The sequence below is a fragment of the Aristolochia californica genome, unplaced genomic scaffold (genome assembly GCF_029961685.1).
Source record: "Aristolochia californica isolate CCGP_79_NKW_82.1479 unplaced genomic scaffold, dmAriCali1.0.hap1 SCAF_9, whole genome shotgun sequence".
NCBI classification, from domain to species: Eukaryota; Viridiplantae; Streptophyta; class Magnoliopsida; order Piperales; family Aristolochiaceae; genus Aristolochia; species Aristolochia californica.
The window spans coordinates 27,061,537-27,133,625 of NW_027182290.1; the positions used below are offsets into that span (position 1 = coordinate 27,061,537).

The 72,089-nt window shown below is 38.4% G+C and overlaps 1 protein-coding gene across 1 annotated transcript; it reads right to left on the bottom strand.

The window, feature by feature from the left end:
- Positions 1-22,302: 22,302 nt before the first annotated feature.
- Positions 22,303-58,929, bottom strand: LOC137941458 (carbon catabolite repressor protein 4 homolog 1-like). The gene is made up of 12 exons (XM_068786888.1): positions 58,220-58,929; positions 37,270-38,032; positions 36,732-36,818; positions 36,536-36,619; positions 33,791-33,877; positions 33,580-33,666; positions 24,347-24,400; positions 24,162-24,253; positions 23,964-24,078; positions 23,730-23,880; positions 23,455-23,608; positions 22,303-22,662 (listed from the first exon to the last, which is right to left on the bottom strand). The coding sequence occupies exons 1-11, from the start codon at positions 58,375-58,377 to the stop codon at positions 23,463-23,465; spliced, it is 1,824 nt and encodes a 607-aa protein (XP_068642989.1). The 5' UTR covers positions 58,378-58,929; the 3' UTR covers positions 22,303-22,662; positions 23,455-23,462.
- Positions 58,930-72,089: the final 13,160 nt, after the last annotated feature.

The window sequence follows — 72,089 nt, forward strand, 5'->3', positions numbered from 1 at the left end:
TTTGGTGGAAAATTTCATTTAGCAATTTTCTATTTTTCCTAAAAATAATCTATGGAGATGAATTCCATCATTATTTTTTTATTTTTTTCCAAAAATGTTTTACAACAAAATATTTCATCCATAAATACTGAAAATATTTCTCAATGAAATTTTTTGTGGGAAATTCCATTGAGATAGATTAATTATATTTTTAGTGAATTATTAATTACGAAAAACTATGCCAAGGAAGTATTTTTGTATTCTTTTAGTTATTCTTATTTTATTTTTTTCGATGAAAGTTTTAACCAAAAACATTGTTATTTTTATTTTTCCTAGTCATTTGTTTTTTACCTATATAATCATTAAAATAAAAAATAAAAATAGTAATACAGACAAAAAATAAAACAAATTTTACCTATAGCGTTATATACAATGAAAATAACATCCAAATATATACTATACAAATATAGTGTCCAAATAAATTAAAGAAACATAAAAAAAAAGTGAAATGAAACACAAAAAAACTAAAAAAAAAAAACACGCATTGCTACATAGGCGGATCATGGTGTGAAGAGCTTGAGTTGTAGGGTTGTTGGGAAGATGCAATGAGAAACTAAGAGGCGGAAGGGGGGGGGGAGGTCAACGAACTTAAAATTTGAAGTTCATCTCCATCTCCTACTTCAAATTCATTTCATTCATCGACATGAACATCATCTTCAAACTTGGTGTTAATGTGGATGAGTTCATGTGCACTAGAAAAAAATTTCTAGTGTTAATGCCCCAAATTGAGAAAAATATAAAAAATAAGAGAATGAGTAAATTTTAATAATATACTTAATTAAAACATAATACTTAAACCCCAAATTAGGTAAAACAAACATGATTACTACACGAATAAGTAATTTAATGTATAATTAAAATATATTAATATAATAATTAAATAAATTATATATTATATTAATATAATAATTAAATAAATTATATATTATATTATTTAATGATTGTATTTTATTGTACATTAATACAGTAATTACATGAGCTAATTAACTATTCACATGATTAATTATAAAAAAATAATGTTAAAAATAACATAAACGAATATAATATTTTTAATTATTAATTTATTAATAACATATTATATACATTAACATAAAAAAGAATGATTAGACAGGAAAAAATGATCAAATTGATCACCTTCCTTTATCCCTGAGCCATTATCAGTGTAGACTTATATGTACTTTACATTGTTTGGTTGACATGGCTAAGCAGCATAGAACCCTCATGATTTCTTTTAAAACCAAAATGCCATGAGAAGTATCGGTGGGATTTTTGGGTGTTCGATTCATGTAAACCATAACATCATCTATGAGTATGAAGTAGCTTTAACCAGTATCAAGTATATTCTCAAAGGACAGGATAGAGAATGTAACAAAATTTTGAAGCTTGAACAATTTTATGAAACCCTGTCTGGTTGGAGGCAGCCCAAGTAGAAAAAAGAAAAGTACAACTTGTGACGAAAATTAACACAAATTATCTTACTCTCATTTCCCTTTTTCATTGGGTATTTGAAGATACCTAGCAGAAGATGGCTCTCCAAATGAGAGAATTCTATTCCAAAAGCTATTCATCCAAAACTTTAGGATGGCTCCCCAATAGACATAAATAGTGAGGAAGATTAATGACGTTCAAGGTTAGTTAAAATCTTAGGTACACAATCTTATTTTCCAAATGCAAAGAACTTGTTTCACTCATTCATAAAAGTAGTTTGAAAATTTTAGTTGAAATACAATAAGCAAGCTTGGCTGCATTATAGAAAGCTCCTCGATCCCTAATTAGTGATAATGATTCTGAACAAAGCGAAGGCCAAAATACTTGCAAATAGCAGGTTCATCTAAGTCAAGGCAGATGAATTCAATTGGATGGCCAAGGGCAGGGTTGGTATCTGCAATTGAAAGTGTGAGGAAAACATGAGTGCAGACATACATAAATTCAAAAAGTCAACAATGTATGGATAGATAGCATGGAGCACAGATAAATAACAACTTAATAATTTTACCTCCTTCACAGGCAGCAATTCTTCCATCAACTTTAATGGGAGGAACTTCATTGATAAGCTCCATTGGAGACTTTTTGGTAATGTCTTGTATGGCCATGGAGTTATTTTAGAGATATAGTAGATACAATTCAAGGTAAATTGAGCCCGATTGTGTATGAATACAACACCAAAGAAAGTAATTCAACAATTCATGCATGTATATGTAACTTCACACTTATTTTTGGTATTTAACTGTAATGGGCTAGTCCAAATGCCAAATCAGAATTGGATACATTCAACAAAATTTGTTTCACCAATAACTCAAAAAAGAATTTTTAAAAAAACTGAAGTAGAGAAAAGAAAAGTCATCGAGGCAAATAATAGGTAATTATACCCAACAATCAATCTTGAATTTGCTTCAAGACAAGTAGTACAAATTGTCTTCTCATAAAAGCTTTACTTTGTTGGGCTTGGCAACATAAATACCTCCTTTTATGCTTCTCTACAATTTCATACTCCAACAGAAAAATCCTTTCCTTTGTTTTCTCCAATTACTTTCATTTATATACTTTTTGTCTTTGTTAGAGTTCAAGGGTAGATGTATTGTGTTCCAATGTTCTAGTTAGAACAATGTCAATGAGACAAATCTAATGATGTAATTTTTATCTTTTTGTTGTTGTTGTTTTATGGTTGTAAGTGGTATAAGGGTAATTTGATCTTTTTGCTTGCAAGTCATTCAAGTCTTTTAATAAAGAGGTTAGGGGTCGACCTGACACGCCAACGTGACTGCTCTCTCATGCAGTCTTTTCCCCCTTCATTCTCTTCTTCCTCTCCACTTTCTTACGTTAGAAATAGGGAAAGAAAAACAAATAACTCAGAGACCCTCCAGTGTAGCCGGACTTAATTTACAAATAAATAAATAAATAAGTCACGTTATAACCCCAAACAGAAACATTCAAGCGAAAATTAGACTTGCCCATAAAATTCACTCTGTTATTCTAATAGTCCATCCTAGGTAAACAGAATTGAATACGAAGAATGAACATTATAACCATAGTTGAGTGGACAAAAGGAAAAGAAAATGAGTACAACCACACAAGAGTTACAAATTTTGGCAATGAAAGCGAATCATACGGAAAACCCCAAAAAATCAAATACAACACTAAATTAATAGGAAAAAAATTAGCGTTTAGGCTTACCTTATGAAATTTTTGGAAAACCAAAGACGAAAGGAGAAATTGAAGCCGAATCGAAGTAGAATTGAAGAAATTGACACCGAAATGTTGAAAATCGAAGAAAATCAAAATCAAAATCAAAATGGGGGAAATCAAATGAAATTGGGAGGTATTTTGGGGGAAAAGATAGTGACAGGGAGAAGGGAGTGTGAGGCCGAGAGGGAGAGAAACCGAAAAAAATTCAACGAGGGTTCGAAGCACCGCACCCGCTTCATCCAAATGATTCACAATATACTACGGAATTCGGATTCCCGAAACTAAACCATGCACCCCCCCCCGTACTCCAATAATTACTGTTAAGAATTAGACACCATAATTCCAAACTAATGAGAGCCATAATAATAATCACAGAAGAAGAAAAAATTAAACACGAAAAAAAGACAACAAGATTTATACAAGTTCGCCTCAAGGTGAGACTACATCCTGTCTTCTGCCGATGCAGTAATCCACTATGAAGATGAAATAGTTTACAAGAGAAATCGCACACACTTACATGTGTTTTTATCTAACCTCTCTCGGGCTGCAACTCAAGATCCTTCTCTGATGATAAACCCTAATAGGGGAGCCCCAAATATAAAGAAAAAACTAGGGCAACCACTTTACAAGCGTGAAATCCTCAAACTTCCCTTGATTTTTATGGATTTAATTATGGAATTTTAGGAGAATTTTATGTGGAGAAGAAGATATTTACAAAAATGCCATTAGTGGGGGATGTGATTTTTAGGGCAAAATCGTATTGAACCAGGGAGGAAGAGAATCGACAGAGGGGGGAGTAGCCGTCGGCGAAAGGAGAGGAGAGCTCGAGAGAGTCTCCCTCCAGCCACCGACCGTTCGGAGGGAAGACCCGAGAGGGCTCCCTCCGAACGTCATTCGTCACCGTCGTCCACCACCATCCGGCAACCGAGAACAAACCAAGGAGAGCTCGAGAGAGTCTCCGTCGCGGCGAGTTCGACACTGCCATTTTCTGTTCGCCAGACCGAGAGGTGACCCGAGTCTGGCGCCAATTCCGTATTTTCGACCATTTCCGGAGCTATTCCGACTCCGACCGAGACTCAAGAGAGCTGGTCAGAGGACTTCGGCTCCATTCCGTCGTCCGCCGCACTACCTCCATCCGTGGGTTTCTATCCTTCTTCGCCAACGTCGTCTCTACCTCCGGCCACTTGCTCTTGCAACCCGAAGCCATCAATTTTTGGAAATTGTACCACCCGTGAGAACGAGAGGAAGGAGAAGGGGAGTAATCCGTCATTTTGTAATTTAATTTTCCTATAGTTTGAACTTAGGTTTTGAATGTTTATTAAATTTGATTTGAGAATTAATGTTTATCGAATATTTGATTAAATTAGCTAGTTAGGGTAGGATTGTAATTTAGGTTGGATTTTGGTATTTTAATCTGATTTCTGTCTTTAACTCTATGCGCCCGAGGGGGCTAGACGCAAGGATTGAGAAACCGGATTCGTGATTACGTGGCGCTCGAGAGAGGCACGAATCATGATAAAATTCAGAGTTGATAATTTTAGCATCATCACAATAGAAAATTGATTCTCTACATTCTATTGTAATCTGATCTCTGTCATTAACTCTAGGTGCCCGAGAGGGGCTAGATGCAAAGATTGAGAATCCGGATTCGTGGTAAGTGGCACTCGAGAGAGGCACGAATCATGATAAAATTCAGGGTTGATGTTTCCTGTTGTGCAAGTAGTTAATTAGATTATTGCTTGATAATTTAGGATATAATTAGTGTTTAGTTCAGATTAATTCATCATATTTGGTTAGGCTAGTTGACTGACGAATACACAAAATTCAGTCCTCCCTATGGATATGATCCTCGCTTACGGCTAGATTACATGAACGATTCGTACACTTGTGAGGTATAAAAGCCAATGTAAAAAAAAAATTTACATCAAGTTTTTGGTGCCATTGCCGGGGATGCACGTATTAAGTGTATTTCTTTGTTCTCCATGGTCTTAGATTAGATTTATTTTTCTGCTTTCATAATTTCATGTTTTTGTTTTTTTTTTTGATGATTTTGTGTGGAGTTATTTTTATTTCTTCTATTTAGTTCGTATTTTCAGTAGTTAGTTTGTTAGCATAATTTGATAGTTGGTTTTGTTTCTTTTTGTGTTTTTATGCACAGGCGCCGCTCCCTAGGTGAACGATTAGCTCCCTTTGTTGAAGAGGTAGAACATATTTGTAGGAGAACACCAAAGGCTAAAGTCTTGCAATGTGGTTTCTATTGGCCTTCATTATTTAACGATGCCCATGAGTTTTGTCGTGTGTGTGATAGATGCCAATGGACTGGTTGTTTGTCTAGGAAGAACATGATGCCTCTTAACCCCATTCTTATTGTTGAATTGTTTGAGGTGTGGGGTATTGACTTCATGGGTCCTTTTCTTGTCTCCTTTGGCTATCAATACATCCTTGTTGCTGTTGAATATGTCTCTAGATGGATAGAAGCTATTGCATATAAGACAAATGATCACAAAGTGGTGGTAAATTTTTTAAAAGAAAACATCTTTAATTGGATTGGTACCCCGAGAGTGATCATCAATGATGGGGGATCTCATTTTTGTAACATAGCATTTGAGACCTTGTTGAAGAAATACTCCATCACTCATCGGGTGTCCATTCCGTACCACCCGCAAACTTGTGGTCAAGTGGAAATCTCTAATAGGGAGATCAAACGGATTTTGGAGAAGTCAGTTCACTTTGATAGGAAAGATTGGTCCACTCGATTGGCCGATGCTTTATGGGCCTATCGAACCGCTTATAAGACTCCTATTGGGATGTCTCCATTTCGCCTAGTGTTCGGCAAAGCATGTCATCTACCTGTTGAGCTTGAGCATAGAGCTTATTGGGCCATTAAGGCTTTGAATTTTGATTTGGCTCAAGCGGGTGAGGAGAGGAAATTGCAATTGAATGAGTTGGAGGAAATACGTCAGGATGCTTATGAGAATGCCAAACTGTACAAGGAGCGAACAAAGCTTTTACATGATAAATCTATTTTTCGCAAGTCTTTTACTGTTGGGTAGAATGTTTTACTTTATAACTCACGATTGCATTTGTTTCCAGGGAAGCTAAGATCCAGGTGGTCCGGTCCATTTGAGGTTACACAGGTGTTTCCTCATGGCACTCCTCATGGCACTGTTGAGATCCACAATCACGGAGATGGGTCAGTCTTCAAAGTTAACGGTTAGAGGCTCAAACCATATCGTGAGAATGTCCCCACACTGGAGGAGGTGATGGTGATTTTCTTGGAGAAACCTGTCCTTTCATCTTGACTGCGTCAGAGTCTTGCTTACGACTATAAACTTAGCACATTGTGGGCAATCCCCACGTTTCTATCCCTTTCTACATTACAATTTTTATTTTTGGCTTATTCATTCTTATTGGGATAACCTTTGGTGTACTCTGGTCTTGATTGATTGGAGGTCCCCCGACGATGCCGGCCCCATCATGGACTCGGGGTACTCTCTTGCCGGCTGAGAGTGGAAATGGTTCCGGTAGTCGATGACCAGACTTTTGGTCCCTAGTTTGAGAGTTCTGTACTCAAACAACCGTTCTGGGATTGACCAGTTCGATCTTGAAGTATTGAATGAAAACCTTATGGTGAGTAACTCAAGGACTTGTGTTCAGTGCGTGATTCCTGCTGCCTTCAATGGCTAGTCACACAGAGATTTCTTCAAGTGTGATGTGGGATAGCGGTTTCATCTACGGATGATTACCTACGGGTACGACTAATAATCTTCTTTGAGATGAAGGACGCGCGGGGGCTTCTGTTTTTTTCCCCTCTCTCTCCTCACACTCCCCTCTCTTGTGTGTCCTCGTTTCTCTTTTTTCCTCCCTCTCTCCCGCCCTCTGTCTCGAAAACTTTCCAAGTAGTGAAGCCCCAACGAACTGCGATTCGCCACTGGAGAAGCAGGAGACTCCGTCAGTGAAATTTCAGCAAGGGTTCTCTATTTCGGGGGGCTGAGAAACAGAGCTTAACAAGTTTCCGAGAGCCCTCTGTCTCGGAAACTCTCTACACGAAGAAGCTCCAACGGGCTGCGATTCGCCACCGGAGAAGCAAGAGATTCCGTCGGCGACATTTTCGCTCAATTTCTGTCTCGGCAGCACAACGGCAAACGACCCGTTGGCGAAATTTTCGCAGAAGGAGAAAGAGGCTTCCGATTACAATTTTCCTAAGTTAGGAAAATTTAATCAGCGCAGTATGCTGAGTCGTGCGCCAGACCGGGCTTACTAAATCGAGTCAACCCAGGCCAACTAAAAAAATAAATAAATAAAATAAAATAGGCTCCAGTTTTGGGCGTCCAGAGGGTGGACATAGCTATCGTGGATGCTACTTGGGCACAGGTGGAGACGTCGGTATACAGACTCTACTTTCGAACTTGAGGACAAGCCGTATTTATCTACCCTGTAAATTCGATTGGAGCTTGATTAGCTGCCTGGATTGATTTTCTCTGTTCGTCGTGATCTCTGGTTTTTCGGTGTCGTAGGAAGAAGACACTATTGGAAAATTTGATTTTCCTAAGTTAGGAAAAAATTAATGTAGCGCCGGTTCAGCGCCTGACGCAACCCAACACTATATCAATTTTATTACTATATTAAACTTCATATTTAAGTCTCTGGTAAATAAAATATAATTAAAGTATGCATTTGATTAATTAATTACTTTTAATTTTTTAAAAATATATTATTAATTAATACCATGTAAAAAATCTATCTTATGTTATTAATATAATACTTTTTTATTCATTAATCATATTTATTTTTTATTTACTCTATTGTATTAGTGATTTAATAGTGGTAATTAAAATATTGTTAACTCAAATACTTGGTTTAATTAACTTATTTTTATAATTAATAAAATTAATGGTTTTAAATTTCGAAGATGAAGATGAAGATGAACTTGTCTACACTAACACCCTATTTTGAAGATTTCGGATATGAACTTGTCTACACTAAGGGGGGGTTAGTCCACAATGAAGTGGAAATGAAATGGAAAATTGAATTGAAGTGAGATGAATTGCTTCCACTTCAACTCATGTTTGGGTGTTAGTATAGACGAGTTCAAGTGGCTGGAAAACAGATTTCAGTGTTAGTGCCCCCAAATGAAAAATATGATATAAAAAATATAATAAGTAATATTTTATAATATACTTAAATAGAACATATACCTAAACATATAATTAACAAAAATAAGCGTGGTTACTACACTTATAAGTGATTTAACGTGTAGTATTAGAATATATTAATATCTTAATTAATGAAAAATTATATTATATGACTTAATGATTATAATTTATTATAAATTAAAACAATAATTATGGTTTAATTAATTATAAAAATTGGATAATTAAACCAATTAATGATTATAGTTTATTATAAATTAATATACTAATTACGTTGGACTAGAATAAATTATTTAAAATAAATAAAAAATTTAAAAATAACATAAGTGAATATAATAAATAAATAAATTATTCTGTAATAACATAAGATATAGTTTAACATTAAAACTGATTATTTTAATAAAAATAAATAAATACATAATAAATAAATAAATATATTAATTTATCAATAACATAATATACATTTTAAATATTATTAATTAATAATATATTTAAAAATGAAAAACTAATGGTTTAATTAATTGGATAATTAAACCAATTATGACGATGTTTAATTTTTCCTAACTTAGGAAAAATTAAATATCGTCTTCGTCTTCCTCTGCGGCGATCTTGGCAACGGTGACGGAGGCGACGCTCCGACGGTGCGCCGAGAGGGAGAAAATAGGGAGGCCGAGGGGCTCTGGCCTCCTGTGCTCTGCGACGGAGGTCGAGAGAGGGAGGAAGGAAGACCGACGGGGGGGGGGGGGGGGGGGAGAGGCGGAAAGAGAGGGAGGCCGAGGGGCTCTGGCCTCTCGTGCTCTGCGACGGAGGTCGAGAGAGGGAGGAGGGAAGGCCGACAGGGGGGGGGGGGGGGGGGGGGGGGGGGTGTGGAAAGAGAGGGAGGCCGAGGGGCTCTGCGACGGAGGTGGGGGTAGAGGGAGGACGGCCGACGGGGGTGGGGGCAGAGGGAGGAAAAAAAATCGCGCGGAGGGGGGAAGAGAGGGAGATCGAGGGGGCTATGCATCTGGAGAGGCTGACGAGAGGGAGAACAGAGTACCCGGGGGGAAGAAAATAACGCGCGTCGCGCGTGGAAAGCTGATGATTCGTAAAATAGGCAGGAAACAATTTTCCCCCGTTTTTGCCTGAGCGAATGAAATGGTGTTATCTCACTTCAATTCAAGTCATTCTAGACTAACACCATAAATGGAATGAACTAAGTAATGCGGGGGGAATTCATTCCACTTCATTGTGGACTAACCCCCCCTAACACCCATTTCGAAGATGAAGATCATGTAGATGCATAAGATGAAGATGAAGATCAAGATCAAATTTTCAGTTTGTTGACTAACCCCCCCATATGCAATTCTTCATAGATTTAAAAACTCATCTTTTGTGTTCCCCCTTTCTTGAATATTTTGGTCACATAAAAATTACCACAACATGTGGAGTAAATTTTTTTACTTGTTGTTGTTGTTCTTCTTCTATTCTCCCCCTCAAGCTAGAAGGTATCTGTGTAATCTCAGTTTGAAAAAAAAAACATAATTGTATTTATTATCTTCTCCTTCAAGGTGTCCCGAGGATAAGAATTCAATCATACACAAACTTTCAAAAAAATAAGATGGGTGATGTGTATAAAAAAGGTTGAGACCAACCTCATACGATTTCAAACAAAAGTAGTGATAATAATCACTAAAAAGGATAACGCCTGTCACTCAAAGAACGATGATAAAAACCCACTTACAGGTACTCATAAAAAAATCTCAATGAACTTAAAACACCCATATGTATATAAAAAGAAAAATCAACATAAGCAATGCACAAGAGATTGGCCCAAAGAGGTGTGTGAGAGTAAAAAAAGGATGGCAGGAGAAAGGTAACCAGTAAAAAAGGGGTATGTGGGGAATGTAACAAAGGAAAAATAACCTCCTCGATAATAAGGAGACTATAATGATTGAAAAATAACTTAAATTTTTTTACCAAGTATGATCTAAGATAATTTCATGAGGGTGAGTAAAATTTTTTGGAGTTGACTATGCAGAAGATATACAACCAAGTAACAAAAACACAAAAAAAAACAACATTGACTATGGAAACTCTGATGATTGCAAAACTTAAAGTAAAAGTTTATATTTCCAAATTGATAAGCCCATACGAGGAAAGTTTCTAATCAAATACTCAATGAATTCCTATTTAGAATACTTTCCATATTCTACATAATTAAAACAAAAAGTTCTAATGATAGACTTTTCTGAATTAACAACACTTTCCTAAATTAGACTTTCCAAATATAAGAGATTTTTGGGATAAAGAGGCTTAAAAAATAGATAGTGTTGAAGTCAAACCAAAACTCTTCGATTAGAAGACAAATTTGGCTAAAAAACTCAGATTTTAGGAGAAAAAGAAACTCAATTCATGTAAACGCCTGGAGAGATAACAGGAGAGAAAATAGGAAAAAAAAAGAGATTTCAGCAAAACTGACCTTTGGTACTTTTGATATCAATATCTCCAAAAATATAGTTCAGAATCACAAAAAATTTGTTTATTAAGAAACTCGACTCGAAGAGATTTAATTCGATACCTTTTTTACTTAAAAACATATTTCTTGAACTTTTTATGATCTCTTGATTCTCTTCATTCTATAGCATGACCTTTGCCGACTTCAATGAGAATATCTCTTTAAATATAGATCAAATTGACATGAAATTTTCTCCTTCTGAAACTATAATTTAATACCTTTCATTGAAGTATAACTTATCTTCATTAAATATACTTATTTTGAGAAAAATAATCTGATTGATTTTGGACTATGTAATCTGGCTGAACTGAGTACTTTTTCTTCTTTGGCCAACAAGACCATTGACTCTTCCAAGATAGATATCTCACTCTATAAAACTCAGATTGAGAATTGATTGAATAGGTAAGAAAATAAACTTACAGATATTTCTTTTGATATATAATTCTCCATATAAAGTCTCATTCTTAATGGCATAAAATGGCTCGATAGTTGAAGTTTTCTACTGTTGCTCGAACCTCTCTTGCAATCTGACCTTTGCTACTTCAAATATCAATTTCTCTTTGTTAAAAACTCTGATTGCCAAAATTTATTCTGTGTTGGAAAGTAGACTCAAAAATATTTTCATAAATTTATAATTTAAAATATTAAAAGCTCATTATGGAGATGCAAACACCAAGAAAAAATGTGTATTGGGACAAGAAAAAGTGAAAAGAGAGAGAATACATACCTAAACTACTAGAGAAAATAGATTAGAAAATAGATCACATTATCTTTGATGATTGACCAAATCAAATCATAGAACCTGCTCTAATACCATGTTGAATTTTTGGAAAAGAGAAAAACTTTACTAACTTGTTGTAAACTGAGTACATGAGCCCTTATTTATAATAGAGAAAAATAGTACAACAATTATAATTAAACTACCATTGTCCCATTAACACCCAAAGTCTACCACTTAAAGATAAGTCCTAGCATAATTAAACAACTAACATAAATATAAGACTAATATAACTAAAACACATTTTAATTGAAACTCTTCTATGAGACCTCCTTGCATAATAATTCTTTTTGTAAAACTTCTTATTGTGAGAATCATGTAAGACTCTTCCATATCTTCTCTACAACATACGTGTTTGTTGAATTCAAAGTTTCATACTATTAAGGTGCTAAAAGGAGAAGAAGAAGAAGAAGAGAGAAGGAAAGAAAAAAAGAAGATAAAAGAGAGCAAGCTAGGGCATTAGATTGGGAGAGTGAAAACTAGTGGAGAAGGAAAACTTAAGGGCACATTCAGGAGCTCCTCCTGAGGTCTAGAATGGGGATGAACTTCTTTCTACCATATAGTTATATTACGAAATTAGTTACAAATTTTAACTGTGCCCTTAGTGTTTCTTATGAAGATTACAAGAGAACTAAAGTAACTAACTCAAGGTAATACATTATGTTTTTAACACTCCCCTCCAAATTAGAATTACAAATACATTAAACACATCAAGCTCGGACCAAGACTATTGAAGAAGACCAATTGGAATTTCTTTGGTGAAAATTTATGCTAATTAACTCTTTGAAGGAATGTAGGTCATGCAAATAATTCCAACTCTGAGTTTTTCCTTAATGAAGTCACAGTCAATTTTGATGTGCTTTGCTCTCTCATGGATCTGAATTTGTAGCTATGTGAATGGCTGCTTGGTTGTCAGGGTGTAGTTGCATAAGAATGTTGGCTTGAAACCCAAATTTTGTGAGTAAAGACCTCAATCAAAGCATCTCACGCACTACATGTGTCATGGCTCTATATTCTACTTTCACACTCAATGTGACCACAACATTTAGCTTCTTGCTATGCCAAGTCATTGTTGAATTTAGGACCCCATGCTTGGAACCTCGAGCAAGATGAAAGAGGGAGAAGAGAGAGAAGAGAGAAGAGAAGAAAAGAGCAAAGAGAGAGAGCTCAGGTAGAGCAGAGAGAAGAGAAAAAGAGAAGCAAGACTTTAGGCTTGGAGAGAGATTCTTCCACAAATTGAGAAAAGGAGAGATTGATTGAAACCCTTCAACCAAGACCCATATTTATACTTTTTCCATTACTTAGGAAAACTCTTCAAGTAATTAGGATCCCTAATTACATCAATCAAGGGAAGACAAAGTTACATTAATCAAGGAAGATTACAAATCTTCTACCTCATTAATCAAGAAAGATACCACCATGTGATACCTCATGCTACCTCTCTTGGTGGTGTGGGCATGATGGGCTTGGTCCCACCTTCTAACACTCCCCCTCAAGATGGGGGTGAGAAAACATCGTATATGCCCAACTTGCTGCAAATGGTGGACAAGATTTTATGAGTGACTGGTTTCATAAATGTTTGCAACTTGTTCTTGTGAGGAGATATGTTTGAGAGATAACATGCCGGCTTGAAATTTCTTTCGTATAAAGTGGTAGTCCACCTCAATGTGTTTTGTTCTTTCATGGAAGACAAGTTTTGAGGCGATACGAATCACCGCTTGATTATTGCAATATGGATTCATATGATCTTCTTTATAGAACCCTAATTCAGTGAGAAGGGACCTGATCCAAAGAAGCTCACTGATTGTGTGTGCCATAACCTTGTATTCTGCTTATGCACTAGAACTTGCAACTATATTCTGCTTCTTCCCTCTCCATGTAACCAAGTTTCTTCCAACTTTTGTACAATATCCTGAAGTAGATTTTTTGTCATCCGCGGATCCGATCCAGTTTGCATCTAAGAACCCTTCTAAGTTGAAGTAACCATGGTTCTTATAGAGAAGCCCTCTTCCTGGAGCACCTTTCAAGTATCATAATATTCTTTCTAGTGATTGCCAATGAGTAAGTTGTGATTTGTGCATATATTGACTCACCACACTTACTGCATAAGAAATATTTAGTCTTGTTACACAAAGATAAATAAGTTTTCCCACAAGTCTTTGATATTTTCTGATATCCACATCTTCTCGAGTGCCTGTAGATAATTTTTTCTTTGAATCCATAGGAGTTTCCGCTGGTTTGCACCCCATCATGCAGGACATATTTTCTTTGAGACAGTATAATTTTATGTTTGGATTGTAAGACTTCAATACCTAGAAAGTATTTAAGTAGTCCAAGATTTTTTGTTTCGAACTCTTCACCTATCTTTTCCTTGGCTTTCTAAATGCCCTTGAGATCACTACCGGTTAAGATAATATTATCAACATAGACTACCAAAATTACTTTCCATTTAATGGTGTTTTTAAGAAACACAGAGTGATCTACGGAACATTTATGAAATCCGGCCCGTATCAATGTTTGGCTAAATTTATCAAACCATGCACAAGGAGATTGTTTTAGACTATAGAGGGATTTCTGTAATCAACATATCGACTCCCCCTCAACCACAAATCTAGGTGGTTGTTGCATATAAATTTCTTCCTTTATGTCCCCATTGAGGAAAATATTCTTCACATCAAGTTGATATACTGACCAAGAAGAATTAGTAGCAAGGGATAATAAGATACTGAGTTCAATTTGGCCACTGAAGAAAAAGTTTCCTCATAATTGATCCCATAACATTGAGTATAACCTTTGGCAACGAGGTGGGCCTTAAGGCGAACAACTGACCCATCTAGATTATTCTTAACCGTATAGACCCACTTATAGCCGACATGTTTCTTGCCTGAAGGAAGAGGAACTCGAGTCCATGTCTGATTTTCATAGAGTGCCTACATTTCTTCTTCTATGTTGACTTCCACCCTAGATGTCTTAAGGCCTCCTGATAGGACAATAGCACAAAGGTGGAAGAGATAGGAACAAAAAATTGACAACATGAAGAAGATAAATGATGGTGAGACATAAAATTGGATATGGGATGAGAAGTAGAGGGTCTAGTGCAAGTTTTGGGTTCTTTACTTAAAGCGATCGGCCGAGTATCATATTGTGATCCAAAAGGAATAAGAAAAGATGAACTTACCTCAATGGGATTCACAAACTCCGCAGTTGTGGTGTTAGTTAATGCTTTAGGGGTTCGACTAGTTTTTGCACCATGGGGCATAACAGGTCGACGAGAGGCTAGGACAGAGGAGAGGCATGGAAGGACATTTTCTAAGTAGTATGAAGAGTCTTCAAAATAGGTTACATCCCTAGCCACAAGTAACCTTTGGAGAGTAGGATTATAACAAACATAACACTTCTATGTGCGAGAGTATCCTAAGAATATATAGTGGACAAATTTTGGATCGAGTTTACTATGTTGAGGTGATGTAATATGAACAAAGCATGTGCACCTGAAGACTTTCAAGGAAGTGAAAAAAAATCACCATGTTGAAACAATAAGGAATATGAGGATTTTTGTCAGAGAACGAAAGAATAAGCCTATTTATAAGAAAGCACGTAGTAAGGATGACATGCGTCTAGTAAAAGTATGGTACTTTCATGGTATAAATAAGCCATGAGCTATCTCGAGAAGATGACAATTCTTCCACTCCACTACACAATTTTGTTGAGGGGTGTAGACACAAGATGTCATATGGATAATGCCATTTTCTTGACAAAAAGAGTCAAGGTCACTAGAGATATATTCTTTGGCATTATCGGACCTAAGTACTTTAATTTTCTGACCAAATTGAGAGACCACCATAGCATGAAAGGATTTAAACATTGATGATAATCCAGATCGCTCTTTAAAGAGAAATAGTCATATTGTACGAGTAAAATCATCAATGAAGGTAATAAAAGTACTTAACTCGGGAAATATTTGAAACACTCAAGGGTCCCCATGCATCATTGTGAATCAACGAAAAGAGAGCAACATCTTTAACTTTAGGTCGAGGAGAATATGTGGTCCTTGAGTGTTTCCTCAGTTAATAAACTTCACAATTTAAATTGGACATATCATTAAAAGTAGGAAAAAGAAGATGAAGAGTTTTTGTGGATGGATGTCCCAACATATTGTGTCATAGATTTGCCTCAGTGTACTTGGTTGAGATGACATTAATTTGAGGCACGTCTAGTTAGTAGAGTCCCCCTTGTTCACGACCACTATCAATCACATGTTTCATTATAAGATCCTTAAACACACAAGAAGAGGTGAGAAGGTGATGGAGCAACTGAAATGTTGTGTAAGTTGACTAATAGATAAAAGATTCAAGGGAAAGGTAGGAACAAAAAGAATTTTTTTGAGAGGATATGATGGCGTAATAGAGGTGGATCCATTCCCGAGAAATTTAGTCTAGGATCCATCAATAGGGTAATAAATTTATTCGAGAGACAAGGAGAGATAGAGAGGAGTACACTTTTTTTACCTGTGAGATGTTCGGAGGCCTCTGAGTCAATTATCCAGGATGAAGAGGAGGAAGTGGCAGCAACAATGGAGGAGGAACTTGGAAGAAAGACCATTAAAGTTTTCATTTTCTGAGATAAGTCAATACTCATCATTGGTAAGGGTCTTCTTTTCTCTTGGTGGGTTAGACTTGTCCTCCTTTGCATCACTTACCGAGGCTTGATTAGCATTGGCCCATTCTGGCGTGCCATGGATTTTTCAACACTACTCGATTGTGTGGCCATATTTCCCATAGTGGGTGCATTACTTGCCTTCTGTTATGAAGGAATCATTCCTTCTACTTCTTCCTTGTCCTCCTCTATAATTTCTTCCATGGCCTCGGCTATAGTCGGTTAATGTTCCCCTATTACCAAAGTACATAGCGGAGGATACTTCAGTGGGAGAAGGGGAAGAGGGGTCTAGAATGCAGAGTAATGTGGCACATAGATCATCAAAGGTGGGAATAGGAGAGGCGCTAAGGATTCGAGTTTTAGCAACCTCGAGATACAGCTTAATATTTGCTATATACATGGCAATGGCTAAGGCTTCCTTCTGTTTTGTTGGAAGACAGGGCCCAAGCCCACACGACTAAGGAAGGCCCACATATCAAAGTGTATTAGAAGATGGGCTCAAGGCCCACATATCAAGGAGAAGTCCCATAGGCCCACATACATTGATGGCAGGATAGTAAATAAAGGACCATCTCATAGAGATGACATTGATTTAATTAAGCTAAAGTTCCAGGGTTAAAACCCTAAACCCTAAACCCTAAGTTCAGGGGTATTATTGTAATATAGTAGTTTTATAAATTTATAAATAGAGCTTCAGGGGAGGGTAAAGAATAATCAAGTCTATAACCCTTCTTCCCCCCCAGTTTTCTCCCAATGGGTTTCTCTCATTTTTTTCTCCATGAGCTAAATTCATGGAATCCTGAAAATCAAAATGGTATCAGAGCTTTGATTTTCAGGACTCGAAGTATAATTTTTCAAGATTAATAAACAAATTATTTTTCTTTTCTCATATTGTTGTTTTTTTTTAGTTGGTGAAATTCGTGGTTTATCTTAATGGTACTTTTTTCTTTCTTCTAGTTATTTTTCTGCTAGAGCCTGATGAGATTGAGGTCAATTTTTTTCTCATTAATCTGTCATTGGTATTTTTTGCTCTCCACCTCAAGGGTTATAGTCTTTCCAGTATAGGTCTTCCTTGGTCTTATGGGGTTGGGTCAATCTTCTAATACACTTTGATATGTGGACCTTCCTTGGTCGTGTGGGCTTGTGCCCTATCTTCCAACACTCCCCCTCAAGATATGGGTGGGATAATAGGATGAACTCCCAGCTTGCTGTAAATGATGTATAAAATATTTTTTGTATAATATGCATTCATCTTCGAACACTCCCCCTCACGCTGGTGCTCTTGTTCATGACGCCCAACTGGTATAATATCAGTGAGAGTAAATCACTCCTAACAACTAAGACATTGCTCTGAAGTGTCCACCTCCACCACCGTGTCCCTCCATAGGACAACGACTCTCAAGTGGTAGAGTAATATATGATATTAATGGGGGAAGTAACATAAATATAATAATAAGTTTTTTTTTTTTGGGAGAAAACAGGAGGAAGAAGGGTTATGGACTTGATTATTCCTTACCCTCCCCTGAAGCTCTATTTATAGATTTATGAAACTACTATATGACAATAATACGCCTAAACTTAGGGTTTAGGGTTTAGGGTTTTAACCTTGGAACTTTAGCTTAATTACATCAATGCCATCTCTATGAGATAATCCTTTATTTACTATCCTACCATCAATGTATGTAGGCCTATGGGACTTCTCCTTGATCTGTGGGCCTTGTGTCCATCTTCTATATCTCTTGGATCCATGGGTCTTCTTTGGTCTTATGGGCTTGGGCCCATCTTCTAATACACTTTGATATGTGGGTCTTCCTTGGTCGTGTGGGCTTGGATCCTGTCTTCCAACACACCCCTCAAGCTGGGGGTGAGAGAATAGGATGAACTCCCAGCTTGCTGCAAATAATGTATAAAATCTTTTGTTATGGTCCTGGGTTAGTACCTATGTCTTCCCTCCTAAAAGACCGGTCTTTTGGGTAGTATTGGCTAGGTGCTTAATATTTGGTATCAGAGTAGGCACTACGTCACGAGTTCGAATCCCCGCAACGTGAGTCCTGAGCAGAGGGGGCGACTTAGGAGAAACTAGAGTGGGGCGTCGCTAAAGTGTGGCCGCCGTGGTCGTCGGCTTGTGAAGGTGTGTGTGATGTCGTGGTCCGGAGCTAAGTACGTATGCCTTCCGCTCTTAACATGCTGGTCTTTTGGGTAGTATTGGCTAGGTGTTCAACATTTGTTATGGTCCTGGGTTAAGTACTTGACTTTTCGCTACCTAACATGCCGATCTTTTGGGTAGTATTGGCTAGGTGTTTAACATTTGGTATCAGAGCAGGCGCAATGTTACGAGTTCGAATCCCAGCGGCGTGAGTCCTGAGCGGAGGGGGCGACCTAGCAAAACTAGAGTGGGTCGTCGCTAGAGTGTGGTCGTCGGCTCGTGAAGGTGGGTGTGATGTAATGGTCCTGGGTTAAGTATCTATGCCTTCCGCTCCTAAGAGGTCGGTCTTTTGGGTAGTATTGGCTAGGTGTTTAACATCTTTTTTGTATAATATGCTTTCATCTTCCAACAAAAATATCAAAATTTTGTGGTTGAGACTCCATGACGGAGGAACTTCACCCTGTCAAAAATATCAAATTTATTTGTAGTTGGGAGCATCACTATGGAACTTCTTCCCCGTAAAAAATATCATTTTTTTGTGGTTGGGAGTCCATGACGGAGGAACTTCATCCCCGTAAAAAATATCAAATTTATTTGTGGTTGGGAGTCAATGACGGAGGAACTTCATCCCCGTAAAAAATATCAAGTTTTTGTGGTTGGAAGTCTATGACGGAGGAACTTCATCCCCGTAAAAAATGTCAAAATTTTGTAGTTGGAAGTCCATGACAGAGGAACTTATTATTATATTTATGTTACTTCCCCCCATTAATATCATATATTACTCTAACACTTGAGAGTCGTTGTCCTGTGGAGGGACACAATGGTGGAGGTGGACACTTCAAAGCAATGTCTTAGCGGCTAGTAGTGATTTACTCTCACTGATATAATACCAGCTGGGCCTTAGGAACGAGAGCACCAACGTGAGGGGGAGTGTTGGAAGATAAAGGCATATTATACAAAAAAAAAATTTATACATCATTTGCAGCAAGCTGGGAGTTCATACTATTCTCTCACCCCCAGCTTGAGGGGGAGTGTTGGAAGACACGGCCCAAACCCACACAACCAAGGAAGGCCCACATATCAAAGTGTATTAGAAGATGGGCCCAAGCCCATAAGACCAAGGAAGACCCATGGATCCAAGAGATATAGAAGATGGGCTCAATGCCCACAGATCAAGGAGAAGTCCTATAGGCCTACATACATTGATGGCATGATGGTAAATAAAGGATCATCTCATAGAGATGGCATTGATGTAATTAAGCTAAAGTTCTAAGGTTAAAACCCTAAACCTTAAATCCTAAGTTCATGGGTATTATTATAATATAGTAGTTTCATAAATCTATAAATAAAACTTCAGGGGAGGGTAAGGAATAATCAACTCCATAACCCTTCTTACCCAAGTTTTCTCCCAATGGGTTTCTCTCCTTTTTTTCTCCATGAGCTAAATTAATGGAGTCCTGAAAATCAACATGTTTTTTTTAAATAGAGGCATCAGTGGAGTTAGGTTGAGCTAGTTTACATTCTTGAATAAGGCATTTGAATCTAGCCAAAAACTCATAGATAGTTTCTCCTTGTTTAGTATTAAACATACTTTGGATAATATCATATGACCTTTGTACATATCTCCCAAATTTTCTTAGCGGTGTCTAGATGAACCACAATGTTGGAGACAAGCTATTCCATGCTGATGATGAGCCAACTAATCACCAAAATGTCATTTTTTAACCACTTAGCATAAACAACATCTTCTTCATCAATGGATGAGCCAAGTTTGGTTAGGTGACTCAGTAGATCCCTTGTAATGAAATCGTCGAACCGATTTGGACCAGTTCATGTAATTTGATATCCCTTGCAAGGGTATAGTGGTAATCTTGAGAATATCATTCTTACTACCCATGTTTTCTCCGGCCATAAGTGACAATTCAAAGGTAATAGTTTACTCAAATATGAAGTAGCCTAAGTAATAGGCTTGGAGAACCAAGTGAAGCCTAAAACTAACTTGGGTATATGGGAGGAGAACCCGAGCTTAACAATCTTTTTAGGCAAGGAGGGAACCCACTTAGCCAAGTAGCTTGCTGGCCAAAAAAATTATAATCAATTCTCTAGTCTTCCTTGTAGAGAATAGTAAAAATCAATCAACAAACATGAAATCAAGTAAGGTATTATGTCATGTTGAGTAAGATCTTTCTAAGATCATTCCAAAAATAGTTTTGATGCCAACTTGGAATAAACCAGTCTAGATTCAATCCCTCATGAGTTAGGCAAGATAAGATTGATTAAAAATTAAATAAATCAGACTTAATCAAGAAGATATGACATCAATGTACGATCTAAAAAAATCAACAATCTTGCTTCAAATAGATTGGCACCAACTAAGTTTTCCAAAAAACCACTTCCTCAGTTCTCTTAAGTTTGTTTCTTTTTATGTAAAACATAATCTTCTAATCTTTATTTCTCATGAAGATTGAAGCAAGAACAAGAAGCCAATTTGTAGCTTTGAATCAAACAAAGTTCAGTCTCCTTTATTGAAAAAACTTTGCACAACTATTTGCACAAAAAACGACCTTCTTCTTTCAACTTTTTCTTTATTTATTTTTATTCAAAAACTGATGAACCTTAGCATGAGAAATGAGCATACCCATGTAATGCTCATATTTTTTATTCAAACAACTCACTTATTAGATAAGTTTGGCATAGTAGCTAAGTAATAAGATTTTTGAAATCCAATGAATAAAAAAAAATCGCTCATAATAGGCTCAAGACATTGTTCTTCATCATAAAATCTTGTTCTCACGAAATAATAACCTTTACGCAAAAAATCTCAAACGACAAAAACTATTTTGACAAATTTCTTCAAATCCAAGATACATATATCCTAATACTTTCATATAATATGGGAACAAGAAAAACCCCTCTGAACCATTTTCCATAGGTAAGAAAACCAAGGGCATGAAGTTATAATAACAAAAATAAAAAATTTATCTCAACCAACTTTATTCTTACTTCACAACGTACTTTCTATAAATAACTTTGATTATAAACTTTTTAGAATATCCTCTTATTGTGGATATCCTAAATTCAATGCTCTGATACCATGTTCAATTTAAAACATCATGCTTAGAACCTCATGTAAGATGAGATAGGGAGAAGAGAATAGAAAAGAAAATAGCAAAAAGAGATTTCCACTAGAGAGGAGAGAAGAGAAAAGAGACACGGGAGATTCTTTTACAAATTGTGAGAAGAAGAAAGCTTCATTAAAATCCCTTCAACCAAAACATCTATTTATACGTTTTGCATTACATATTTATGGAAACTCCTGAAACAATTAGACTCCCTAATTGATAATAACATAATAACATAATAATTAGTGACTATAACTAAGCATTTTTATCTATCATTATTAACATAGTTAAAACATGCATCACTTAATTAACTTAGGTCTTACATGAATGTATAACATAAATTAAAATCTCATTACATCAATTTAGTCAAACTCTAATGCATTTACAGCATTAATCAACTAACAGCAGATTCTCCATTTCAACGCTAACCTAACAAAGAGTAAAACTTATAAACAGCATTAAAGACAAACATTAATAATTATTAAGAAGTAAGATAAAATTAATAATTATTAAGAAGTTCAACTTAGAGAAAAGTAAAATTGTCGACTAAAAAGAGAAGAACCTGGATCGAAGGCATGCCTCAGCAGAAAAGGAAACGTGCCTAGAGTTATTGCTTCTATTCATAAGGGTGCAAACCGTTTGTAAATGTGCTCTCGTGCTTGTAAAAGTGCCAGAAATTCTGAAAGGGCATTACTGAAAAATGGTTAATCGGAACAACATCTACTTAGTTAATCCACACCAGCCGAATCTGCCTTATAGATTTTGCTAAGGATTATAATCCAGCATTCATGGCCACCTCCCTTTCAGAAACCAAGTTAAAATACAAAATAATAGGTAGGCCAGTTTTTCTTTTTCTTTTCTGGATAAACCCATTCAACGTGCCCAATGATGCATGAATAAGCTCGAAAAATTTTAAAAGCCATTTTTCCATAAATTATCTATAAGATAGACGTAGCATAATACAAGAAGACCTGAATGGGATATCTGGGAAGAATATACAGGAAGTAAGATCTCCTCCTTCCCAGTTCGATGGGCTTGTCTTCATCCATCAGATTCCCTCACACGGCTGACCAACTCCAACTGGAGACCTGCCAAAAGGATGGAAAAAAACCAGAGTACATAATCAGAGCAGTAAAAGAATTAACAATGCTGTAATAAAGTTAAAACATTAGGTACCATGAAAATGATAACAGACATCAAATATTTTTCGACTAGCTCTAAAGTGGCATTAAAAACAGGATCCTGAGACACTAATTCAAAACTAAGAAGTTTTCAGGTTATACTTCAATTCATGAGTGACAAGAGAAATATATACAAATAAAGTAACGGAATCATGAAATCATATTAGCTAACCTCCAGTACTCAGATAGCAGCAAAAATACATTATTGAGGTTGAAAAAATTAGCATGATAAATCCCACAATGACCAAAGTCAAAACTATTACAGATGAAACGATCTTCGGTAGTTAAAAGCTTCAATAGCTAATTAAAAGTTTTGTAGTTCCAAAAACACCTATATCCCAGTTGTCTAAAAGATTCAATGTTTAAGCAACAATTAGTAGAAAAAATTGTCATATGGACAATTTCAGAAGGCCAACACATCAATAAAATGCTTCATATGACCAATATATGTTAAATATCAAATTTCTGGAATCCATACTGATAAGCAGCTTTTGTATCCAGATTTTGCTTTGAAAATGAAAAGAAATGCAATGTTAGATCAGCAATACTAAATTTCCACAAAGAGGAATGCTACTCTCATTCCATAAATTTCATAAAACTCATTGGTAAAGATAGCCCCTAATATACAGCATAAAACACCAGAAATGCCTGATATGTTTTTTTTTTTTTTAATAAGTCCAGAAAATGCCTGATATGTACCCTTCTTGTTAACGTCTTGTTCTTGGTTTACACCGAAACTCTGCCAGAAGAGCAATATGATCAGATGACCACTCCGGAGATGGAAGTGCAGTATCTTTTCGTAAGCTATCTTCATCCAAGAGCTCTAGTAATGCCTCCACAGTCAATGAATCCGCTGATACAGCTCTCAAACATACAACACGTTAATACATTCCAACAACAAGCAGAAGGCTTTTAAACAATCAAAGAGAGATAAGCATACTGGGCAGGGATTATTCTCTAAGAAAAATTTTTACCAGTGTAAAAGATGTAGTCTAAAGTGCCAATAAAATCTCGTGTACAATGAGTAAATAATGGTTCATTAGTCGTGGGGTCCATTCTCCTCCTTTGTTGCTCCAGATTAATTCCACCTCCAACAGTCCTTGCAAAGGATGAGTAAGCACTAACCTGTAATTTTTTAAACGAATCATGTAATGAATGCAGAAAGTTATCAGAAGATTCAAGACAAGAATTATGTACAGATATATTACCAGTGGGAGCTGATGCATCAACTTGTTCGCAGGACGTAAAATACCTAGTGGGTCCACTACAAGGTCTGAATGCATTTGATCAACCTTGCCCATTGCAAGAAGTGCATGAGGAGCACTGTGGACACCAATTCACTTAGCATAGAGAAGAGATCACTTAACAAAAAAAAGTACTAAAACAAAAAGAAATATGAGGCATACCTTCCAGGAACTGAATTAAAATCCCCACATACCAACATGGGAATGTCCGCACTAGCAGCTATTTTCTCTAATCCTTTTAAAAGAGTATGCACCTAAAACAATATGCACATCATTCAACAGAGAGCTCCACATGAATATAGAGGACACTTACATTATTGTGGCAAGCAGAAGAAGAATGCTAATACCTGCCAGAGTTTAACATCCTTCAGCTCATGGTGGACATTTACATGTGTGTTTGCCTGCAAAGAAATATCACAAGAAACATGTTGTCAGGCAGCTATTTCAAGACTGTTCACATAGAGTGCTGCACATAAACGAACATAAAGGTGCATTCATGAGAGAATCTAAAATAACTGAAATAAACCAATAACAAAAAAATTTAAAAATGGAACCAGCACTGTTAAATTGGGTCCAAAGCCCATCCCAAAATGACTAGTCAACTTAGAAAACCTTTTTCCCAACTAATAAACTCAAGATTTTTATACTCACTAATCCATGTGGGACTATTCCTTAACACTCCCCCCCACATGTAGGCCCTCTTTTTGTGGCTCTACAAGTGGATAATTTAGGTGTAGGCCCTCTTTTTGTGGCTCTACATGTGGATAATTTAGGTGTAGACCCTCTTTTGTGGTTCTACAAGTGGATAATTTAGGTGTAGGCCCTCTTTTTGTGGCTCTACAAGTGGATAACTTTGGTGTAGGCTCACATATAAGTACCTGCTCTGATATCATGTTAAGTTGGGTCCGAGGCCCATCCTAAAATGACTAGTCAACTTAGGAAGTCTCTTTCCCAACTAATAAACTCAAGATCTTTGTACTCACTAATCCATGTGAGACTATTCCTTAACAAACATTCCTATGTACAAGGAAATAGACACATTTCAAATTGTACACAACATCACTAATGGAAATTCAAATCCATTAAAATGATTAATCCAACGTGCAACACAAATATTGTGGAATGTTTATTGAGTATTTGATGATATACATATCCCAATACCCCATACCTCTGTGAGACTTAACCCGAAGATTTCAATTATCAAATATTCCACTTGACCATCGAACCACAAATTCAATCTACAAATGAAGTGGCACATCTTTCCCCACCAGTCAACTCTGTATCATAGCAAACTCCGTCCTCTCTAATATGAGGGGTTTCGAATCTGTGGTCTAGTGTCAAGTATTACCAGGGTTTGGGGTCTGTGGTGTATGAAATGAACATCACCCCCTCCCCCTCAAACAAAAAGCTATAAAATGAAAGAATACAATTAAAAAAAAGTCATACATTACTTCTATAATATAAGCCAATGGGTCCACTAGTTTAAAAAAGGAAGATAAATGTACCTGACATGAAACCCAACTAATCCATTCCGCCTTAAAACTGCAAACCCACTTATTAAAAAGGTTATTCATGTTTTAATATAGGACCTAGATAATAAGCACCACATTGAAGTGTGATCCTCAACTGTTAAGGCCTGACCATACATATGATTTTCGACCACCTAACACACCCCAAAACAAGCAGTCAAGGTCAAAAGGAGGAACCTACTACTTTATATGAGGCTTGTTAGGCAGCTCTAGATGCACAATCGCATCCTAGACAAGTAGCCCCAAAAGCCAATAGTATGAAAGAGAATGACTTTCTCATCAGTTTTCTTTTCCCATGTCCTAGTTAGACCTTTCTCATCAGCTTTCTTTTCTCAGCAGGAAACTATATTAAAGAATGACTCAAAGAAAATATGCTTGACCAAAATTTTCTGTGTTGTACTCATTTTCAAAGATGGAAAGATTTCAGCTTGACTCCTCTAGCCCTTCAAAATGTTGTATAGGAAAATGAGTTTCCCATTGCTCCAATACGAAAGCATGGGAAAAATAAACTAAGAAGCAATTTAAGTAGTCCTTGACACTCACCTTTTACCTCCACCTTGTTTTTATTACGTATAAAACCCTTCCTTTGGTTCTAGTGTAAACACAAACACAACAATTGATTTTTTCATTGTTTCCTACGGTGGTACAAATACAAGAAAATCGGTCAAAGCGAATTTTTCCCAATAGAAAAATTAGTCAAAAGGAAAAATAATTCAACTGTCATTTTGTTTCCTACGGCGGCACAAGTGAACCACTAGATTAATGGGTAGTGTCATGAAATTTCAAAGAAAACAGGGAGTGTACCATTATTAACGAACAATACCATTTTTCTTGGGGGTGGAAGCGGTAATTTTCTGATGAAGAGGCATAAGCTTCAATTTCATTGAAGTCTTATATTAAAAAAGTGACAAAACACAAGAAGGTAAGAGAGAAAAGAGAAGAAGGAGAAAAACAAAGGAAATATATGATTATCATAATGAACTAGATGCAAGAACACAGATTGAGGGACCGAAAGTGTAGCACTTGCATATCAAGAGTTGCATAGAAATCCTTGATCATGCAACAAACCAATGCAAGAGATGACCAAGATGGAGAAAAACAAGTGAGCAGTAGTAATAACAGCTTAAATTCTTCAAAAATTCAGATCACTTAACAATCAAAATGGAGCATACACTCAAACGTAACTTTTTTTTGTCAATGGCCACAGCCTGAACATAACTCAATAGAGAGAACTAAAATAATTCTAAATGACAAAACTACCCCTAGTGTCTTCATTTATCAAACAGCCAATTTTCTAACATAGCCTTCATTTAGCCTGAGAAACAAATGCTTGTCACAAAAAAGTACTGCAACAGTCTTATGGTAAGATATTTAAGAGCAAGAACACCATGAAGAGTTTCGCAACCTTATCCCCACTTTGCATTTAATACCTTGGAGCTATTTTCCAAGCATTTCTCATGATTCTTTCATGTCAATATTCCCCTTCAAGTGTTAGCTAAACTAGCATAAACATTTACAACCATGTCTAAATAAGTAAGGATATTTCTCTAACATGATGGCAATGGAGAATGAGGAGGAACAGTAAGATTAGCACGTGAAGTGGAGAAGAATTAAGAAGATAAAGAGAGTCAATGGCAATGCCCTGAACATAACTCAAGACAAAGAAACTAAAATAATTCTGAAAATGACATAATGCTGAAGAAAAGGAGAGTTGGGTGCAGGTTGAGAGAGAATCCCCACCAACTTATTTTCTCTAACATATAACTCATTTAAGTAAAAAATTACCCCTCTAATACATCAGAATTATGACCTGCCATTGACCCCTCCTCTTTCTTGTATGTAACTCACTCATGTGATAAAGTATAGAATTGCCCTCTCCCTAATACATCCGAATTATCTTATTTTAAGTACATAAACAAAAATAATAATAATATAAGAAGAAATATAATGACCCTAGATATGAACAAGAGCAAACTACCAAAAAAAACTCTTAATTAAAAATGACCAAAAATATGCCTGGACATTACTTCTCAATGCTCCCCCATTTCCTACTATTAAATGAACACCTCAGCATTCCAGAAAAAAAATCACCAAGTTGATCTATTGACAGAAAGATGGTTGAATTCATGAGAACATCTATGATGAAGTGGCAGTCTCATTTCAAAAAAAAAAAAAAAGTGGCAGTCTACTTCAATGTGTTTGGTTCTTTTGTGGAACACTGATCGCTTGCACTGAGGATAACAGTTTGTTTATGACATGACATCACGATAGGCTCTTCAACTGAAAACCACTCAAGTACCTTAACACTCTATAGACAGCTTCTAAATTTATCTGCATAGCACACTCCATAAATTAACACTCACAGTATAAAAAAGGCTGTCATTGTCATTGTAACATAAATCAATTATCAATCAACCTACATACTAAGTCTTTCAAAATCAGATCATCATGAAGGTTAGAATGGTCTTCAATTAGTGTCTTAGTCAGTTTAACTCCAAATAATCTTGTTTCACAAAGCTAATCAGTAACATATTTCCTTTTAGATAAAACAATTTCTTGACTTTTTGCCATCTCTATACCCAGAAAGTACTACAGATACCTTAGATCCTTGGTCTAGACGTGAGTTTCAAGTGCTTCCTTATAGCCTTGATATTCTACAAGTCACCGCCAAAAGTGACAATATTATCGATTTACACAATCAAAACGAAGACACTTCTGTCCTTCTTAAAGAAAAAATACTAAATGGTAAGAATGACCGGGATAAAAATCCAAACAATATCACTACTTTGAATTTATGAAACCAAGCTCTAGGGATTTGTTTCAAGCCATAAATAACCTTTTTAACCTCGCCTACTTTTTTTGACTCCCCTCTAACCAACATATTCATAAGGTTGCTCTATGTATACCTCCTCTTCTATATAACCATATAACAAGGTATTCTTCATCTTATTATAATAGAGGCACACTAACATAAGTTAAGATTTTGACAAAATTTAAACAACCCCCCTCCCCCCCAATCAAGGTCATACTTTATATAACGTAGACCCGTCGACATCCAACAACTTTTGAACCATCTAGTACATCACATAGTATCCATGTCTGCCTTAATATCAAGGTCCACATCTCCTCGTCTGTTGTTTGTTTTCAATTTAGGCACATCATAGCCTCCTATAGAGACTTAGGAACAGAAATAATAATTGAAGAAGCAAGTGATTTATTGAAGAAATAAAAAATGATCAAAACATACAAACTTTGATAATGACACATCACCAACAAAAACTTGAAGAGGAACGGATTGACAATGAGGATTAACCAAAGATGAGAGAACTCACAAGGGGAATAAATGGAGTATAACGTCACATCAACCGAGACACATCTTTGTCACAAGAGGATCATAACACTTGTGACCTTGTCTAAGTCATGAGTACCCTAAGAAAACACATGACTGAAGCATTATAAACAACCGAATGTCAGGTTGAGAATATGAAGAAGGATTTGATTGTTCAAACATATGAGAATATACAATCAGTCACATAGCAAGCCGTTAATAAGGCCTCCCCACCCCAAAAACCTTTGGGAACATTCTTAAGAAAAGGGTACTCATCACGTCAAGTGACTAGTTTTTCGTTCAGCTGCCTGCTAAGTGGTCAGAATAAACACATGAGATCTGTAGTCAATTGGACACACAAAATTCAATCAACCGATTAAGCACATATTGAAGCCCATTGTCAAATTGCAAAATATGAATAGAGACCAATTGCGTCTTTATTTCATATAAAAACTTTTAAACACTTCAGGCCTGTCTGGCATAAGATGGAACAGCTCAACCTACTACAGTCATCAACAAACAACACAAATACTCATAACAAAATGAACTAGGTATCCAACAAAGGCCTTATATATCTAAGAGAACTAAACCAAAGGGCGCAGAACTCTTCAAGGTACGAGACAAAAATATTGCTTGGTGAATGCTTTACAAGTCAACAAGTCACACTTAAATGATAACCAAAAACTCACACAAGGAAAGAGTTTATGAAACTCAAATACAAGATAGATCACAAAGACAAGGTGACTTCAGCACCTTTAAACATCAATCAGCAATATCTTCTAGTAAACAAATTTGTGTCCCTCACATCCCCCACTAATCATCGTCTACATCCAGAAATCCTCAGATAACCAAGAGAAAAGGAAAAGGTGACTGAGCAATTTAGACGATAAAGAATTAGACTAACTAAAACAAAACTAATAGGTGAAACACATTAAACGGATGACAGGGACATAAAGTGGCACAGACTACTGCATCACCACAACCACCACCAGATGTATTTGTGCCAAATGTGGAAGACTATGTTATAGAAGAAAAATGAGAAGGATTACCTACCAAGCAAGGGCACTACCATTAATCACCCATTTACCAATAGGAGAAGCCTGAAAAACTATTGTACCAGTTTGGGCCCAAGTTGCATTCGAAGGGAGTAAACTGCATTTTGGAGAATGACATAGATGCCTGAACCATTGCATCAACTTCTTTTCTCATCTTTAATGCATATTCAGTCACCCCACCGCAAACACCACTACGACACTAGTTTTATAAATCTGTCAACACACTTTTTAGTAACCTAGCCACAACCACAACCTCTCCCATATCTACCTTCACCTATCTAGCCAATACCATGTTGTCTTGAGTCTTTCTTATAATTTGAATTCAACTACGACAAGTCTACCTTGTATCCAGACTCTATAAAAAAAGTCACTGCTAGCTCAGCCTAAAACAGTCAAGTGCAAGTATCTTCAAAAGATGGCTCCTCCCAACGTGCAATCACCTATCTACTAATAGACTTGTTAAAGAATAGTTCCACATGGATTAGTGAGATCAAAGATCTTGAATTTATTAGTTGGCAAAAGAGGTTTCCTAAGTGGCTAGTCATTTTTGGATGGGCCTTAGACCCAATTTAACATGGTATCAGAGCAAGTACTCGTATGTGGGCATTCCACCCAAATTATCCACGTGCCTACACGTGAGAGCCTCCACCTAAATTATCCATGTGTCTACACGTGAGGGAGGGTGTTAAGGAATAGTCCCACATGGATTAGTGAGATCAAATATCTTGAGTTTATTAGTTGGTAGAAGAGGTTTCCTAAGTGGCTAGTCATTTTGGGAGGACCTTAGACCCAATTTAACAAGACTCATAGTTTGGCACAAGGCATGTAGCTACTCTTTATCTCTTCTCTTTGCCTAAGAGCCTCCATTTCATCCAAAGTGAATGGATGATCAAAACTAAGTTCCTGCATGATAACATCCAGTTACCTGTAAACTTAATGATAGACTTGTCCGTCTTTGCATAGAGGAAAACTTGAAATACAAGTCATAAACACTAGAGAGTTTTCTATCTTGCACAAACCTCTTCAAGAAGGTGCCCCAAATATCATTAACAGTCCCAAGAAAAAAGACTTCACTACTAATAGACAACTCCATGTTATTAAGCCATGGATACAGTAGGAAGAGGATATAGAGAAATTGGATAAAACAGTTCTTAATTTTTGCCTCCAAAATTTTTTTTACTGCTTAATGGTGGATAATTATCCCTTACGTTTAAAGGTGGTTATTTGACAGCATTGACAATAAGAGAGATCACTCTGTTCCACCTACGTTAAGCGAAGGGATTGCTATCCAATCCAATGCAGCACAATAAACTTCAAATTTCTTACTCAAGTATCTCACATTAACCAACCAACCAGCCAGCACACACAACCTACAACTCAGCCAGCGCAGATATACCCTCTTTTACACACACCAACACTTTCAGCAGTTAACCACCATCAATCGACCAGTAATATCACCCAAAACAACCTCTAAGCACTTCAGAACAGATTTATTTATTCAATAAAAAAAATTATTCAATAACATGCAATCCATCAAGATATTCAAAAAATTAAAATCGGAAGATTTGTGCAAGCATAAATCAGCAGGTAGGAACAGAGTTCAACCCAACATGAGGGACAATGACATCAAACATGGGCTAGAATCCACAGTAAACCACCAAACAGTAGGTTGAAACATGAGAAAGAAAGAAAACTACCCTTAAAGTCCTCTCAGACCAGAGCTCATTTTTGTTACTTGAACGCTGATAGCAGGAAGAGGCAAGGAATGGATGATTAGAAAAATCTTAACAGAATCGCTGATCCCGCTCAGGTAAAATAGTGAGCATAGGGCATGAAGTGGAGAAGAAATGGGAACAAAGATGGACAGATAGATATAGAAAGAGAGAGAGAGAGAGAGAAAGAGAAGGAGAGGGAAAAGGAGAGAGAGAGAATGAGAGTTACTGTGGATTGAGAGAGAATCAAGTTAGACGTCAGTTTCAACATCCCTTTTCACATGAGGAAATATGAGTAAACTACAAAGATGGACAGATAGATATAGAAAGAGAGAGAGAGAGAGAGAGAGAGAGAGAGAGAGAATGAGAGTTACTGTGGATTGAGAGAGAATCAAGTTACGTCAGTTTCAACATCCCATTTCACATAAGGAAATATGAGTAAACTACAGAACTGCATCTCTCTAGTACATCAATTATCTTATTTCTAAGTACATTAGAAGAAAGCTAATGACATAAGAAGTTGCAAAAACAGCCTAGGCATGAGAGCATATTAGCAAACTACCCTTAAGTCAAACCCCTGGATAATACATCTCAACAAAAAGAACTGAAAACAGAAAAATAGGTGAAAGAAAGCAGCCAGTATCAGGAGCCTCTTCACAATCAAAGTATTTCACCATTGTAAAAAATAGCTCTCATCCTCTAATGGAGTATTTCATGTATTAGATTGTAACTCTGCAAGCGATCAATCTGCATCTAGACATCAATATTTATACAAAAGGCCATGAAACAGGATCATTCCAAGGATTCACTCCAGAAATGGCTGCAAATTGAAGAATCATCATAAAGCCAGGGGATAATCCACGAACAAGATCTCAAGATCAATGTTCCCACGCTTATTATACATACACACAGAGGCCTGGATGACAAATGACAATGTGTTCCCACAGGCATGTGAATGAGACAATTTAGCACAAGTTTAGCTAGCACACAAAGGCAATCAAGCATGCAACAAACAAAAAGGGAAACAAGGAAAGAAGAAAGCAGCAGCAGTATCAGAAGAAAAAGAATTTTAGAAGTCTTTTTTTTAGTAAATTATTAAAAGTTCTGCAGTAATTTTTTTACATAGATGTGTTTATAAAATCCAAGAGAGCTTCCTAGTAAGACTCTTATTAGAAAAAGATCCATACATATTATTGATAAGTTATCACTTGCAAAATACATATAGACATAAACTTCAACAGCAAGTGAAGACTTCCCTAAGAACCAATTTTACACTAGGTAGCTAAAAGAGTAAATTTCAACCTAAACAAAAGAAAAAAAAATTGCTCTGGAAATCTTGTTCACTATGACTTAGTCTTGCTTAAACCTTACTACGCCTTGAATATTGGTTACACACAACACCCCACCCAAATACTCCAAAGTACCAGTAGGACTTGAACAAAGACTAGACATCAAAAAATCTCATGTGATCATGGGGCTAAAGGGAAAAACTTGATAGACCATTGTGGCCATTAAGAAGTTCAATCCTAATAATTGATAGATCCCTTTCTAATGGCACATAAATGAAAACCAAATCTGCATGCTACACCATGAAGTAGGGGTGGTGTAAAGGAAAAATTCAAATCATTACAGGTCAATGCAGACAAATTAACAGATCCCAACATGCAGCAATTCATCAGAGAAAGTATTAAATTCAACAATTGGGCAAGCTTACATGTGCCCAGCACTCTTAAAAGGCTTTCTTTAACATATATCACTTTTCAGTGCGGCAATCCCTGCATACACCTTTTGCCATTGCCCATGTTTATCCTTTAACAATATTTTATTGGTAGACAGAATGCACATGCAGTCATACAGTCATTTCTTTTTTAAAACATACACTGGCATATATCCACTTTGGAGATCTAATTCTCTAAATTCTTTAAAATGCTGTGGAAAGAGTAACAAAGGTCTTACCACACACAAAAGTTGGCGCTTTCCAGGAATATCAGCTCCATGGTTACTGAATTTTGCTTCTAAGACAGCAATGAGAGCAACATTATCCTAAAGAACCATTAGCAAAAAAGATAATACAAATTAATAGATAAAAATAAAATAGTAATAAAAAAAAAAATTGCAGTTAGAAATATCAAGATTTTTTTACATGAACAAATGAAGGTAACTTCACCTTAAGTAACCGATTTAGTGCAGTTTTCTTTTGAGCAGTTGGAACTACTGCCTCAGTTAAAGACTGTGCAGCTTTATTGAATTCTACCTGTATTATCAGAAAAGGTTTCTTAGCAATAAAAGAAGAAACAGCGGAATGCATTCCCCAAAACTGCAAACGGTAGCTTACTGAAGCCCATAAAGACAAAATATAACTAACAGAAAATAGATTTACTTTCAGTTAAGGGGTGTTGATACTAGTCTTACACGAACAAATAAATACATGAGGTATATGGAAGTAAGAGAAGGACAAATCTCATTATATTTCCAATACCCTGAGGGAAATCTCTTATTACTGTTTTTTTTTTTTTTGAGAAATTCTCTTATTACTGTTTTTTTTTTTTTTGAGAAATTCTCTTATTACTGTTGGTCTCAGGATCTTCATTCCGCCTAATTTTGAAGATAACAAACAATTCAAAATAACTATAAGCTTTATGTTCTAAGCAGACTTTCCAAACAAATTCATGCTCTACAATAGTGAATATTCTCACTCACACCTCTTGATCTACCACTCCATCTTTCATTCTCATCCTCAAAGCCCATCTCATCCTCTTCAACTTCAGCCCCTAGACCGATCCATGATAAGCCTACCAATGCATGTTTTAAATGAGCAAAGGTAAGTCATCCCCCATGAAGATAGAAATGAAGAGGTAGAGGCTACTGATGGTATTATCCCTGCGGCTGACGACCACGGGCCTCAACTATCCTTAGTGAATAGAAGGTTTTTTCTTACTAGTAAGAAGGAAGAAGAGAATTGGTTACTCCACTCCATCTTTACCACTACTTGTTCTCTCCAAGGTCACACAACCAAATTGATTATTGATTCAGAGAGTTATAACAATATTATCTCTCAAAGTGTGGTTACCAAGCTCAATTTGAAAACAAAAGTTCATCCTAAACCTTACAAGCTTGCAGGGTTGAATACTTCTAGAGAGATACCAGTCCCAAAAAGTTGTTTTGCTCCTTTTGGCATTGAAGACAAGTATAAGGACAGCATATGATGTGATGTTGTTTGCATGGATGCATGCAACTTTTTTCTTGGAAGACCATGGCAGTATCATAGAGAGGTCATACATAATAGCAAGAGAAACTCTTACTTCTTCCTTGTTAACGGGGAGAAACTTACTCTATTGCCTACTAATGGGCCAAAGGATCATGAAAAGTCTAAACCAGTTCTATGCCTCTCTCGAAAAGGCTTTGAGAAGGAAAATAATAAAGAAAAGAAAGGTTTTGCTCTTGTTTCTACCATCCAACACAAAGAGCAGCAAACTAAAGTGGACTTACAGAACAATTATACACACATCTATCAACCTATTTTATCAATCATGAAGCTGAAACTAGAAACTTGAGGTCAAATAATTTCCAAGAGAGTGAAAGATGTAATACATGGTCATTTGTAGAAGAAGAAAGTCATCCAAAAAGATTGAATATATAAATACATACATACATACATATATATATATATATATATATATATATAAGAAAGAAGAAGAGAAGAAAATAAAAGACAAATATACAGTTGTTTCTTTTTCTGGAAAGTTACTATTTTAGGAAGTACTCTATTTTGGTACTTTTTTTATAGGGAAAGTCAACATATTTCTACTTTTTCCAAGCTTGTTAATAATTCCTAAATAGGAGAGTTTTATTTAAGAAAGAATTTAATTAGTAGTGTCCTTTATTAGTTGTCAATTTAGGAAGCCATAAAGTATTCATTATTGGTAGATTCTATTTTAGTTAATTGAAGGAATTCTTCCCACAAGTGGTTTTCAAATTCACAATTCAAGTGTAATTAGGAAGTCTAGTCCAAGGAAAATTCTATCCAAGTAACATAGCCTATTTTGACAAGGACATGGTAGTTTAGAGTCTATAAATAGGAAGATATGCTACAACTTCATAAGTTCGAAGATTAATACAAGTTTTTCTTTTTGGTTGTTGGAGCACCAGTATTCCACTTTCTTTTTACAAAGAGTAGTTTCTTGGAAGAACTTTCTCTTATGTTAGCTACTGCTAGCCACTAAACACTACATGAAAATACAAGTTCTTCTCTTGGACTTGGAAACCAGGAATAAACTAAAGTTAAAAAGAAAAAGGTTGAGTTACCAAAATTCCAGCCTTCTCTATCAACTTCATTTTTGTGATTTGGCAGCATTCATATAACCTTTGTTGTCATATAATTGGCTTTTGTAGCCAAGTTATTGTAATTTGGCTTGTGTGGCCTCAAGTTGTAAGTTTCGTAGGGAAATTTGAATAAGTGAATCGAACTCCAAGATTTGGAAAGATCGTGGGAGTGGATTAGCAGTTTAACTTTAAACTGTGAACCACCATAAAAACCCATGTGTCCTTTTAGTGATTGAGCTGATTTATTCATTTCCACACTTTGCATTGATATCAAAATTGTGTGTCACAATTTATATGGATTTGAGCACTGTTTAAAAAGAATTTCAAATTGACCAAAGAATTTCATAGATACCTACAATCCCAATTCCTTTCAACCCTATAGCATATACTGTTGTTAGTTCTATTTATACTCCAATAAGTAACCCAGACATATGTACCATCAGTCCTTTTAAATCCTTTTGAATAGCACATTCGTTTTTAATTTCTCTTTACACTCAAGTAAATAATGCAAAATTTCAAGACAATTCTATGACAAGGTTAAGAAATAAGAAAATAATAATCATATAGAGTGTAGTTAATCGGCCCACACCTCATATTTTTTGACATGGGAAAACCTGTCTCTGCGAAAGAAAGTTGCACAACCATCAATTGTATGAGCATTTCCACTGTAAACCTGTACATCATGAAATGACTTTAGCAAACCTTTATAGCATGAAATAACTTTAGCTTTGAGACATGAAACAAAAATAACTGAGGAAGCCAGAAGTTCAAAGAATATACACAACCTCAGCAGTCTTTTTCTTGTAGAGAGCTTGATAACCATGTTTATCCAATTCAGGAGCTAAAAATTCTTCAAAGTGATCATTTTGAATCTGAATGGATGCACAATTACCTATTTTAGTTTGAAAATGCAATATGAAATAAGGAAAAAAATCGGCATTCTCAAACAAATCACAAAGTCTAGATTCCAGTTCGAATAGTTCAACCAATGAACACACACCCATACTAATATGTAAAGCCTTGAAGCATGTACAGATGTCCTATACATAAGTCCAAATTAGGGGCTCACAGTTGGTGAACAATAACCTAAAAATATAATTCCGAACATTGTGATGCTCTATTAGTTTCAGCTACTAAGATATGACAAACTACTCCAGCATTCTATATCAAAAAATATGCACTTCTATCTTAACCATTTAGAAGGTTGTTGATAGCGTTAAGCACAAATTGCAATCCTGCATCTCTTTTTTTTTTTTTTGAAATAATGCTGATTTTTATTAAGACAAAAGCTCAAAAGAGCAAAACAAAAGAGCAATCATGTACCTCTTGAAAACAAAGAATGTCGGCATGATACCCAACAATTTCTCTCAATAAATTCTGTCTACGGTAAGGCCATGAAAGAGCCCAAGATGGACAGTAACTGTATAATTCACTTGATGCATAAGCATCAGATAGAATATTGTATGAGAGCACACTGAAGGTCCCTGATGAAGCAGCCCGACCATCTGAATCCAAATGCCCTATCAAATCAACTCCATTTACTGGAATCATACGCCTTGGAGTGGGAGAGGGCGCCGGAATAACTCGGGATGTAAAAATCGTGTTTGGGGTTCCCACGGGAATTCGTGTTTCAGCATCCACTGCCACACACTCAAACTTTAAAACATGACCAATATCATCAGCAGTAGGAGTATATGTTTTAGACCGGCCAACTTCAAACCAGGTTTCACCACTGCTGCTCCTCTCAGTAACTGCTGTTGGATACAAAGGAGTAGCAGAGCCATTATTCAAACTCGGGCTCTGCCCTACAGCTGGAACAGAACTAGAATTTAGACTTCCAGATCCAGAACTCCCAAAACGGCCAAATAACTCTTCTTCCTCAGCCCCATTTTCATTTACAGCACTGGCAGCACGATCATGTAGAACCCTGTGATGCTGCCATGCATCTGAGAAACATCTAGGAGAGCAGTGATAACTCTTGGCAACCGGTATTTTGGCCTTTACACATCCTAGACACTGTAAGGTTGCTTGTTCAGATGGGTGTACACTGCATACAGCAACTTTTCTGTCACTTTGAATACGGTACCTACAACAAAAAGTAAAAGGAGAAATAGGTGTGAATGAGGAAACAAGTTTTTGCACTTACAGATTGAGAAGATTGGTGTAGAAGAAGTAAACAAAGGAGTGGTATATGCATGCCAGACATGTACAAAAATAGAATGAACAACGGGATCTACCAAAGAGGTAGACACATCCAGTTATCCTGAAAAGAGAGTCCATTAACAAGTGAAGCATTTGGTCCTGTATTGTATACTTGCAATCACTCAATTTTTACCTTTCTAAAACCCAATACTCACATCAATACACCCACAAAGCACACACAAGTTCAACTGGAAGTGAGACTTTCTACTCGCACATAGTTTCTAGACTCTGGGTTGCTCTCATTCTCCAGCAATGAGAAATAAATGAAGACAGTTGAAAACCAAAATAAAAAAAAAAAAAAAAACCAACTTCATCCAATTAAACAAGCATACCCAACAAATGCACAAGCTAATGCAAAATCAAATACTCCACTAATCTGGAACCTAACTTCAACTGAACCAAGTGCATGTTTGTTACAGCAGCCCGAAATCATAAATTAGAAATCTTCCAGTCTGAATAAAACAAAAGAAGAATGGTAAACGGAAGGCAAAATGAAAAAGGAAACCAGAGGCGGGAAAAGAAGGCAGGTAAATTAATGATGATGAACTGAAAAGATGAAGAGACAAAGAGATGCCTAAGAGAGAACCAACATTTAACAACATAACAATAACACCATTTGACTTAAAAATATAAAGAGCATGTATTTGCTATTACTTTTATTATTATGACAGTTTGTCAAGTTGCTAGCACACATCTGCATCATATTGGATATTATATTTAAAAATATAGAGGAGAGTTTGTATGGTAATTCATATATATTTTCTATCTAACATAAACAAAGTTAAAGACGCCTAATATGCCACTAACATCAGCTGATCTTCACATTGTGTTTGATTTTTTTATTTTATTTGAGGAAGGTAATATTTCATTTCAAAGCGAAAAGGTGAGAGAAACAAAACATACAATGACTACTAGATCCAAATAGCTTATCTAAACAGTTACTACATAAGTATTTTTGATAGCTCAAATTTCTTAATGGAGTCAAACAGTAAGCGCATTCATTTTTCTGTTTCTATTAATTCATCATCATCTTCTTAAAATCATCAATAGTATCATCAACATCATCCTCACCCTCACCACATCAACATCAATATCATTATCATCATCATCACCATCACCATCACCATCACCATCACCATCACCCTCATCCCATCAACATCATCATCATCATCATCACCCTCACCGCCAACCTCACCTCACCCTCATTATCATCACAAACAACAACAAACACATCTCATGCTTGTCATCATCACCAATGACAATGAAAACAACAAAAAAATATCATTGTCATCATCATCATTTTCATAATTAATGGTTTATAGCAATTGAGTGGATCTTTTTCTTTCATTCCAATCTATCATCTCCTACTCCATCAAGTTTTTTTTCAACAGTCCTACTCCATCAAGTTGATCTTATGCAAGTATTTCCACAGCACTTTCATCCATGTCATTATGTAATTAATAAATGCTAGATTACGTATACAGTGCATTATAAAAAATATATGATGACACAATTTAGAAAGTAATAAATTGAGAAAGCCATCAAACCCACACATTTTGAAGCTAATGTTATTCTTCCCCCCGTTATTAACCCAAACACCAAATTTTTTATTACATTAACATTTGGTGAATGCATGGAAAACATCTTTTTTTTTTTTATGAAAATGAGAAATTTATTGAAAGAAGAGGAAGCTACAATTACAACAAAGGAGGTACGCCCTCAACAATGAGAGATTGAAGAGACCTGCCTCAATTAACTAAAGAATCAGCCAAAGAATCAGCCAAAGAGTTGGCTAATTGAAATTCATGAGACCAAGAACAAAAAATAGAAGATACAATGTCCATAATCGAGTGGTAGATTGTCCAATTGATGCCAAGGAGGTTCAGTGGCTGTGGAGCACCAGCGGCTCACATTCTTAGAGTCTCCTTCAATGATGAGAGGGCCACTAAGGTGAGAGGTGTAGAGCTGGAGACAATGGAAAAGGGCAGCTAGCTCCGCTTCAGTAGCATCAACGAGGCCAAGGGGGCCAGCAAAGGAGAGAAGGGTGGTTCCTTGAGAGTCTCTGAATGCTCCTTCGCCACCCCCAGCAATGCCCGGACAGCCTTAAGCACATCCATCAAAATTTTATGAGCCCAAGAGGGGGAGGAAGCCAGGCATGGTTGGGAGGCACACAAGAGGGCACTGAAAGACCGGCAATAGTGCTCCAGTTGTGGCACAAAGAGGTACCCTTGAATGTGGCGAATTCACTCCTGGTATGGAGCCAAGTCGCAATTTGACAATGAGAGAAATGCGAAGCTCAGTGGCAGATTTAGATTTGTGCGCAAAGATTCTCTGGTTCCGCTCCTTCCATAGGGCCCAAGGAATATGGACGAGACATGAAGAGAGAAGGATTCATCCAAGTTTTGGAAGACGAGTCCCCAAATTGGAGTGGCACATGGAGGTGATGTTGTTCAGTATGCAGATGCTGAGGTTGATCTCATTTAGGAAGCTGGACTAGATGCAGCAAGCGTATCGGCAGTGAAGTAAGAGATGAGAGTTGGTTTTGCTTTCAGAGCCGCATAGGGGCCACAATAGGGAGGTATGTTGATTGCCCCGTCGTCTTAAGATATCGGTAGTGAGAATGTTGTTCCTAATGGCACACCAAAAATAGAATTTGAGTTTTGGAGGTGTCGAGAGGGACCAAGTAGAGCTGGAGGGATGTGGGCGTTCAGCATAGGACCAACCTCCTAGCAGCCATGGAAAACATCTTTAAGCAATTATTAAAGCACAAGCAAGAGAACCAACAACATCAAGGATGGAGTCCCATTACAATATGAGATCGAAAGGAGACCCCATCCCTAGCAAGAAATCAGCCAAGGAATTGGCTGAGCGAGGCACATGAGCCCAATTACATGGAAAAAGAGAGGAAATTCTTGGATATCAAAAAAAGTGCTCCAATGATGCCAAGGAGGATCAGGAGAAAGAAAGAGCACCAAGTGATCACCACTTCAGAGACCCTCAATAAAAAGGGGGCCCAACATATGATCCCAATATAAAGTGAGTCCTTGCAAGATGGACATGAGCTCCACCAAAGGTGGAGTAAAAAATCCCTAGAGGTTCGATGTAGGAGAGGAGCATGACACCATTAGAATTGTGAATGGTCCCACCGATTCCCGATGGCCCCGGGTTGCCAAAGGAGCTCCCATTGAAATTAAGCTTGATGAAGCCCGTAGGAGGAGGTTTCCAATCATACGTAGGCCAGCATGTGTCCAAGGCAGACATCTGGGCAATGCACCGCCAGTTGTTGTAGAGGGGGATGTTGCCAAGATGGTTGAACTCTTTTGTGGTGTGGATCCAGGTAGAGACCTGGCCAATTATGCTAGTGGCAACTTCATCAACACTAGCAAATTTAAGGTAAAAGTGGCAGCTTTCCTTCCATAGTCCGGAAGGGATGTCACCAAGACAAGCCGAGATAAGATCTTTGCCAAGGCAAGGGAGAGAGATCTGGAGGAGTTGACGACAAGTGCCAAAGCAGCACGGTGATGCCCAAGATTTGATGTCCAATTGGTAAGATGAAAATAAGTTGAGGCCATAAAAAATTTACTACTACGGCATGCCTCCAGATGAGTTTGTCATCCAAGTCGCTTCAAATAGTAATTGAGCCAAGGTTAGATAGGAGAGAACAAATTTCTCCAATTTCAGCTTTGTTGAGGCCACGCCTAATGTTGAGATTCCAGCTAGAGCCTACCACCCAAGAGTCTGCCACAGAAACATCCGGGTTGCAACAGAGACTAAGCAATGAAGGGTACAAGTCCATGAGCAAACCATCACCTCTCCACCAATTGCTCCAAAAGTGGACCATCCTACCATTCCCAACAAAATCTTGGACGACCACTTCAAAAGTAGGTAGAAGAAGAAAAATAGAGTGACATATAGAAGAGAGTCGATGGCACACGCCCCCTCGAATCCACCATTGGGTTCTCAAGTTAAGTCTAGCAACAACCATAGGCCTCCAAATTGCATGCTAGGAGGTGTTGAATTTCCAAAGCCACGTGATGAGGAGGGCTGAGTTGATGGTCTTGGTGGAACAGATGCCTGTTGCACCAAGAGCCTTTGGTTGACATACTTCCTTCCAACTAACAAGATGGTACTTAAAAACCACCATCAACTCCACTCCAAAGAAATCTTCTTTTGATGTGATCGATGTGGTGGCAAATGGACATCAGACAGGGGAAGAAGGAGAAATAATAGTTTGGAACCCAATTATGCAAGAGTTGAGAAGAGTAAGCTAGCTTACTTTGGATAGTATTCTTCCCCACCAAGTGGCAAGTATATGCTCCAATTTCTCAACTAGAGGAGCCCACAAGCTTTTGTGTAGCCTACAATCGAAGAGGGGGAGCCCTAGGTATGCGGTCAGCAGGGTGGTCGTGATGCTGCCAAGGATCAGCCATGGATTGAAGAACCTCAAGGGATACATGGAAACCCATAATGGTGGTTTTACTCCAATTGGTCTTATGCCCAAATGTGATCTCAAATAGCCCAAGGAGGGACCTTGAACCGTCTAACCTGATCAAAGATGTCGTCTCCAAACCAAAGTGTGTCATAGCAAACTAGAGGATGGAGACGTCATATTCCTGATTTTCGTCAACCAAGGAGAGCCAGCCAACAGTCCTGGAAGAGCAAACATGGGAGGAAAGACTCCGCCACGAGGTTGAAGAATAGTGATGAGAGCGGGTCGCCTTGACGTATACCTCTAGTGCCTCGAAAATAGCCACAAACAGTACCGTTTAAGCGAACAAAGGAGGAGGCAAAGGAGATGCAACTCACGCCTGCCCAAGCCAATCAGCTCAAGGCTATCATCCAGTAATTGCCAATTGACCAATCAAAAGCCTTCTCAAAGATCGAGTTTGATGATTATTTTAGGCTTCAATGAGCGCTCGAAGTGATCCACAAGTTCTTGAACAACCATAAATGGATCAGACTTTGATAAATGCACTTTGCCCATGGTGGATTATGGTAGAGAGGACTACTTTGAGACAACGATCAAGGATCCAAGGTGATGATTTTGTATGGGCTAGAAACAAGGTTGATGGGCCAGAAGTCAAGGGAGTTCTTAACTGCAGATTTTTTGGGAACAAGGGCAATGAAAGATGCTCCCATTGCCCGATTCTCTCCAAGAAATAGATCAAGCTTTGAGAGGATGGGAGGAGGTCGCCCATTGGACCACGTGAATAATTTGCCTGAGGTATTGACTTCACCCAGCTCACATCCTCAGATGAAATCAGTAAAACCGCGCATAGAGGAGGAGATCTCTTATTACAACTCTGAATGGCGTTGAAGTCCCCTTCGAGTAGTCGGGGATGATTCCATAGCTAATTAAGGGAGGAGATATCGTCCCAAAACGCTTGTCTCTCCTGATATTGAGTGGGGCCATAACTCCCACGAGAAACCAAGTATTTCTAGAGCACCGATTGCAAAGGGTGAGGCCGAGGGAAAAGGACCCAAGGTGTGTGGTGAGGACATCCACCATATTTGAATCTCAAAGAATTAGGATGCCATAGGAGTGGCCCATCGTGTTCTAAGCAGTCCTTTTGAGGGAGGAGCAATTCCAAAGCTCACAAGCAATTGAGTTAGACATAGATTGAACCTTAGTCTTCTGAAAGATAATGATGGAGGATTTGTTCGAGCTAAGGAGGCTCTCGATTGTGGCTCTCTTCCATTGGGAACTAACTCCTCGGACTCTCCAAGAGAAAATAACCATTGCTTCTTGGGCTTGTCTTTGGTGGCTCTTGATTCCGCGACCTCGCCAGGTAGAGGGCCATTGTAAACAACCCCCAAGAGTGTCGCCAGGTCCATCATTTGGCGCCAAGAGTCGTCAACGTATTTGTGATGCTCAGACTGGAGTTCAACAACGAGCATATAAACCTTTCATCAGATGGCAGGAAGAGGATCCGACCAGACGTGGAGTCAACTTGGAGGTGATTGGAAGTGCTAGACTCCCCATGTAGAATTTGCCTTGGCACTACTTCTTTCCTCCAATAGGTAGCAAGGAGAGGAGGGGAGGCATTTTCGGGATAGACAAAATGAGTGGTTGTTCAAGTGGTTTTGTTGGGGGTCTGGGTTTTGATGGGGGTGCCGAATTTAGGATCAGAAGGAGGGTCAAAAGGAGAGTCAAGAAGGTGGCTGGGGTTTGGAGGCGAGAGAGGGAGGTCGTCTATGCTTGACATGGCAAGCTAGGGAATGCTATGATCAAGAGTTTTACCATTTTCGGTATTACAAAGGGGAGTAAAGAGTGAAAAGTCATTGATTGCAGGCCTATAGAGGGTGTGCCACATGTCTAAAGAGATATTGACCGGGGCGGTGAGTGAGGGAGTCTGAAACAGTGTTGGGAGATTGGTTACACAGACGGTTCTTGAGTAGCATGTGAAAAGGCCGTTGGATGGGCAGCTAACTGTTGGGAGTTCGAGTAGGGTGGGTGTCAGCTATCAAGCTGACAATGTGGAGGGTTTGAATCCCAATTAATGCCTGACGAGTCGTCACATTGGGGATTGGGGAGGTCGACATAAGCAGTGGGAGGAAGCTGAGCTTGCGATGTTCGAGGCAGGTTTGGGAGACTGGCAGTGGCTGACAAGGGGGTTAGCAGGTTGTGTGGCATGCTTCAGGGATTGTAAGTCATATCACTTGTAGAGATAATCAATTTGCTTGAAGTCTGGACCTCACATTGCTCAATCCTTCAAGAATGCTGATTCCAACTTAATGACAACAATGAGGATGATGATAACAATGATAATGAAATGATGATAGAATAATTAAAGATGTTCTTTTTCAAAAATAAAAAATAAAGAAGTTCAGAAAATAATAAGGAAAATGACAACTTAATCTCACATATTTGCAACCATATACTTTTTTCTGGTATATGGATTAAATCCTCCTCTTTCATATCAATTACATTCTCTACTTTATGAAGGAAAAAAATTCAGTTGAAGTGAAAGTAACTTTGTCATCTCTAAGGGGGGGTTAGTGCCCCAAAGTGGATTCTTGAAGATCAAGTCATGTCCAACATGAAGATCATGTCATGTCATGTACATGAAGATCAGGTAAGAATTTGTGTTAGTGTTGACGACTTCATGTGCACTGGAAAACAGTTTCCAGTGTTAGTGCCCCAACATGAGAAAAACATAAAAAACAAGAGAATTTCTAAACTTTTACAGTGCACTTAATTACAACATAATCCTTAAACCCCAAATTAGGTAAAACAACCATTATTACTACACGAATAATTTAAGAGAAAAAAATGATCTAATCATAACTTTAACACACTATATATTTGTACATAATATATTTTATGTATTATTAATTATTAATATATTATCACAAAATTTAAAACTATTGGTTTAATTAACTATAGCAATCGGATAATTATGCCAAAAATAATTTATCAAATATTTATTTTAACAATATTTTAATTATGACTATTAAATCACTATTTTAATATAGTAACTGTAAAATAAATATATTAAATAAATAAATTAAATAAATAAAAATAATTAATTATAAATAAAAATAATTAAACCATCGTCGTCTTCCTCAGCTACGAGCCAAAGGGCAACGACGATGGCGACGGCGACGGCGACTACCAGCGACGACGGCAGGCAACGACGATGGCGACGGGGACGGGCTAGTAGGCAACGGCGACGGCCGGCGACGGAACGAGAGAGGGCTGCGGCAACACCGAGAGAGGGCTGCGGGAACGAGAGACGGTTGCGGAACGAAAGAGGGCTCCGGCAACACCGAGAGAAGGCTCCGGAACGAGAGAGGGTTGCGGCAACACCGAGAGAGGGCTGTGGAAATGAAACGGCAGAGAGGGTGTGCGGCATAGAGCCCCCCGAGAGACAGCCCCGCTCGCCGAGAGAGAGCCTGCGCGAGAGTCATGTAGATGATTCTCAAAATCGGGCGGAAAGCACTTTCCGCCCGTTACTCTTGAGACATGAACTCGTGATTCATGTATATTCATGTACATGACATGAATTTCGGCGCCCCCTAACGACATCAGGACATGAACTGCGTAATGCGCATAAAGATCATGTCCTGAGTCATGTGCACTAACCCCCCTAAGTGTAATTGTCAGTAAAGTTGAAAAGTAAGCAAATAATTGAGAGAACCTGTGTAAAAACTTCATCATCTAGAAAAAAATAACAAAAAAGCTACAGAATGGTGGAGCTCCAAAGAGGATGGCCTTCCTAAGATCACCATAAGCTGATCATATATACAGTTTATGTATATAAATCAAAGAGAATGAGAAACAGAGAGTGAGAACGAGAGAGCGAGAGAGAGCTTTCAGGCATTCATTTTTTCTTTGCAGTTGAGACGATTATGTTAATAAATGTTTCATCCAAAAGCTCTAGTAGTTATCCTTTCTTTTCTTCGAGGAAGATGGCCCGCCATGGGAAAACATTGACCTCGACCCCCTTTGGCGCCATCCGTCACTCCCCCTCCGCAACGGTCCCCATCTCTGCCCCACCTCTCTGTGTGGGACCAGCTTCAGACATTGGAACTGCCCGAATCGAACCACTGTGGCAGTAGCAGCACCACCAAGTGGAACAACACGGCCCAATTGAAGAGGAATCCAGAACACAACGACAAGCAAAGGAACTTAGCTGGCAAACGGTAATCAGCCACTCATCGAGGAGAAGGATTAGGGTTGAGGACCCCGTGGCCCTCAACTTTCAAAACGGAAACACCTTCGTCTCCCTTCAACAAACCAAGGAAGAAATGGAGAAGCAAATCCGAATCCTATCTCGATTCGGAGCAAACACGTCTTTCATCTCCATTCCTATAGCAGCTGCAGATGCTTTCGTCCTGGACAAGGTCTTGGTCGACATGACAGGAAGAGGCTCGGGAAGATCTCTCCTCACTGGAGATTTGAAGTTTCAAATCCACACGCAGTACCACGGTAGGAAACTTGAGTGCTCCATCTAGCAGCGGTGAGGGTAAATGATCATGGGTATGTTATTTCTTCCCCAAAGCCCCCACCTCCAACCTGGGATGGAAAAAATTCTGCCTCTCGCTCCTTCAAATCTTACAAAAAAAAACCCAGCAAGAACCACCAACGCCTCGCGACAAGAAAAAGCCGACCCTTCACCCCCCCATCATCTCCCTCCAGAAAAAAAAAACACACCTCAACCGCCACTCATTCCCCTCCACAAACCCAAGAATCAAACCCCACACTTCTGCCTCTACCCACACCACAAATTAGCCACCACGAGAGTCATACCTCCTTGACACTCCCGGACCAAGCCCTAATCAAAGGAACTAAGCGTCTATCCACGGCAGCAATAATCTCTGTCAACCCCGGCCACAACTCAACCAAGTAAATCGGAGACTGGATTTGAAGTAAAACTGAAGCTCTCAAACTACAGGCCATCACCCACATTCAAGGGAACAAATGGCTCATTGTTTTCGGATCTAAGGAAGATTGAAGTGTTCTACAAAGTATCTGGAGCAAAATGGACTCCCCAGTTCTGCACATGGAAAACTGGGCTCTCGACCTCACAATCACTGACCACTGGGTGACTGTTCGGGGCATCCCCGCGGAGCTCCTGCGTCGAAATACTAATACACCCCGACAACCCAAAATAAAAGTTTCAAACCACAAAGAAATAAATCACGAACCTTCGCTTCTGAAATTGAAATAAATCACCACCTCGCACAGACGACACCTTGTGATACCGCTGAAATACATCCACGTACAGAAAACCAAAACGTGTGAATACAATAGAAATGGCAAAACGGAAACTCTGAAATCAAACTCACGATCAAACTCCAACCAAATCAACAAGTAACCACTGGTATTCAAGAGACCAGTACTCTCCCCTGAGCTACGCTCTGAATACAAATCAACGCCTTCCTCTCCCTTCCTTTCCCCCCTAAATTCCTCCCGAAATCACGTAATATTAATCAATTCCCAAAATGCCCCTGACCCATTAATCTCCCTCTAATTATTCTTTTGTTTACTCCTTCTGGAGTAGGTAATACTAATTTGGGGTCTATCACATACCCTGGAATGTCTGGCGAGCTCGTTTGGGCCTAAGACCTACTGATAAATCTCCTCCGGGAAAGACTCTTCCTCTAACCTAAATCTCCAGTAAGTGGATCTCACCTAATTCAACTTTTTTCTAGAGTTCGAGGAGATGGTCACTCTCCACTCCAAGTTTCTTGACTTGCAAGCTCTTGCACTGAGTCAAACTCGATCTAGATTAGCTCCGAAAAATGAGTCAATATGGGACCAAGCCAACACTGAGTTAAGGCCGGAATGAGTCAATGCAGACTCAACCCAATAACAACCAGTCCCTCGGAATTCCCCCAGGTTATCCTCCCAAAAAAAACTTCAAAATTTTAAATCCAACATTGTAATCCTTACTGAAACTAAGCTACAAAATTTTGATTTATTTGTTGCTTGGAGTCTCTGGTATAACTCGGACCCTAAATGGGCAACGATAGATGCGGTTGGTCACTCCGATGGCATTCTTTTCATTTGGAACCCCAACTCAATTGAGTCATCTCCACAAATTCCGGCCTCTTCTCTCTTTGTATCCAGTTTCGTGATAGGACACTAGGTCCTCGCGGGTATATACGGTCCAACACGTCACGGCGACCGAGCCGATTTCTAGGATGATTACTCCAACAAGTCCAATATTGGGATGTGCCCTGGCTGCTCGCCAAGGGTTTCAATGCCACCCTCCGATGCTCCGAAACCCCCCCCCCCCCCCCCCCCCCACCCTATCCATGTTAGACCGACAAATATTGATTGGCTCCATCTCTTCCCCCAACAGTTCGGGTCAAGTCGTCAACAAAGTTGGCTCTAACCACTGGCCAATCCAAATCAACACTCACCCCCCCAAATTGGGGACACTTCTCCTTTCCGCTTCGAAAACTCGTGCCCCCTTCATGATTCTTTTGCTCCCCAACTGAAAGACTGGTGGCAAGATCTTAACCACCACCTAAATCCAAGATGGTCCTTCCCTCTCAAGCTCAAGCCTTAAAGAGTAAGATTTGTACATGGGCTCAAAGCCTCCGTGTTGCTATTGCAACTGGGAAAGATTCTATCTGGCGGCGCATCTCTAAGCTTGATCTCCTCAAAGAGCAAAGGCCACTTTCGTCCCCTAAACTTATTCTCCGAAATCATTTAAATTGTGATCTTACAAATCTCCTAAAGAATAAAACCACTCACTGGAAACAGCAGGCTAGATTCCACTGGCTGACCAATGGGGATGGAAATACAAAATTCTTCCATGCCATTGCCTCAACCCGTCGGAGAGCTAATCGTATTTCCTCTATTCACAATGAAGACGAGGAGATCACGAATAGCATCTCCATTGCTAATGCTCTTGTGAAGTTTTTCTCAGATCTATATACAGAGGAGTCTTTCAACCGTCTTGTTCTTCATCAGCTCAAGTTTAAACGTATCTCTGCCTTAGAAGCTGAAGTTCTGGAGCGCCCTTTCTCTCCTGAGGAAATTGATGCGGCTACTTATTATGGTCATGGGGTTAAGTACTTGGTTTTCCGCTACCTACCAGGCCGGTCTTTTGGGTAGTATTGGCTAGGTGCTTAACATTTGGTATCAGAACAGGTGCTACGTCGCGAGTTCGAATCCCGGCGAGAGTCCTGCGTGGAGGGGGCGACCTAGCATAAACTAGAGTGGGTCGTCGTGTGAGTGGGCCGCCGCTAGTGTGGGCCGCCGTGGACGTCGGCTCATGAAGGTGGGTGTGATGTTATGGTCCTGGGGTTAAATATTTGGCTTTCCGCTACCTATCAGGCCGGTCTTTTGGGTAGTATTGGCTAGGTGCTTAACACTGCTCTTGGCTTGCCTAAGGACCGAGCCCCGGGCCCAGACGGGTTCAATGGTGAATTTTATCACAACTCTTGGGGGACAATTAGATATAATGTCCATGCTTTTGTTAATAACTTCCACCAAGTTGGCATCACCCATAATCCATTGGGGCTTCCTTCATTGCCCTAATCCCAAAAAAAGCCAACTCAGCCCTCCCCCAAGATTTCAGACCCATCAGTCTTACCACTAGCGCATACAAAATCTTAGCATGTATTCTTTCCAATCGACTAAGAGTCGTCTTCCCCCGTGTTATTAATCAAAGTGCCTTTATCCGAGGCCACAATATCCTACAATCAGCAATGCCAGCCCACAAATTACTTGACTCCTTCAAAAAATCAAGTCAACCAAAAGTTGTTCTCAAACTCGATTTCGAAAAAGCTTTTGACCAGGTTAATTGGAAGTCGATGGACCACCTTTTTAGTGAAATGAGTTCCGGCACCCGATGGAGATTCTGGATGAGAGATTGCATTTCCACTGCATCTAATTTTGTTCTTGTCAACAGTAGGACCTTTGGGTACTTCAATGGAACTAGGGGAATCAAACAGGGAGACCCTTTGTCACCTTTCATCTTCACCATTATTGGCGAACACTTGTCGGCCATGGTTTGACTAGCTAAAAGATCAGGATGGCTCAGCCTCATATCCCCAGATCCTACTCGGGACATCACCCTCCTACAATATGCGGATGACACCATCTTCTTCTGTGAAGGCTCTTTGAAACAAATTCATCATATTAAAGCCTTGCTCAATCTATTTGAAAATCTCATCCGGTCAGAAAGTCACTTATTTGGGCCTTCCCTTAGCCTCTGGATTACCCTCCAAGTGCTTCTGACACCCTATTATTGAACGACTGGAGGGCCGCTTGGCGTCATGGAAAGGAAAATTCCTCTCTAAAGTTGGTAAGTTCGTTCTCATAAAATTTTGCTTTCATGGAGTCCCTGGTTATTTTTTGTCTATGTTCCGGTGCCCCACCTCTCTTAGAGACAGAATTGATCACATCAAAAGAAGATATCTTTGGGAAGGACCAAATGGTGAGAAAAAGTATCACTTAGTAAAATGGGATTTGTACGCAAGCCAAAATTCCTTGGCGGACTGGGTATCCGAGACACTGCCACTACAAATTCCGCTCTTCTCCTTAAATGGATCTGGATATTCAATCTTGTCCCTGATCTAATTTGGAGAATCGTAGTTGCTGCCAAAGCCAACAAGCTTTTAGGTTGGTGGACCGAGGACGGAAGATACTACCGTTTGTCGCCAGCCTAGAAAAAAATAGCCTTGCTACTCCCAGATTTCAAGAACGCTGCTAAGTGCTACGTTGCCAATGGGACCTCCACAAAATTTTGGTCTGATTGGTAGACTAGCCAATCCAGCCTCAACATTAGCTATGAATCTATCTCTATCCTGGCTAGAAATATTGATGCCTCTATCTCAGATCCCTGGTTTGAAACAGAGGGCTGAAATTTGAACCTTAAAAGAGACCTCTCGGATTCTGAAGCCATTCTGGCATCTAATCTCCTTTCGAGCATCTCCACAACCAAACCCAGATTTCATCTTGACACTCTAATCTGGACACCTTGTACAAAAGGTACTTTCTCAACTGCTTCAGTAGGGGTGGCATCGAACCGAACCGGTTCGCGAGCGACTCGAGTTCGGCTTAGTTCCAGCTCGGTTCGATTCGATTTATCTAGATCTCAAACCGAGTTCGAGATCCAGATAAAGCTCATTTGAGTTAACGAGTCAAGCTCAACCGAACCATGGTTCGGTTCAAAAGCTCACAAGCCGGCTCGAACTTGACGAGGGCCAAGCGCAGAAAGAGGATTTTCATTTCCCGGAAATCGAAACCGGGGGGAGTCGGAATTCCTGATTCGGCAGCGAAGATTGAGCAAAAATGGGGAAGTCAACTTCAATCTACTCCATTAGGTAAGTTTTGGTTTTTTATTCGATTTCATCTTCTTATTCTTCGTTTTCCACTTCGATCTTCCTCCGAACAGGAGTGACGGACACCTTCATTTCCATGTTTAAAACTAGATCAGGGGCATTTTATGCGATTTTGAAGTTCCGGAATTCAGAGCAGTAGTTGAGGAAACGTAATGCGTTGATGTGAGCTTGAATCTCGTGGTGTTTATTTTAAGAATTTTCTTTCCTGCTATCGATAATCTTTTTTCTTTTTTCTTTTTCTGATGATCAGTCCCTTGATATGCAGCTAAATTTGGATTTCTATTTACACATTTCGCCATTTCATTGAAACCGCTTGTTTTTTAGAGATTTATCTGTTTTTTTTTTTTCCTTTGTTGGAGATGTTCCCCGCGCTATAAATTATTTGCATTGTTCCTCTTTGCCAGAAGCTATGAAGGCATATCAAGCCTCTGGTAACTGGAAAAGTGTTTTTTCTGTTCCTGGACTAGACCTTGAGGGGAAAGAAGTTTTACAACTTGCAAATGAGATTTGTGAAGAGCTTAAAGCCCTTGGCAAGCCAACGGAGGCTGCAAGAGTTGCTCTTGAGTATTGTGGAGATGTCACTGGTGTAGTAGGGTAATTTGTGACTGCAAGAAAATGGGAAGAAACATTAAGGGTTGGGCTTCTGCATGGAAAAAAATTTGATCTATGAAGTGAAGGCTGCATCATTAGAATGTATGAGTACTCTAGTATCTGAATTTGAGGAAGGTAAAGAGAAAGTAGGGAAGTATTTAGCCCGTTATTTAGCTGTTCGTCAGAGAAGGTTACTCCTGAAGGCAAAGCTTGAATTGGAAGAGAGATCTTTAAATGACATTGACGATGATAATGCTTCAGAAACAAGCAGCAATTTCAGTGGAATGAGTGCATACACCACAGGGTATGTTTTTTGAAGCCTTATAGTAAACAATTCTAAATGTGAAAAAGGATAACTGACAAGAGCATGGGTTTTTTTATCTTGTCTGCATATTGTTTGATCAGAATTACTCTTTACTTGTCTTGCACCCACCCAAATCCAAAATGAATTGGCCAAGACATAAGATGTCTTACCTAGACAGGACAACCTGTAATGGATCCTCTTTTCTTGCAGCTAGGCTAAAAGTGTGACCTTCATAATTTTTAGTCATCAAAGTTTGTCAAATAGGAGAACTCAAACATTCTCTTGAAAATAAAGCTCAATGGTTGATGTTTGCTGCATCAAAAGATTGACAAACCCAAAGATGTTGCAAACAGTTAAAATAATTATGAAGGGCTATTTGTGGATTGGACCTTGGGCTTTATAGCGACATGGGTTTTTTAGTTAGGAGGGAGGAACTCTTACCAGGGGAAAAGGGTGTAGTGTGTGTGTAATCAACTTTTGAAAAAAAAATAAAAAATTGAAGGGCTATTTCAAAGTCCAGTGATTCACAAACTGTTTAATAAAACTATGAAAATTTTGATGGCACAACTTTATCTTATACAGTTTTATGTTCAGCACATCATCAAGCTAATTTCTCCTCTGACTGCTCCGACACTAACCCTCTGAATTCTTGTGAGCTGTACATTTTGGAGCAACCTATTGACAGTATTGTGTTCTGTTAAAGCTCTAACTGAAATTAATACCAGTCATAAACTGGACTATAAAAGGATAGGGAGCTTCTGTCAGCTCAAGTACTCTCAGCAAGACAAGGGATCGGAGACAACAGCGGAAGAAGGGAGGCAAAATCCGAGCTGGCAGGTACTAAGTTTTTTACATGATTTGTGATGCTTCTCCCCTTCACTTTCTTTTTTTCTCTTTTATTTTGTATTGATCAGGTTTTCTTTTCCTTTATACATTGATGCAGCTCTGGCGAGGAGATGGATCTGATAGATCACTTGAAGGGTATGGCCTTCGCTAGTGGAGTAAAGTGTGAGCTTGAATCCTTAAGACATGTCCTCGTAATGCTTGGCAAGGAGGAAAGTGCAAGGAAGCTACAACTTGCAGGGCACAGCTTCCAAGTTTCTCAATTAGCGGCAGTTAAACTAGCTGAAGACACGATGTCCAATGAAATGATAGATGGAAACACCCATAATTTGAGAAATTACATTAAAAAAGTGAACTCCGAATTACCTAAGCATGAGGCTTTCTCTTGGCAGTCTAAAGCGTCTTCCCCCTTGAGAGGTATGCTTGCTTAAACCAAGTCTTTCCATATCTAAAGAGTGTCTTAGCTAATATGCATGCATGGTGATCTTTAGTTGGATGTTTGTCCCTATTGTTGCACTTTATGTGAGTTGTTTGCTTATTGCAGCCTCCTCCACTAATCGATTTTTTTGTTTATAAAATTAAATTATGTTCTTAGGATGCCATTGATGGTTCTTGGTTTTTGGCATGTAAGGATGAGATGCTCCTGTTACTATTTGAGTAGTTAAGGCCATTGTTAACGTTAATGTGGTATCTCTTTTGGTGCTTTGAGCCACCATTTTACCTAGTCTTTCACCTTTGGAGGAACAGACAACAGCTTGTTTGGAACAAACCTCGGGGCCTGTTTTGTTTTATTACTTTTTCTTCCATCATAGTTGAGAGAATTTCGTCAAAGCCATAGATCCAAAATTTTGCAAGTTACATCGCAGAGGATTTTATCCTGTACATTTTATCCTGTACAACTAAAATTGGGGAAACATTTGTTAGTGAAGTTGGATTTCGGTCAATAAGTGGCCACCGAATATGAGTTTGGGTGGTTACTTGCTAGAATATTTTGTAGAGTTACGAGCATCAACCCTTGTATTACTTTTATATACAATTTATTTGACATGTATTTTACGCAAAGTTTTAAATATATGTGGAAGCTCGAACTCGGCTCAAACTCGAGCTTGAGCTCGATTAAAATTATTGGGCTCGAGCTCGATAACAATTTTAGGCTCGAGGCTGGGCTCGGCTCGAGCTCAAGTTCAAATTATTTAAATCAAACTCAGCTCGAACATAGGCAGGTTCAGGCTCAGCTTGGCTCGATGCCACCCCTATGCTTCAGCCTACAATTTCCTCAGTAACCCCACCTCAAATCAGCCAAACCACCCAACGGCCTCCGCCTGGAACCTCTTTACCCCACCTCACGCAAAATTCTTTATTTGGAGCGCCTGTAGAAATAAAATCCTCACATCAAACTCCTTAATCCAGCGGGGAATTACCATGCCCGATCATTATTGCCCTTTTTGCCAAAATGCCCCAGAAACGGCCAATCACGTACATTTATCCTACCACTATGCCCATTCTGTTTGGACCAACCTTTTAAATAAAATTGGGTTCCAATACTGCACTGCACAAAACCTCCCATCCACTATCCTTTCGATCACTGGTGCTAGTCACCCTTGGAAAAATTCTTCTCTCATGCTGCATTGGGCACATTATATGGGGATTATGGAAAGAAAGAAATAGGAGAAAATTCGAATTTAAATCTTCCCCCATTGAAATCTTGTCTGATAACATTACGGGCCAAGTTTCTATCTGGCTCCTGACCCGAAAAGAATTCAGAAACCTCAGTAGCTCTAATATTGGAGGAAATTGCAGCTGGTTGTTGGGCTGTCTCAGCCTTCCTGCCCCCAATCATGGCTACCTGGGCCCCTCCCCCAACGGGCTTTTCAAGCTAAACTTTGATGGAAACGATCTTGACTGCCCCGGTCCTACAGGTTATGGAGGAGTCATTTACGATGCAAACAGTTATCTCCTTTCTCCTTTGCGGGCGGCCCTCTTGGTATCTTCGACTCCACAACTGCAGAACTCTCTGAATTGCTAAATGAAATCAAAGTATTCACTAGCCAGTTCATGGAACCCTTTTGCATCGAAGGAGATTCAAAGATTGTCATTGACTGGTGTGCAAAGTCTATCAAACCTCCTTGGCGCCATTGGGATATGTATTAAGAAATTTGTAATTTAATTTCTTCTTTAAATTGTAATTGGAAGCATATTCCTTGCTCAGCCAATCATTTGGCAAACATTTAGACTAAGACGGGTATTTCACTCCAACACCTTGTTGTGAAGGAAGGCCCTCCTAGCTAGGTTTGTTTGTACTCCTCACTCTTTTTTTATAGTTTATACACCTCGTTTCAAAAAAAAAAAATTATCCTTTCTTTTAGGCACTTTTGGTGACACCCGTTTTAACCACAGCACTTGCACCTTTTCATTGTAGATCAATCAATAATCTTAGAAGATCACATACTAAAGACAAAGTTACAAGAAAAGTCATGGCTGTGTGACTTGGGTTTTTAGCTCAATGGTCACATGGCAGGGGTTTCAAGTGTGAAGTCTTGGGCTCAAGTCTTACTAGGGGATCCAGGTGTGGTGTGTGAGTGTAATCAACATTCAAGACAAAAAAAAAGAGAGAAAGAAAAGAAAGTCATGGTTTAATCAAATTGCTCAAAGCCTGACACATCAGAAAAGTACTCGCCTGTTACGGAAATTCACAAGAATGCAGAAAACACCAATGAAATAATAAAAAGAAACAATAGAAAAGACAATAACCAAAAAAGACACCTCTATCCATATGAATTTACACAAAGAACATAGACACCATTTTGAGACAGTTTTAGATTTTGGAAACTTTCGTCTTGCAACTGTCAGCCCTAAACATGACTGAGGGTGAAGTAACAGAGCACTCTGTAATCAATATGAGAATGAATTAGCAACAGTATTTTCACTGAAAAGAACAAATGGCAGTAAATACATAATCGTTACATCCAATATAACTTTAATAGTTGCTCACTTTTAGGGGGAAGTTGACAAGTATATCACACAACAAAAGGTATTTCACGAATCACTCACATACGAAGTGAAGCTCTTTAGGAAACTATAATAATTTTTTAGATGAACAATAAGATGAATCTGGTTGTGTATAAAAGAAAGAAAATATAGAAATAGGAGCCTGGTTTAGAGTATTATAGAAATACCTTTAGGAAACTATAATAATTTTTTAGATTCACAATAAGATAAGGCTGGTTGTGTATAAAAAAAGAAAGAAAATATAAATAAATAGGAGCAACATCTACAATTGGTTTTGAGTATCCCTGGCCACCAGTAGGCCCTTCCATGCCCATGAAGTAAATATTGTGCAAAATAAAGTTCGAAACCCAATTTTTTTGGCAATGGTTAAGGAAAACCTCATAGCAGTAGGTATACTGCCACACCAACAGTAACCATAAATTATTGAACGAACACCAACGCTGCTTGGGTCTGATGCAACATCTACAATTGGTTGTGAACTACGGCTTCAAACTTTCCCTGGCTGCACCATTCATGATATTATATTATGATCGACTTTATACTTTTTTCTTTACTTCCCCTGTCATCTCAAGTTTATTGTTTTCATAAAATTACCAGGCCTCCCTGGATCCAGTCCATGGCTAAACCTTACAACATAAAGAATGTCTATGGAAAATTCCAGTAGTTTAAAGGCCACCAGTATTATAACTAACTGTACTCCTCATCTAAGTGGTTCTCCCAGAAAAAATAACAAATGAAGATAATTTTGAATATAGATTACTGGGCCCTTGCTTAGTGAGACTTGCTAATCTCATTTTCATAGTTGTAAGTATCTTTCAAGAGCAACGTCAAGACAACTAACCATAAAAGGAACAAAACAAGAGCATGCGGCAGATAACATTCAAGTCCAAGCAAATAATGCCACCACATGAACCTCTTTGACAAGTCCACTAGGTAATCAGTAGCAACATAGCATTTTTTTTAACTGTCTCCACGCGTATCAATTTTCAGAAAGTACATAAAGTTTATAAACTCAATGCTGTTTTTCCAACTCAAGCTTTGGTCAACAACAAAATTTTGCAGACCTAGTTTGACGTCCTCACAGAAACAACGCAGCAATTCCATCAAGACCTCTACCAGAGGTAACAATTATCACCCAAAAGAAATAAAAAGTATGTGAACTAGTAGAAAAATAAGTTTGATGAAGAAAATAAGTTAATAAATTGACTAAACTATAACTAACCATCGAAAAAGGAAAAAAACCTCATGACCGCTGAAAATTATCGATTAGAAAATAAAAAATAAAGAGATAATACAGCTAGTCATTTAGTAAAAATGAACAAAAAATAAGGAGAGAGTGGGTTAGGAATAAAATAATTCCGAAATATAACATAAAGAAGTGGAAGATAGGAAAAGCTAAATCTTTCAGCAACAAGCAAGTCAATGCGGAGCAGAACTAAAACACGAATAGCAGCGTCTGATACCAGTGACCAGAAAGAATATTTTAAAGGAAACAAAATAATAAAGATTAAAGCTCACCACTTGTATCTTAGATAGTAGCCATCGAGTGGAGCTGACTCGGGAACATCTTCGGTGGTGATGGAACTATCTGGACGCCGTAAAAGCACGTAAGGCGTAAGCTCACAGCCTACGATTGGAATGTCGGAGGGTAGATGCACCCTGAGGACGCTCAGCATGCTTTCTCAGACAACGATGTCAACCCAAATTCGTACTCGTGCTCTAATTCTAAACCAAACCAAAGCTTTTCTGAAACTTCCTTTTTCGTTCCGATGCCGATTTGGAGGCAGGAACCAGGCTGATCCGCCATCACCTTCCCTCGAAATCCGCCAGCGTTGATCAATTAAACTTAAACCTATAAAATCAAAACCTCTTTCAAGTCCACATAAACAGTTAAGGAATTCGGAAAAGGCTAACAAAATCGGCGGATTCGACTCTCGTCCTCGACGTTTGCTGAAAACCAAGATGGCTACGATTCCAACAAATAGACGAACTGGAAGTAGAGAAAAGACAGTTGGATTGGAACTTGGGGATGAGATGCGTTCGTCGAAATGGAATCAGTAAAGGAGACAGCGAGTAATTTTAAAAAAAATAATAAAGTAAGAAAATAAGCGATTGCTAGGGTTTTACAGGAAGAGAGAGAAGGAACGGGACTGGGAGCTCAACGAAAACAGAAAAGAAATAAGTAAGCCTGATAGGGAAGATAAAAATGCTTTCTTCGTACCCTCCTACTCGAAGACTTGTCATTAGCTTTCCGCGGGCCTCCTTTTCTGAGGGTGGGTAAAACTTAAAAAGGCCTAATCTTATATGATTACACGCTGTTTTTGTCATAGAACAGTATGTACGTATGTATACGTACACGTATATTTTAGAGGTGAATCCCGGCGGCTCTCCCATGAGATCTACAACTAAAGCGGAGAACAAACGAGTCTCAACTGAACAAATAATCCAGGGATTAAGCTCTCTTTTTATAAAAATGAGAAATACTTACTTATTGTAATTAGAGTACATAAATTTCTATTTATAATAGAGTCAAATAACAATTAAATTATCTTTGTCCCAATTACATCCAAACTCCAATACTTAAAATAAGTCCTAACATAATTAAATAACCCAAAATAAATAAAAGACTAACGTAACTAAATCACCTTTAAACTGAAACTCTTAAGTAAGACTTACTTTCATAATAATTGTAGTTTTGTTAGACTTCTCATGTCAACCTCACGTGATCATGGTGGATCCCACTAGCTTGTATGATCATGGTGGGTCCATATCTTATAGACTTTGGCCCATCTTCTAACACTCTTGGATATGTGGGTTTAGGCCTATTTTCCAATAACTACGTTGCATTATAATTTTCAAATGAGAAGACTCATAATTTATGGGTGTGATGAATTGAGCATAAGAAAATATAATATAATATAATATAATAAAAGGAGATAAAGAGTTTTTACATGGTTCAAAGTTAACTAGTCTAGGGGGATGGAAAAACGGAATGAATGAAATCAGCCCCTCTAGTTCCAAACTTACTCATTTATCAAAGATTTATAGACCAAACCATATTTATCAAAGAACAACTTATAGCTTTCTATATTTTTCTGAAATCGGATTCTCCTTAATATAAATATTGTGGTTTTCAAGAAGAACATTAAGGTAATTTTGAAAATAACAAATAACTAAATTATCAATTATGTACATTACAAATGTTAGAAGATGGGCCCAAACCCATATACTAAGAAGACTCACATATCCAAAAGAGACGGAAGATGGGTTCAATGCCCACAAACCAAGGCAAAAAACCCATTGGCTCACAAATGATGACATAATGGTAAATAAAGAGTCATCTCATAAATATGGTAATGATGTAATTAGTTCAAGTTTTAAGGGCATAATTATAATATTATAAGATTATTAATCTATAAATTGAGCTTCAGGATAAATCCATAACGTTTTTTTTTTCTCCTGTTTTCTCCCCATATGCGGTTTTTTTTTTTTCACGAGCTAAATCCATGGAATCCTAAAAATCAACATGATACCAAAGCATTAATTTTTAGTTTTTTAGAATATCTACCTTGCTGTCTCGGCTGAGAGTTGCCTACCCATATTATTATTTTGTTTACTTTTTCCAATTACCAGTATTTTAAGTCCACCTTAATTTTTCCCCGTCCAACCAAGTTTTTATGGAAAAAAAAGGTTTATCTTGCTGTTTCTTATGAGCTACCGTTGTCAACGCACCGAGCTGCAAACCTTGAGGACTAGCCGTGTAAACGAGAAAAGGGGCTCCACAGCCCTGATAATCTCCCTACCACCGAGCAAAATCCAGCCACACTCATACCTGCAGCTGAGGAGGCGCCTCCACAATTGGTTCCGGCCCCGGCTAAGGCAACCGCTCTTCCGGTGGTAGAGAATCCAAGAGTCTACGCAGCAGAACCATCGCAACATCCTCCAACCTCTACTTCTTATTTGCACGCTACCTATTAGACCCTCTACTCTTTTTCGCAGCGCTGCACCATTCTCTTTCCCATCCTCCACATCATTGTCGCTCTCGTCGGTACTATCGTGATCAATGACAACAATTGGCAGCGGGTTGAACACCTTCCTCCCGGCTCTCCGCTAAACTTGATTCTCCCATTCCAAAACCGTCCCCCGAGATTCAAATCAATCCGAAGCCCGAGATGGTCTGCAAGATTTGCGCAGTCGCACTTTGAAGACCGGCATTGCACTGCTGCGGAAATTTTCTATCTCTAGTTCCAATAGCTGTTTTTCTGAATCTATTAACAACAAATAATACAACAGTCGTCCTCCTGTTGGCTCTATTTATTTCTAGGAATATTGTTGTTGATTGCTCGGAAGTCTTCCATCTCAAGCTGATTGTATTCAGCTGAAAGATTATTCCACTGGCATATTCACTCAGGAGGTTCGGCGACGAACCAGCAAGCGCTGAGATGGTCCGTGATTTATGTCGTCATTATGAGTTATTAAATTTAATCTAATTTATCTGCCGAAGATCTTTTGTTCAATCTATTTTGGAAAGTTCCTTTACTGTTTCTTCGCCATAGGGATCTTTGTTTTAAACGTTGTTTCGGAAGTCAATTGTTTCTACCTTGCTGTCATTCCAAAATATTCACTTGCTTATTTTCTCCACCGCAAAAACAGGAAGATTGTTGAAGTCGCTCTCTGGTTTTCCATGGTCATCGCATTGTTTGAGGAAGAAGACGACCTTAAATTAAATTGTCTCTGTTGATTTAATCTGGCCGCACCAATGACCCAACAAGCTGAGCGATCTGCGAGTCAACTCGGGCTGAGCCACCAACCAAACCTGAGTCAAACTGACAAGGACCAAGTTAACTTTGTCCAACTCAAACTGAGTCAACTTGGTCCAACTCGGACTGAGTTAACTTGGTCCGGGTCAGTTTGACTCGGCCATCTCATCTTGGTCTCCTGAATCGGCTTGACTCATTTATTAACTCAAATTATTATTACCTGGTTAACATATAATTTTTTTTCATTATTTGGGCCCAAGCCCATTTCAGCTTCTGCTATTATCTCTCTAATTGAGACATTATTATTGAAGGAGGATTTTTTTGTTGTTGATTGTTATCGACATTGGCTATTCTCATGAAGAAGAAAGCATATGGTGGCCCAAAGTTATTATCTTCCGGTGATTACGTTTTACCCCCTTATTTGGCATTTGTACTCCTATTTGAGAGTCGGTGCCTAATGGAGGGACACCGAGATAGAGGAATTTATTACTACATTTTTTAGCAATGCCTATAGACCCACTACCTACAGAGGATATGAGTGTGTTTAACATCCAGCGTGAGTCAAGTCTATTATTCACCCAAGATGTATTTTTTTAGCTACAACGAGAAAGTAGGTAGACTATGTGCCCCATAGTAGGGCTACTTTTTTGCCTGTGAAATTGAGCGAAAGGTATTTTTGACTATAACCATTTGACTAGAGTATGGAGCAATGTCTTACGGTTGTGAGTAATTTTACTCTTTCTTATATTATGCCAGTTGGATCTCTAAGAGACCACCAGTTTGAGGGGGAGTGTTGGAAGATAAAGTGGACTGTCATTTTATACGGGAAGATCATATACACCATTTGTAGCAAATTAGGTGTTCATGATGTTCTGTCACCCCTAACTTGAGGGGGAGTGTTGGAAGATGGGTCCAAATCGACATGAGCAAGGAAGGCCCACTCGTCCAAGTGTGTTTGAAGATGGGTTCAAGCCCACATACCAAAGAAGGCTCACATATCCAAGAAAGGTGGAAAACGGGCTAAAGGCACACAAACCAAGGAGAAAGGCCCACATGCCCACAAGTGATGACATGATGGCAAATAAAGAGTTATCTCATAAAGATGATACTGATGTAATTACTTTAAGTTTTAGGGGCCTAATTAAAATATTGTAAGATTATTAATCTATAAATTAAGCTTCAGGGCAAGAGTCAGGACATAAGTCCATAACCCTTTTCTTCCTCTTGTTTTCTCCTCATCTCTCTTTTTGTCCATGAGTTAAATCCATGGAATCCTGGAAATCAATAACAAATACCTCGCAGCTCAAAAATCCCTAAAGAAAATGTTGGGTAGAAAATTAGTCCAACTAGTTAAGGTTTGACCAAATGACACATGCAAAAGGGAAACAAGCAGTTCATGCTAAAAAGCACATCATTTGTAAGTCTTGTCAACCAAATGAAGTGAAACCACATGTTCAATTGGCCAAAACAAGAAGGCTAAGAAAAAAAGTCATTCTATTGGATTGCCTGCGTCCAATTGAACATGAGAGAAAAGAGGTATTACATGTATCCACTTTCCCAACCAATTGATTAGACTAAATAAATTAGAATGAGTGATTTATGAAGGCCAATGACAGCACCAAGACCATTGGAATGACAAGAGAGAAAAACTATTGACTAGCTAAGTCAATGAAACTGAATGCTCATAAGAGAAGAAAGAAGTGTCTAATAAAGACCATTTGATCGGTTAATAATTGTTGAATGATACATTCTAGAAGAGTTACAAAACAAGATTGAAAGGTTTGATTTGGATAATATAGATCTCCAAAATTTGTGTCATATCTGTGTGATAGCAATTCATTTGGAGAATTTAAGTATTTTCTCAAAAAAATTGTCGAAGAATATATATGAAAGAGTCTTATATGACTCTCACAACAAGAAATTTCACAAAGCTAGAATTAATATGGTGGAGTCTAAGAGAAATTTCATGAAAAGGTCTCACAAAAGAGTCTTGGTTTAAAAGAATTTTAGTTACGTTATTATTCTATTTATGTTTAGTTGTTTAATTCTGTTAGGACTTATCTTTAAATGTTAGACTTTGGGTGTAACTAGGACATGACTATGTTAATTATAATTTGACTCAATTCTTTCCTTTATTATAAATAGAGGCTCATTGTACTCAGTTATAATCAAATCAATGAATTATTTCTATTTTCTAAAAGATATGGTCAACCCACAAAAACAATAGTGTCTATTCCAACGAAATCCTAATTTATATTTTCTTTCAAGTCTTTATTTTTCTTATTCCAGCAAAATCATTGCCTACTTACTACTCTCATTGTTCAAATTTTCTACCACCTTGCCCTTTAACCTAGCATGCCTACCACAATGATCTTAACAACCTTTCGCATCACTATGCCTTTTGGTTCACGCGGAACCAATTTCTCATCACTGTCTTCATGGCTGGTCCTCCCACTAGGCCCTTTGACATACAAATTGATGACATTGCATCCCTTTTTGCTCTTCTTATGAATTAAAAAAGTAAAAAAAACTTTGCAACAGTGGTAGAGCTCTCGCTCTTTAGCTTCGGTTCTCTATCAATATCAAAGTCATTATCCTTGAACTTCCTCTTTGCTAGTAGTTGTGTTGCATCAATTTATCATAATTTGGATCAATCTTCTACCTCTTAGGAATTTCATCCACTAGATAAGTATTATTTTATGTATTGTTGGGTTGTTTCGGTCGTTGGTTTTAGTTGTAGCAATTGGTCTAAATAAATGGTTTCTATCAATTCTAATTTGGATCATTATATGTCGCTTCAGCCGTGGAGATGGTACATCCATATTGCATATTGATGTGAAATTTTTGTTACAGCAACTTTTATACCATGCAAGCATATGAATCGTTCATGTAATCTAGCGGTAAGCAAGGGTCATATCCACATGGAGGACTGAATTTTGTGTATTCTTTAGTCAACTAGCCTAACCAAATATGATGAATTAATCTGAACTAAACATTAATTATATCCTAAATTATTAAGGATATAATCTAATTAACTACTTGCACAATAGGAAACATCAACTCTGGATTTTACCGTGATTCGTGCCTCTCTCGAGCGCCACGTAATCACGAATCCGGTTTCTCAATCCTTCCGTCTAGCCCCTCTCGGGCGCATAGAGTTAAAGACAGAAATCATATTAAAATACCAGAATCCAACCTAAATTACAATCCTACCCTAACTAGCTAATTTAATCAAATATTCAGAAAAAAAATGATAAACATTAATTCTCAAATCAAATTTAATAAACATTCAAAACCCAAGTTCAAACTATAGGAAAATTAAATTAAAAAATGACGGATTACTCCCCTTCTCCCTCCTCTTGCTCGGGCAGCAAAGGGTCGTTCTCACGGGTGCTACAATTTAAAGAAATTGATGGCTTTGGGTTGCACGAGCGAGTGGCCGGAGGTAGAGACTACGCCGGCGAAGAAGGATAGAAACCCATGGATGGAGGTGGTGCGGCGGATGATGGAATGGAGCCGAAATCCTCTAAACGGCTCTCTTGAGTATCGGTCGGAGTCGGAATAGCTCCAAAAATGGTCGAAAATGGGTAATTGACGCCAGAGGATGGTCGAAATGCGGAATCGGCGTCGGAGGAGCCCTCTCAGGTCACCTCTCAGCTTGGCGAGCAGAAAATGGCAGCGTTGAACTCGCCGCGACGGAGACTCTCTTGAGCTCTCCTAAGGTTTGTTCTCGGTTGCCGGATGGTGGTGGACGACGGTGACAAACGACGTTCGGAGGCTGGAGGGAGACTCTCTCGAGCTCTCCTCTGCTTTCGGTCGACGACTCCTCTCTGTTTCTCCCCCTCGAGCGCCCCCTCTTTCAAAAAGATTTTACCCTAAAAATCTATCTCCCTTTCACTAATGGCATTTTGGTAAGTATATCCTTCTCCACCAAAATTCTCCTAAAATTCCATAATTAAATCCATAAAAATCATTTCAGGAAGAAATAAACCCTAAAAGCAAAAAAATATAATTCAGGAGAGAAAAATATGCAATATAGACAATGATTAATGCCAAATTCAATAAATGCACGTTTCATTTGAAAACCGATAAACAACCACCTATAACACAATTATAAGGGTTATTCTATTATAATTAACCTACTTCTCATGTCAGAATCTGGCATCTATCACACCCAGAACCTAAATTTTGCTAGTCCCTAGCAAAACAACAATAGAACCAAAATTAAGCCTAGGAAAACAAAATGCCACTTTCGGAGGGAACACGATTGCATTTAGCGTATGCAACAAGCCGTTAAACCCCTACTTGATGGTAGTGGACGAGTTGTGTCTCATGAGGGTTTGCATGAAATTTACCCACCAAATTCATCTAAATCAACAATGTAAAAAGAAAACTGAAGAAAATTTACTCCTCATTAGCATATGACTAACACTTAGTATCGTAAAATATCTGAAAATCATTGGAAACCCTGCTCAATTTGAAAACCCTTGTAAAATATAGCACATTATCAATCCAAATACACTCATTGTTACTCCACCTGAACCAATGTGATCCATAAACAATTACTTCAACACAACAAAGAGGCAACAAATAGCAATAAAATCCTGGTCACATCACAATTAAGAGAAAATAGTAGAGTAAGCCTGTTGTCTGACAATCTCACAAAAGAAGTATATAAATTTCAATCTTGACCTGCAACTTCTTTCAACTTACAATTCATCATCAAAGTTAAGGAAACTCATTGCTTCTAGATTTAAACCCATTTTTCGCTATTACCAGTGCATTTTCTCTATTACCTGCGTAATTTTTGTTTCATTGAATACGTTTGGTATTACCACCATTTTGTATTCGTCTTCACTGCACATGCACTTATTTTTAAGTAACCGACTGTTCTGGTGCATGTCCCTTGGTTTGCCCAGGCTGTTTATGAGGTTATCTGTCTTTTGCAAGCAAGAGCATTTCCGTTTGCATTCATACATTACAACAAGGAATTTCACTGAGATATAAAAAAGAATAAGAATAAATAGGCATACAAGACTATTCAGACTAACATAGATCAACACTAGATTCACTTGTTCTTTTTTGAAACTAAGTTCCAAGTCTAATGCAATAGTAAGTTATCCCACTGAATTCTCATGGATCACAACAAATGATATCAAATTTCTAATAGGCATATTTTACACAGTTTTACAAAGAATTTTGAAACACATTTGAGCAACTTATTTTAACTCTACTAAATTTAACCATATACTAAGAGGAGTAATTTGAAAGCCACGAACAAAAATCAAAAGAAAATCATTGCTAAGACATAAAAAAGTTGTTTCCCCCCCCCAAACCTAAACCTGACATTGTCCTCAATGGGGAAAAGTTAAAACACCAGAACGACTACAAAAAGGAATAACAGCTAAAGAATAATAAAACTCATGGAAACCACATGCTCCATTGGCACACAAGAAGTAAAGCAAAGCCAAAATAGTGCAAGGAAAAGAGATATCAGCGAACACCGCCAAACCTAGAGCATGACACATCCTCAAACAAACCAACTAACAATCACTAAAATATCTGATTCACTAGACGATTTATTGCTGGCCTTAACGTCGGTTCTGGTGCCTGTCTTCTCGTCTAGTAGCTACTACTCCAGTTGACTCACAACTTAGCTAGTTATACTCCAGCAGAGTAAGGGTTAAGCTCCCTCAGGGCTCCTAAATCCATAGGTGGGACCATATGTGTTTGGTCATCAACAATAATACCGAAGAGTCAATAAAGACCCCTAGAAATGATACATAGTCTCCATCGAAGAAGGTTTACTCGTATCAGCCGTACCCGTAGGTAATCATCCGTAGATGAAACCGCTATCCCACATCACACTTTGAAGAAATCTCTGTGTGACTGGCCACTGAAGGCAGCAGGAATCACACACTGAACACAAGTCCTTGAGTTACTCACCACAAGGTTTTTATTAAACACTTCAAGTTCGAACTGGTCAATCCCAAAACGGTTGTTTGAGTACAGACCTCTCAAACTAGGGACCAAAAGTCTGGTCATTGACTACCGGAACCATTTACGCTCTCAGCCGGCAAGAGAGTACCCCGAGTCCATGACAGGGCCGGCATCGCCGAGGGACCTCCAATCAATCAAGACCAGAGTACACCAAAGGTTATCCAAAATAAGAATGAATAAACCAAAAATAAAAACTGTAATGTACAAATGGATAGAAACGTGGGGATTGCCCACAATGTGCTAAGTTTATAGTCATAAGCAAGACTCTGACGTAGTCAAGATGAAAGGACATGTTTCTCCAAGAAAATCACCATCACCTCTTCTGGTGTGGGGACATTCTCTCGATATGGTTTGAGCCTCTGACCGTTAACTTTGAAAACCGACCCGTCTTCGTGATTGCTAATCTCAACAACGCCATGAGGAAACACCTGTGTAAGCTCAAATGGACCGGATCACCTGGATCTCAGCTTCCCTAGAAACCAATGCAATCGTGAGTTATAAAGTAAAACATTCTGCCCAACAGTAAAAGACTTGCAAAAAATAGATTTATCATGTAAAAGCTTTGTTCGCTCCTTATACAGTTTGGCATTCTCATAAGCATCATGACGTATCTCCTCCAACTCATTCAATTGCAATTTTCTCTCCTCACCCGCTTGAGTCAAATCAAAATTCAAAGCCTTAATGGCCCAATAAGCTCTATGCTCAAGCTCAACAGGTAGATGACATGCTTTGTCGAACACTAGGCGAAATGGAGACATCCCAATAGGAGTCTTATAAGCGGTTCAATAGGCCCATGAAGCATCGTCCAATCGAGTGGACCAATCTTTCCTATCAAAGTGAACCGACTTCTCCAAAATCCGTTTGATCTCCCTATTAGAGATTTCCACTTGACCACAAGTTTGCGGGTGGTACTGAGTGGACACCCGATGAGTGATGGAGTGTTTATTCAATAAGGTCTGAAATGCTCTGTTACAAAAATGAGATCCCCCATTACTGATAATCGCTTTCGGGGTACCAAATCGATTAAAGATGTTTTCTTTTAAAAACTTTACCACCACTTACATGCAATAGCTTCAATCCATCTAGAGACATATTCAACAGCAACAAGGATGTATTGATAGCCGAACGAGATAGGAAAAGGACCCATGAAGTCAATACCCCACATATCAAACAATTCAACAATAAGAATGGGGTTAAGAGGCATCATGTTCTTCCTAGACAAACAACCAGTCCGTTGGCATCTATCACACACACGACAAAACTCATGGGCATCTCTAAATAATGAAGGCCAATAGAAACCGCATTACATGACTTTAGCCGCGGTCTTTCTAGCACCAAAATGTCCACCACATGCGTGGGAGTGACAAAATTCAAGAATGTTGGCAAAGTCTTGCTCAGGTACACAATGCCTAATGACTTGGTCAGGACACACCTTGAACAAATAAGGGTCATCCCAAAAAAATGTTTGACTTGGGAAAAGAATTTCAATTGATCTTGTTTACTCCAATAATCAGGCATCTTACGAGTTACAAGATAGTTGACTATGTCAGCAAACCAAGACAACTGAGACACTTGGAGAAGTTGTTCATCAGGGAAGGAATCATTTAAAGAAAGGGGTCCTTCCTGTGGTGCTACACAGATCCTAGATAGATGATCAACAACAACTTTCTCACAACCCTTCTTATCTCGAATCTCAAAGTCAAATTCTTGCAATTGCAAGATCCATCTAATCAAGCGGGGTTTAGTGTCCTTGATGGATAATAAGTACTTCAAAGTAAAATGATCAGTGAACACTATAACCTTTGACCCTAATAGATATGTTGTTCAAGACAAACACAACAGCTAGCAACTCCTTCTCAATGGTAGTGTAATTCAATTGAGCATCATGAAGAGTGCGGCTAGCATACCAAATGACACAAGGAATTTTATTAGTCTTTTGCCCCAAAATAGCCTCCAATGCATAATCAGAGGCATCACACATCAACTCAAATGGCAAAGACCAAGTAGGGGGTTGGACAATGGGTGCAGTGGACAAACATTTCGTCAGTGTCTCAAAAGCATGAATACATGCATCATCAAAAGCAAAAGCAACATCTTGAGCAAGCAAATTCGTCAAAGGGCGAGAAATTTTGCTAAAGTCCTTAATGAAACGCCTATAGAACCCAACATGGCCAAGGAAAGAATGCACACCCTTCACAGAAGTAGGTGGTGGAAGATTGGCAATTAAGTCAACCTTGGCTTTGTCCACTTCTATACCCCGCTCAGACACTACATGTCCTAAAACAATTCCTTCTTTTACCATGAAGTGGCATTTCTCCCAATTCAATACTAAATTGGACTTAATGCAACGGGACAATACGAGTGAAAGATTGTGCAGACATGTCTCAAAGCTGGAGCCAAACACAAAAAATTCATCCATAAAGACCTCTAAAAAGTCACCAATCATGTCAGAAAAGATACTTATCATGCACCGTTGGAAAGTGGCAGGCGCATTGCATAAACCAAAAGGCATGCGTCTGTAAGCAAAGGTGCCAAACGGACACGTGAATGTGGTCTTTTCTTGGTCTTCTGGAGCAATGGGAATTTGATTGTAGCCGGAGTATCCATCTAAGAAGCAATAAAAATTGTGGTCGGCCAATCGCTCTAGCACCTAATCAATGAAAGGTAGTGGGAAGTGATCCTTCCTAGTGGCGGAATTAAGTTTTCTATAGTCAATGCAGACACGCCACTTGGTGGTAGTTCTTGTGGGAATCAATTTACCACTCTCATTTTTCATTATCGTTATCCCCCCTTTCTTAGGGACAACTTGAATTGGACTCACCTAGGTGCTATCAGAAATAGGGTAAATGATGCCTGTCACAAGCAACCTGATGACTTATTCTCTCACAACCTCCAACATATGGGGATTTAACCTACATTGCATCTCACGTGAGGCTTTAGTCCCCTCCTCCAAATGAATACGATGCATGCATATGGAGGGGCTAATTCCTTTTAAAGCATCAAGAGTCCACCCCAATGCCTCTCTGTGTGCTTGTAAAACTTCAATCAATTGTTCCTCCTGCTCCGTACTCAAATCAGAGGCAATAATGACTGGCAATGAGTTCATGGGCCCCAAGAACGCATACTTCAATGTGGGAGGAGGTGGCTTAAGATCTAGCTTGGAAGTTTCAAGAGGTTTGTCCAAGTCAAGATGAAGATCCTGTGGATGATCAGTTGTGACAACCTCATAAGCTTCCTCCAACAGAGGTATAGAACTGAGTAAAGAGTCAACCTCTCGGAAATATGTTTCCTCATCAAAATAGTCCATGTCTAAAGATGTTATGTAAGACTCAAAAGATTCAAGAGTGGATTCTTCATCAAGCATAACAGTCTCTATCTTAAATGCAGGACTCAGATCATCAGACTCAAGTGGATGGTGCCCGACATTAAACACATTCAACGTGACCTTAAAATTTCCAAAAGACAACTCCAACTCACCACTTTTACAATGAATGACAACATTAGATGTGGCTAAGAAGGGACGTCCTAGGATGACAGGAATTTGGTTGGTCACATTGACTACTGGTTGTGTATCAAGAACAATGAAATTAACCGGGAACAAAAATTTGTCCACTTTTATCAAAACATCTTCAACTATTCCTCGTGGTATCTTGATAGAACAATCAGCTAGTTGAAGTGTGATGGGGTAGGCTTCAATTCCCCCAAACCTAATTGTTGGTACACAAAGAAAGGAAGCAAATTCACACTTGCCCCTAAGTCAAGAAGAGCTCTCTGGATGGTATGTTCACCAATGACACATGAAATTGTGGGGCATCCAGGATCTTTAACTTTAGGAGGAGTGTTGTGCTTTTGAATTGAGCTTACATTCTCAGTAAGAAAGACCTTTTTGTTAACATGTTGTTTTCTCTTTTTTGTACAAAGATCTTTCAAAAATCGGGCATAGGCAGGGACTTGCCTATTAGCATCAAGAAGTGGAATGTTAATGTGAACCTTACTAAACAGTTCCAATGTTTCATGCATGTTATCTCCTTATAACCTCTGCGGATAAGGAGCTGGTGGGACATGGTTAGGGATCTGCCTGGCTGTTGGTGGAGAACTTGGAGGTTCTTCACTCAATGACGTGCCCCCATTGTCATCCTTTGACTCCTTAGACTTAGTGGTCCCTACGCCATTGTTCAACTCACGACCACTCCTAAGGATGGTTATGGCTTTGGTTTGCTCTTGGTGGGGATTGGAACTCGACCCACTCTCATGTGTGCTTTTGGGGTTAGGAATGGTTTGACTCGGGAGTCTATTTTGTGCCTGTTCACTCATGTGGCTGGCCAACTGACTCACTTACATTTCAAGTTTAGCAATGGAGGACTGTGTATTCTGCATGAATAATTGAAGTGTATCCTTAAGTGAAGGTTTTTGTGGAATCAATGGTTGTTGAGTGAAGTGTGGGCGCGGAGCTTGGGGTTGAGTAAACCCTGGAGGACCCCAACCTGTGGGCCCTTGGACTATGAGAAATTTGGGTGCCTAGCCCAACCCGGATTATATGTTTCCAAAAAAGGATCATTCCGGTTTGGTCTATGAAAATTCTGGACTGCATTCAAGTCCTCAATGAGCTCTGGGTATGATGAACTAGA

Excerpts from the sequence above, each read along its gene's own strand:
- LOC137941458 (XM_068786888.1), bottom strand. The coding sequence starts at position 58,377 with ATGCTGAGCGTCCTCAGGGTGCATCTACCCTCCGACATTCCAATCGTA. Across the intron at positions 36,819-37,269 it reads ACATTCTTTGTTTTCAAGAG|ATTCAAAATGATCACTTTGA; the intron begins GTACATGATTGC and ends GCATCCATTCAG. Across the intron at positions 33,667-33,790 it reads CACTAAATCGGTTACTTAAG|GATAATGTTGCTCTCATTGC; the intron begins GTGAAGTTACCT and ends ATGGTTCTTTAG.